Source organism: Vigna unguiculata, chromosome 10 (genome assembly GCF_037176805.1).
Source record: "Vigna unguiculata cultivar grain cowpea cultivar isolate G323 ecotype 2 chromosome 10, ASM3717680v1, whole genome shotgun sequence".
In the NCBI taxonomy this organism is placed as follows: Eukaryota; Viridiplantae; Streptophyta; class Magnoliopsida; order Fabales; family Fabaceae; genus Vigna; species Vigna unguiculata.
The window spans coordinates 350,604-401,703 of NC_140801.1; the positions used below are offsets into that span (position 1 = coordinate 350,604).

A 51,100-nucleotide genomic window follows, 5' to 3' on the forward strand; every position below is an offset into this window, starting at 1 on the left:
TAAATATTTTATATTTAGGATAGAAGTAAACACACTATTTTCTTTGAAACTCCAAAAGAGAGCACTCCTTATAAATGAAAGTTATTAATTTTTGTACATGCTTAAATTGTAGTACATTACCATAAAATTTGTGGTTTGGAAATAATTTTATTCAGTCCTTATAGTGGGGGCCAAATGTTCTTACCGGCTTTGGGTGAACAGTCTTCGAGGTAAAGCTAACTAGACGAGTGACGTGCAACTGAGCTCCAAGTCACAGAGAAAGGAAGTTCACCTACAAAGACTATATGCTCAAGTTCACCATGTTCTGTATATGTGTATATATAGGCTTCCTAGGACATAAACAATCAAATATATTTAACCAAATTATGTTACTCGAATATAATCAAGTATTATATCTTGAAGATATTAGATGATCAATTATTATATCGTAATATCTTGGAGATATTAGATAATGAGTTATTATATCATAATATCTTGAAGATATAATAGAATATGATAATAAATTATTATATCATTAGATATTAACTATAAATATGTTGAAAATATTTCATAATATCTTGGAGTATATATACTTAAAAGTTTTTTTTCTTTTGATAAATCATAGTATTATATATATTACAAATCATGATGAGAAGCGTCGTGAAATTTAAGTACAAGATAACTAGGATTCTTGCCCTAATTATTCATTAATTAGTTGAATACAATAAATGTTGGGAAATTAAACAAAATATGCGGAAGCGAACAAATTTCCCTCTATCTTTATAACATAAATAGGCTTAAGAAAAAAAGAATAAGATAGGAGAATAAATCCCAACATTTTTAGCTTGGAAAACTCACTCAAATATGATAAGAAAAACCACGAGACCAGTCCAGTATAAGAACTCCACTATTAAAGTATGATTACAAAATGATCTCTCTTATTAAGAGGATAACACACAAACTCACCCTTTGGATGGCTTACAACTATCTCACTAAGAAATGATGGAAATTCTCTTTTCTCTCTCAAATGATACTAAACTCACTATTACTTTTCAACTTATTAGTTGGATCACTCAACTACACTTGTGTGTCTGTAACTCCCTCAAGGCCCCTTATTTATAGTGAAGGCTTGAGGTTTCTAGATAAAGAGTGATAGTGAATATTAAAAGTTCTTCGCCTTTTCAAAGATGAATGTACATCTCTTTAAGAGTTAAAGAAAATAATTCCAAGACCTTGGAGAAAACATTTACTAGTTTCCATGCATAGGAATTACATCCCTTAATCAAGGAGGGATATATTTCCAACATTCTCCCCCTTCCCGACTTAATTCAGGGTATCAATAGTCCTATCAGATCAAGTGTTTCTTAACTGGTATCGTCTTAATTAACATGTTAGACCAATTATCATTTGTGTGAACCTTCTCCAACTTTAATAATCCATTATCCAAAGCTTTCCTTATCCAATGATAGCGAATATCAATATGATTTGAATGGGAATGATAAGTGGAATTCTTAGCTAGATGAATTGCACTTTGATTTTCATAATACACAAATAACTTCTCTTGACGTGACCTAATTCACACATGATATTCTTCATCCATAAAGTCTCCTTTCAAGCTTCAGATGCCGCAATGTACTCAACTTAAGTAGTTAATAAGGCAATACACTTTTTAAGCTTTGATTGCCATGAATCAACACCCCCCCCCCATGCAAAAATAGTTACATATCCAAATGTGGATTTTCTTTCATCTACATCATCAACCATGTCAGCAATAATGTATGCTTCCAAAATGGATTTTCCATTACCAAAACCCAGGCACCTTTTGGTAGTTCCCCTTAGATACTTTAGTATCCATTTCACAACATTTTACTGGTCTTTACCATGATTTGACAAGAACCGACTTAGAACTCCAACTGCATAAGCAATATCTAGTCTAGTACAAATCATGGTGTACATAAGTCTTCTTACCGCCAATGAATAAGGCACCTTACTTATTGTAACATCCCTTTTTTTTAATAAACTGTATTATTTATTTTAAATAAAACACTTAGAAAATCTTCTATGTTTACTAATGTTTTATATTTTATGTAGTTTAAACATTAAAAATATATTTTATTATGATGTAATTTTTACTTATTGAAAATAACAATAAAAACAAAACAAATATAATATATATATTAAACAAATATAATATATATATATATATATATATATATATATATATATATATATATATATATATATATATATATATGAAGAATCTTTTAAAAGAGAAAAAAATATATATAAAAAAAAAAAGAGATAAGAAGATAAGAAGAAAAGATAAGAAAAAAAAAAGAAGAAGATAAGATGAGAAAAGATAAGAAGGAAAGAAAAAAAAAAAAAAACCTAAGAGATAAACATTCATTAATGTAGGTAATGATGAGAAAGATAAGCACATGTATAAGCTTATATATATGTATGAAATGAGAAGTTACGGGAGAAGTGAGAAAAAGTGAGAAAGAAAGAAAAGAGAAAGAGAAAGAAAGAAAGAAGAGAGAGAAAGAGAAAGAGAAAGAAGAGAGGGAAAGAGAAAATAGAGAAAAAAAAAAGTTTAGAGCAAAGATTCAAAGAGATCCTAGTCCTCTTCAAATATTATTAGTGTGCTCTTCAATAAGGTAAGGGGGGAGTGAGGTTAAGCTCTTATATATTAATCTTGATAAACTCATGGGTTTTATATTAATCTTTTATTTATTTTGACTCATATATTATTCTTTTTACTTTCATTTAACTTATTTTCATTTATTATCCTCTTATATTTATTTTATTTAATCTCCAATTATATACTGATCCTGTTTATTTATTTATTTTATTTAATCTCCAAATATGTATTGATCCTGTTTATTTATTTTATTTAATATTTAGTTACGCACTGATCCTATTTATTTATTTTATTTTTATCTCCAGTTACGCACTGGTCCTATTTATTTATTTTATTTTATTTATCTCCAGTTACGCACTGGTCCTATTTATTTATTTTATTTTATTTACCTCCAGTTACGCACTGGTCCTATCTATTTATTTATTTTATTTTATTTATCTCCAGTTACGCACTGGTCCTATTTATTTACTTTATTTTATTTACCTCCAGTTACGCACTGGTCCTATTTATTTATTTATTTTATTTATCTCCAGTTACGCACTGGTCCTATTTATTTTATTTTATTTTATTTACCTCCAGTTACGCACTGCTCCTATTTATTTATTTTATTTTATTTACCTCCAGTTACGCACTGGTCCTATTTATTTACTTTATTTTATTTGCCTCCAGTTACGCACTGGTCCTATTTATCTATTTATTTTATTTTATTTACCTCCAGTTACGCACTGGTCCTATTTATTTATTTTATTTTATTTATCTCCAGTTACGCACTGGTCCTATTTATTTATTTTATTTTATTTACCTCCAGTTACGCACTGGTCCTATTTATTTATTTTATTTTATTTACCTCCAGTTACGCACTGGTCCTATTTATTTACTTTATTTTATTTGCCTGCAGTTACGCACTGGTCCTATTTATTTATTTATTTTATTTTATTTACCTCCAGTTACGCACTGGTCCTATTTATTTATTTTATTTTATTTACCTCCAGTTACGCACTGGTCCTATTTATTTATTTTATTTTTATCTCCACTGATCCTGTTTATTTATTTCAATTAATATATCTCAAGTTATGCACTGGTCCCGTTTAATTTATATTTTTATATTTAATTATAATGTTCTAATCCTTATCTAATTATTTACTTAAAGTTCTTGCTTTGATTCTTATTTTATCATTATTTTATAATTAAAAATAAAAATAAATGTGAAGTGAAAGTAAATATTATTTTATTTAGTGAGCTTGGATAGAAGAAAATTGCATATCCATTTTATCGTTGTTTTATATTCTTTGTATATTGTTTATACAATGACATGAATTGATAGTCATCACATTTAATGACCTTTGAAAATATCCAAGAGTATGTCAGTTAAGTAAGAGTTAAGTCTGGTTTCAATAAGTTGAGATTAAACCAGTGTCAAAGTATTTGTATTTGGGAAGTCACAGTTTGGTACACTGCGGGATGAAAGGCAGGGACCATGGTGGGGTCTAAGGAAGTTTTACCAAGTAGGTGAATATCTGGATAGTTCAGAATAGCGCCCTGGACTAGGATATTCATAGGCCAAACTTGGGACTATCCGATACCTGCTCGGCATCGCCAAGGTTAGGTAGTGAGTATATATCTCTTTTGTGAGCCGATGAATAGCTAATATTCTCGAGAAAGAAATAATTATGATTGTACCAATATTTTATGAGAAATACTCAACTACCTAATCACTTCCCAAAGTAACTTTTGATGTTCAGATTGGATCATCAGAAGTGGAATATGGATCCATATGTCTGGTAAAACAAGATCAAGTTTTGTGGTTGTAGGTCCAAATCTAGGCCCCCGGTGTCTGTATTGTTTGTTGAGTTTATTAAGATTGATATTTAAGGCTTATAAAGACCTCACTCCTTTCATATTTTTTTCTTTCATATGTACCTCTTTGCATGAGCAGAAGAGGAACCTGCTTAGTGAGAGTTGTTCGGGATATTATTGGTGGATCTTCTGAAGATTGACTCATGGATAATTTCTATTAATATCTTTAGGAGATGTTAGAAATATAGAATTTCTTCTATTCTGATGTAGAACTCTTAATATTTAACAAATATATATTTTTGTAATATTTCATGAACAATTACATAGATGCAAACTACATATATGAATATGAAGTTATGTTATTATTAATGTTCTCTCAAGGATAATCTTATGAAAAAAAAAATTAATTCCATATCTTTTTATCAAATAATAATTATTTTAGTATAATAGTCGGGGCATCACACTTATCTTCTTCACTTGTTGGGAAATGATTTTTACTCAACTTCATGTGCCCAACAAGTGAAACATTCACTAGCTTTATTGTGTCCATATTGAATCTTTTAAGTATTTTTTTAAAGTATTTTTCTTGCGACAACCACAATAACCTCTTGGAATGATCTCTTATAATATTTATTCCAAGGATTTGGTTTGCAAGTTCTAAGTCTTTCATAGTGAAAGACTTGCTTAAGGCTTTCTTCATATTAGTAATCTTCTTATCATGACCCACAATCAATATGTCATTAACATATAATAGTAAAATAATAAAATAATTATTGATATACCTTTTTATGAACACACATTGATCAACTGATGTCTTTGAAAAATTGTGTTTAATCATAAAATATCCAAACTTCTTATAACAATATATTGAGACTTGCTTCAATGGATAAAGATTTTTCTTCAAACAATACATTAGGTGTTCCATGCCTAGTTTTTAAAACCCTTATGGTTGCTCCATGTAAATTTCTTCCTTTGGATTACTTACAACTATCTCACCAAAAAATGATGAAAACTTTCTCAAATGATACTTAAGTCACTATTACTCTTCAACTTAGTAGTTGGATCACTCAACTAGTCTTGTATGTCTCCAACTCTCTCAAGGTCCCTTATTTATATAATGAAAACTTGAGATTTCTAGAATGATAGTGGATATTATCCTTCACCTTTCCAAATATGAATGTAAATCTCTTCAAGAATAAAAATAATAATTCCAGGACCTTGAAAAACAAATATTCAGTGATTTCCATGCATAGGAATTACATCCCTTGATTAAGAAGCGATGTATTTTCAACAATAAATTATGTCAGGATATATAAAAATGGTTACATTCTTTTTATTTTTTTAAAATATATCTACAATATTTTCCTTTTGTACTACCTATCTCTTTATTTCTTCATACACCAACAATAAATAAGAGAATAAAAGTCATACACAACTTATCGTAATAATTTCAATATGATTTCATATGGTCAATGAATAAACCTAAAATAGCATATTTTGATATGTCTAGTAATGTGTTATTTGTGCTACAGTTAACATGTATATTACTAACCTAAATGATCACCACATTAATCTAAATTAAAAAGAAAATGCATTAGTTTATATGCATGATGTGAAATTATATGAAAAAAAAAAAAGATTGAGTGAAAATACTGTGCTTGGCAAATGTTAGTATTTCCATCGAATGCATAAACCTTTAACATCTTTCAAAGAATGAGATCCATACATATATAAAGAATTGAGAAAATTTTAGATATTTGGATGAGATAATTTAATGGAAAGTGACATCATCAAAAGTTTCGTATATTGATCTATGCCTCAACCCTAGCTATATAGCTACTTTGGGAAAAGAAATGAGAAAAAAAAAATATAGAAAGAAAGAAGAAAGAAGTGAGGCTTTATCTTATCCATTTGCATGTGGAATATCTTGGTACTTTAAAATCTAAGTGAACACGTTAAAGCCAAATCTTACTCATCAAACACCTTTATTTTAGTCTTTTACGAACACAAACAGACCATAACTGTGGCCAATTTATGTAACAACTGGATTGCACTATTATGTTGTCAGCTTTACATAACACAAGTAATCTTGGTCTTTTGTAACACATGGATGTTGATATCATTGGATAAATCACCATAAAACACTTTTCTTTTCTTTTTCTTCATCAAGGGTGAGAAATTATTAAGCAAAGACATCACTATAGTTTCATATTCATAACATTTTATTAGTTAGGTTTAATTAATCCATTAGATTCAAAAAACATTACTATTTGAATCAAATAATGTAAATAACGTGGTTGGGTTTAGATTGATCTATTTCAAAAAACAACGCAGATAATTTAATTTGTGTAATATTTGTGCTTGTTATCTTTTAATATTATCAATTGTTACAATTATTGTAATTATTAATTAATGATTATAAAAATGACTATTACTTTATTCTCTGTATGGTCTTACCGTTGGTCATGATCATTAAAATTATCTATTGTTAACATTTACTATATAACACTATTACTATCAAATTAATAAATCATTATTTTACATTTAATACATTTCTTTCTCACACAAAATTAAAATAGGAAGATAGAAAACTAATATAAACTCTATAAACTACATTGCCCTGCATAAAAAGAAAGAAGAGGAAAGAAAAGCTATTTGAACAAAAAAGTGATTCAAAATATATATTAGAACATGGAAAAGCATACATACCTGTTCATTGTTACCCTATTTTAAAATTGTGCAAACTTTTAAAACCAAATTGAAACTTGGTACACAACTTTATTTTAAAGTATACAATGTTACTTAAAGTATTTGCAAATTTCTACTGTCAAATCTTGCATCTATGAATATCTGAGCTATCTAAAATCTGGTATACAAGATTATAAAGATAATAATACCCTAATCAACAGTTATATCACTTAACATTTAATATTTGTAAAAAGTTATTAATATCTAAGTTCAGCAAAATTTGAGTAACTTTGAAAGTACTAATTTGTTTGTGTATAAACTTGATGTGACTATTTCTTTGTTTAAGCTGCTGCAGGTGAATTCATTAAAGAAGTATGAAGCAGGGAGGAGATGAACCAATATTATGATGATGGCGATCCTTGATGGCTTCCAAAAGGCATGTTCTATTGACTTTGCACCTTTTAATATTCTGCTATCACCACTCAACAAATGTATCATTTTCTTTCATTATAATCTCAATCTTTCTTGCATCACTATAAAATAGATTCCAATTCAGGGACATAGCCCGCTAGTCTTAGTTGGTCATCCAGTTGAAGCAGCAACAAATGAACCTGACTATAAGAAGCATGATACGTATCAGAAGCTGCAAATACATGAACCCTCTTATTGATTTCAACCCAGCTAGCTCCAGGAGATCTCTTCTCTACACCCAGATCTTTCATGGCTGTCCGAATCTTTGCTACCTCACTCCACCTATTTACTTCGGCATACATGCTCACAAGGAGACTGTAAAGTCCACTGTTACCTGGCTCCAACAGCATCAGATTCTGAACTGCAATATCAGCTATTTCCAAGTCTTTGTGTAGCTTACAACCATTCAACAAGGCACCCCAAATAAAAGCATTAGGTTCAACTCTCATGTTTCTCACCATCTCTAAAGCATCCTTTAGTAAACCAGCCTTGCTCAATAGGTCAACCATGCATCCATAGTGTTCAACTTGAGGAGTGATACTGTAGTCCTTGATCATGCTCAAAAACCTGCAACGACCCTCTTCTACAAATCCTGCATGTGTGCAAGCACTTAGGATACTAATGAATGTAACTGCATTTGGTCGGATTCTCTCCCTCTGCATCCCATCAAACATTCTCAGTGCTTCTTTGGCATAGCCGTGAGTTGCAAGTCCATCAATGATAGAATTCCAACAAAACAGGTTTTTGTTCTGCAATTTATAGAACACCAAAAGGGACCTATCTATGCTCCCACATTTTGCATACATATCAATCAGTGAGGACCCAATGTACACATCTAGATCAAATTCATGCAGCATCAGATAAAGGTGCACCTCCTTTCCTATGTCAAGGGCTCCTAGATGAGCACAGGCTGAAATGACAGTGCTCATGGTCACTTCATCAGGCATCATTCCTTTGTCGACCATGTCATGAAAAAATCTTATCACATCCGTGTACCTTTTGTTTCGAGAATAGCAATTCATCATGGTTGTCCACGAAATAATATCCCTTGCAAGCATTTGGTTAAACAGAAATTCAGCAGACTCAGTATTGCCTAATTTTGCATGACCATCAATCATGACATTCCACGTAGCTATATTCTTTTCAGGCATCTCATCAAACAAATTACCTGCAGAAGCCATGTCCCCATCCCGAACAAGGGCTGAAATCATCGTGGTCCAAGCAAAAACATCTCTTTCAGACATATCATCGAACACCCTTCGTGAGCCACTCACATCACCCAGAGTTGAGTAAAACTCAACCAAAGTAGTCTGCACAAACATATGAGAATCAAACCCATGTTTCCAGATATGGCCATGAACAGCTTTGCCAAAAACTGAATCCATCAACAAAGTGCAAGCCTTGATCAAAGAAGAAAAGGAATAACTGTTAGGCATGACATTGTTCCTACACATGTGTATATAAAACCCCAAAGCATGATCTGGGTAACAGCAACGACCACAACCTCTAATCAATGCATTATACACGAAAGCATTAGGATTTTCCATTTGGGCAAAAGCTGAACTTGCGAAATCAAAATAAGAAAGGGTGGAACATGAACTTATGAATTGATTCATCAAAAAACAATCTTGGATTGTATTAGTCTTGATCATGGAGGCGTAGACCGATTCCAGTGATTTTTGGCTTAAACATTTCTTAATGTGACCCAAAATAGTCTCTTTTAGAGTAGCTTTGTACATGGCAGTGTTGAAGAGTGTACATGGCAGTGTTGTTCATGGCAGTTCTCCAAAGAACAAATAGACAATGGCTAAGATATTATAAACAACAAAATAAACTATTATGTGATGAACATTTTGTAAATAAGGCAATTTGTTTATTTTGAATTTTGACTCCACCGTTCCCAAATAATTATCATTTGATACCAATTTTTTTAATAAAATATTATTATTTTCAAATAATATCATTTGACATCAATTTTTTTTAATAAAATATTATTATTTAAATAAAATATTAATTTATACGAATGTCAAATAGTAATATTGACATCAAAAGTTTAACAAACAATTATTTAGATTAGGATCTTTACTTTTTCTTCCTTATATTTTTGAGGGCATAATATTTTTTTCATTTGGTTTTGTTTGTATATATTTTTGGAAGTTCTTTTCTGGTCTGAATAGGTTGATATGTGTATTTGTGTGGTGATAGACTATTTTATTTTTCTATTGTATTAGAGTTTTTGAGTTCAAATTCGTCATTAAAATAGGTTTTTTACATATCATTGTGATTGTTTTTTGGAGTTTTAACCCCGATAATTTATGAATGTCTCTATGTTACTTGGTATAACTTTTGTTTAATTTAAGTTGTGATATTTTTAGTTCATTAAATTTGAATGTTTTTAAGAAGTGAATAATATTATACGATGATTAAAGTTATAATTTAGGGTTTAGGAATAACAAAAATAATAGGCACTAATTAATTGTTTTAGTGCCGTGACTTTAATCCTTTTTAATCTCTATTTTGTTTTAAATGATTAGGATTAAATTATAGAAAATTTGTGAAGAGTAGTTTGGATTGACAAGAAATAAGAAATGTTGAATATGTTTGGGTGACATTGTTTGTTTTTAGTTGTATTAATTTTATTTAAATTAAAAATCTTACTCATGCGCATAGAAAACCTTACTCTAGTTTAATATTTAGTACAAGTGGTTAGAAATTAATAATTTATATTACATCTTAAATTATCGGATTGAATAATTTATTTTCATAACTTGTTATTTTCGGTTGAAATCACATTGTGTTGTTCTTCGAGCGGATACTTAATTATGTTGGTATTATTGAAATTTTATCAAATTTAAGATTTTTACGTTTTATTAAATTATGAAAAATATTTTTTCAAAACGGTAACATTTTACCTTGAATTAAGAAAGTTAGAATTTGCCTAAATCAGATATGCAAAATTTAGCAAAGCTACGTCTTGACCACATGTTTATCTTTGGTATAATGAAGATTTAAATAATATAGATTTACCATGGAGAAATATTAAACATTTTCAACTACGTCATAAACAACAACAAAAATTAAAAGCTATTCTAAATAAATAATAGTTTAACTTATTATTTCTTTTAACAAATATAATGAAAGAGAGAAATATAAAAAAAAACACACACATTATTGAACCATATAAATAAAAAATATCATTGAATGCATTTAGAGCTTGTTTGTAAAAAATTAAATAATGAGTTGTATTAAGAGAGATATACAATGTGTACATGTTTTTTTTTTTCTCTCATAAGAAAGAATATATAATGTAAAAGAGACATCAGAGATACTCAACCCTATTCATACCAATTAATGTTCTACAAATTAGATCTGTCTAATGCATATAAAGGTCTAAAATGCATCAATTCTATATGGTAAATATATCACTTTTAAGCTACGTTATATCCCTATTCATTTGTGCAAAACCAATACTACATGTTTCTTTTTTTATCGATAATATTAGTTATTAGTATTTCTTAGCGAGAGGATTGAACCTAAAACTTCTCTCACTCTCTCCTCCAAATAGGGGTGGCAATGTAAACCGGCCTAACCTGCATTCTGCTGGTCCGTCCGCATTTTTTCAATGCGGGATGAAAAGTCTGGTCCGTCCCGTATAAGTTTGGTCCAGTTATACACGAATTTGGAACGTTCATATAGAAGTCTAGAAAGGAAGTAATCCATATACACAAGTGCAAGTTTTTTTTTTATGCGACCTATCCATGCACGTGTTGTGGACTTTTTGCAGACCGGACTTTTGTGAATCAATAAACTTAATATCCTAACTCATCCCACATTTTCTTGACGAACCTACAGACCGACCTATTAGACCTTTTTTCTCCACCCTACCTTCAAACCCTTGGAATCAGCCTTATATTTCCAAATTGTTCCTTAGGGGTTAAACTCAGAACCTTCCATATTAATATTAACTGCAAAAGTATTTCAAACATCTAAACTTTAATTCTAACGAGCACCGCGCCTTCCATATTAATGTTTGATGAGAGGAACACACCACCAATCGGTTGTTAAAAGGATAATAAAAACCTCCTTTTATGTATCCACTTCCAAGCTTGCAGCAACACATCCTCAAAAATTTAATGAAGATGAAAGAACTTTTTGCTCAAAATTAACATGGTTACTACCAAACCACATGGCTCTTAGTTATAAAAGCAACACCACCTTCCATCTTTCTTAGGTATTAAAACTATGAAAAGACGATATAAAGGTCTTAAAGAGTGTATTATTACAAATAATTTCATCAATAATTCCACAATTTCTTTTTAGTGATAAATAAAATTGAATTGCTTAAGCTTTTTATCTTTCTCTCATTTGAAACAATCTTCCGTTTTTTAATTAATAGGATAAATTTGTTTTTAATCCCTAAATTTTGATGCAAAATTAAAATTTGTTTCTATTTCAAACTTTGTTACAAGTTGATCTTCAAACTTTGAAAATGAATAAATATATCCTCATATTCCAACTGCGTTAAATTGTTGATTTTTTTTGTATTAAAAGATATTTCAAATTTACGTTTGTATTGTTTATATCATTTGACACATTCCAACTCAAATAATAATTTATAATGCTTCACACGTTCCAATTCAAATAACAGTTTATAATGTCATTTAGCACGTAAGAGAAAAATAATAATTCATTTTTAAAATTTAAGAGTCAAAATGTACCAAATTTTGGAACTTCCTATAAACATATTTAACTTTAATTAATTAACTACTATGCAACATTAATATATATATATATATATATATATATATATATATATATATATGCTTGAATCGATTTTCTAAATTAAATTTGATCCCTTCAATAAAATCAACAAGACCAAGTATACAATTATACAAAAGAAGGTAGAGGAAACACCACTTTTTTAAAAACACAAAACAAGAATTAAGATTTTTTTTTCCAACTTTAAGTAAACCTCACATAAATGTTTCAATACATCAATTACTCACAAAATCTCAAATTAAACAGCACAACAACAACCTTCACTATCTGTTTGATTATATATATTACATATAATAATTCATTCTTAAGGGTCTTCGTACCTCTTCATACTATCTCGACCCCACATCATCATTGAATTTCTACTTCACAAGCATAGAGGAACAAAAAGTTGGAAAGAAAAGAAAAAGAGAAAAAAATAAAGAGTTCAAATTATGAACTATAATGTACATAAACTATGCATGAGAGAAATTATGATTATGAGACCAGAAGCCAACTTCAAAGGTTTCACAAAGTTGGAACCTTTATTTGCCGACATATCAGATTCCAGTGACCACTCTGATCTGAAATTAGGGTTTGATCCATACAGAGACTGCACCCCCTTTATGTCATCAATGTTCAGATCAGCCCTCTTATCTCTTGGCCTCAAACTCGGATACATCACAGCCTCTTTCACCGAACTATGAGACAACCCTAACAAGTGTCCAATCTCATGTGTGGCCACCGACTCCAAGTCCACCGCCACCTCCGACACGGTGGCCTCAAAGTCCACCGCCCACGTCTCTGCCGCGTCAAGGTGGAGCCGGCCGATCTCTGGTGAAAAGGAGTGTGCCAACACCCCAAGCACCCCATCAAAGGGCTCACCATCACCATGCTCCCCCTTGTAAAACCCTATTTTCAAGTCCGAAACCTCAGAGTCACTCACCTCAACGAAACTAACAGGAATCACCGAAGCCCATCTCGAGAATGCACGTTGGAATGCCTCTCTTATCTCTTTCATGCTCAAACCACCACGGATCATGTTCTCACGTGAGAAGGCGTAGGTGAGTGTCATCGGCATTGAACGCGACCAACGTGGTTTTCCCGGAAAAAACACGAAGTTCTTTGAAGAATGAACGTGATTGTGATTGTGATTGTGATCGTGATTGTGGGGTCTTGTGTTTGTGTCTGGATCGCCGCATCTTGGTGTGATCATTTGAGCAACCGTGTCGGAGTCGAGCTTCCCGGTTACTTGGAGACCAAGGTTTCCTTGGTATCTAACGAGAGCAGATTCCAACACGACATCATATTCATCGTTGAAACTGAAACTGTCGTTGTTGTTGTTTCGTAGGTACCCAAAACGATGTAGGTATCGTTTAAACTGCGATATACCTGCGATTTTAGTCCCTTTGTCTGCATTGTTGAGGCTTTGAATGTTGTGGCTTGTGATGGATATTTTGGTGGGTGGTGGTGTGAACGTTGCAACGTGTGATGAAAGTGATGATGATGTGAGAATGAGAATGAGAATGAAGAAGAACGTGAAGGAATATGTGAGTGAAAGGAACATGGTGGTTGCTTCAGAGCTTGTAGATTTTGAGGCATATATAGATTGAAGCTTTGGTACGAAGTAATATATATAGAGTCAACTTTTATCAAACAAGGATTAATTAACTAATCATTATAACCATTTTCGAACATTGATTTGCCTATGATTCATATATGGTATGGTACAAGGATAAGATATTGATCTGCAACAGAGGCTAAATAATAGCCAGAATCTGCAACACGTGTGATTAATTAAGTGTTTTCTGTTTTGTAGATTTTTTTTCTTTTTTGACAAACATATGTAGTATTTCAAGTATTTAAGATCTTCTGATATCAGTTAATTATTGTCATAAGTTTTTATAATCTTATGATGTTTTTTATTTTTTTTTTCTGTTGTGTATTAAACAATCCTTAGACCATACCTCACTGATAAATTTGTGTCACCTTCCGAAATAGGTTTATGTGTTATGAAGTAACTTAAAAAACAAAGCAAATTCATTTGAATGGATATGAAAGGGAGAGTGAGAATGTTGAAGGTAACAGACACACTTGTCTAGAGTTGTTTTCTCTTGAAGGAGTGGAAAAGATGAATGTTGTATGGAAGTTAGTTACAGTCCATCATTGTTGGTTGTTGTCCCTGTCTTTCTTTCACATCTTTCAGACGTAATGTTTACTCAAAGTAACACAGAAATTGAATATAATAGAAAAAGAGGGTAATGCTACAAACTGTCTTTCATGGCTTTGAACGTGAAGAACAATCAAAGTTGATTAATAAGGAGTTGGGAAATTGATTTGCATTATACACAGTTGCTTGCAATTTTTTCATGTTTTGTTATTCTTAATACTTTTTAGGGGAAACTAAATGAGAGAAACCTGTGAAATTGACAAGTTGACTAACAAATTGACATGCCACTCTACATGTTAATATGCGTTTCAAGAAGTTGGGAAAATAACTTTAGATAAAATTTAATGTAAAATATAAATTTAATTTTGTTAAAAATATTTAATAAAAATATTCCTAGCATAAAATTTAATATTGATTTTTATCGGAAGAGAAAGGAAATTGTTTTATTTAAAAAAAAATATTTGGGCCGAAATAAGACAAAATAAAAATACAAAATTAAATTGAGATTAAGGTAATAATACTTGAAGTGGTACTATTACTTTATATTGATATGGTCAGGTGATATGATATCAATATACATGACAAGTTTTTTTTATTTTAAATTTTAAAAAAATTTAAAAAAAATCACGAATTAATATATAAATAAGTATCACAAACATTGTTAGTATGGTACTAAAAATGGAAAGAATATGATTGCATCAAAAATTTCATAATATGGACCAAATTAAGATACATAAACAAAATGAGACAGATTTGAAATTTTTCTAAAAAAAGGATGATGACATGATTTAAAAAAAAACCAAGAATGAGAAATTATGATTTTTAATAAAATATTTCTAAAGGGTAAAATAGGGACATTAAAACTTATGGAGTGCAGGAAGGAAAATGAGGGTGCAAGAAGAAATGTCCAACAAAATATAAAGGGTGGATATAAATTAAATGGGGCTGCCAGTCTAATATAGAAAACAAGTATGAGAAAGAAAATAAAGGAGATGGAAATGTTTAAAAATAATTAATTATTTTATTTTTCAAAAGAATATATTATTATTACATTTATATCTGGACAAAATAGGATATTGTCAATTACCAAATAATTAAAAATTATCAGATGATTTTTTCTTATTTTATATATATTTTTTAAAAATAATCCCATATCTTTTTATTATAATGCGTAGCTTACTTATTTGATTTATTTTTAAAATATATTATATCTAACTTTATAACCTTTTTATTTTATAATATTGTGTATTTTGTTTTTCATCTTATAACTAATGCATTTATAATTTACTCGATCACTTATTTATATTAACATGAAACAAAGAGAAAGGGATGTATTTGTATATATTATTTGATAAAATATTATTAATTCATTTCTATACTTAATATTTAATATTTAGTTACTCTATTTTATTTATTTTTATAAATATTATTAGAAATTAATAAAATTATTTTTAAAATATAATTGAATTTCATATTTCAATAATTTCTTTATAACAAACAAAATTTATATGTTAAAAACATATCAAAAGGTACTTTTAAAAATTAATATAAAAATAATTCATCAATATTTCCTAATTCAATTAAATCAATCACATGTATAAACAATTTTTTTGGTCATCTAATATCCTTTCATTGAATCAAATTTTCTAATTTTTTATTTATTTTCTTCTCAAATTACTACAAATTAATGTTGCATTTTTCACACCATTTTTCAAGTATCATTATCACTAACACACATACACATTTCTTTCTCTAGGATTACTATTCATATTTGCTCTCAAAGCATACAATCGATTATGCATTTCGCATCATTATTCAAAGTATTTATATATATATATATATATATATATATATATATATATATATATATATATATATATATATATATTCACTATAATAAAATAAACTAATATTTTACAAAGTACATGTTTTATATATTAAATTAACAAACTTTAAAACAAAATAAGTTAATATTTTATTAATCTTCATTTAGCACCATCATTAGAAATAAATAAAAATCTAAAGCACACTCCATACCTAATTATGTCTAAATTTTTATCGTGTCCTTTTATTTATCAACCCAAATAATATCGAGAAAAAAAATTTCTTAAGTGAAAAACTGCATTGCTATAAAAGGATATGATAAAAAATGTCTTACACTTGTATAAAAAAATTTGGTATATTCCTAGATTATGTTCTTGTTTACTAGTTTGAAAACAGATTATTCATAATATTTTATGAATATTAATTACTAACTTTTTCGTAATCTTATCCACTAAACTTCAGAAACACATTTCATTTTTTTTAGAATTCAAAACTCGAATTCTAAATTTTATATAGTAAATAAATAACATTTGGGGTATATACATGAATAGAAGAATAATTTGCATGTAAATAATGAATGATTACCGTTAAAAAATTGTAGAATCGTTATTTACTAATTTTCTTAAACTAATAAACCAAACTATCAAACAAGTATTACTCAGTGAATTTACATAAAAAATTAACTACGTAAGAATCTTTTATGTACTCAAACTTTTCGATACTAATAGAATCATCAAAGTATTCAACTAAATGGTTATATATAATCCTAAGTATTACACGTAGGTGATAAAATTTGATATTCCTTTTGAATAAAAGGATGATCCAGAAGCATTTTAGTTGTCCATCTTTGTTCAGGATTTTTAATCAGACACTTCCCCAAAAAATCCTTGCAATCGCAACTAAGTTTATCTGGTATCTTCGGTGTTTCTTCAAGAAATGCAAGTCTCCACAATAATTGGTCTCTGGTTTGGAAGTTCAACCATTCTCTAAGTCTAGTGCTCATCTCAATAACAATGCATCCGAGAGACCATATATCTAAAGGTGTTTTCCTTAAAACCTCTAACTGATTCTGGCGACATATAGTAGGGTGTCCCTCTGAACTTGATCTCTCCTAAATCAGTATTTGCCTCTTCTCTAGTCTTGGACAATCCAAAATCAGCAATTTTTAGTTTATATTTTGCACGACCATCTGATGAAGGAAAGAGGAGAATGTTATCCGGTTTAAGATCACAATGAACAATTCCCTTTTCGTGCATGCAAAAAAGTCCCTTGAGAATCATGTGAGTGTAGACTATTAGTTTTGAAATGTTTGAAATGCCAAGAAGGAGGGTTGAATTGGCTAGTTCTTAAAGAATATGATGTCTTTTGAAAGTTTAAAACTGTTTTAATTTGAACCAATATGATCACCAAGTTTGGATACAAATACCTCCAGACAATATACTTTCAACCGATCAAAAACAGAGTTACTCGATTGATTTTACTAGACAAATGTTGTACTGGTATAATCAATCGATTGAATCAGAGAAACAGTCGACTAAAACACTGGAAAAAATACAAAAATGCAAATTTGTGATTTAAAGCAAGATTCAATCAAGACAGGTTCCAATGAGTTATACAAACATGCTCAATGTTGTAGATGCCATCAAAATACTCAAGAATATAAAAAAGGATGGTTTAAATGCAAATTCTTTAAATTGTGAATGATGATGCTAGAGAGAAGGGTTAGAGAAGAGATTGATGCACAAGATTTTTATACTGGTTCACTCAAACCTGAGCTACATCTAGTTTGTCAAGGCAACTCGAGCCTAAATTTGCACTATTTCAAAAGATTTACAAAGTTTACACTCTTACACTTTCAAAATAAGCAAAACACACACAAAAGACTCTTGAATCACATAAGAATCACAATAGCATAGCAAGACACCTCTTGCAGACCTGGAAAACCATCAGGCACACGCACAAAGCTTGAGAAAGATCAAACCTCAATGGTAGCATAGCCCTGGCTACCACAAACTCTTTCTCCAAGGTCCAAACATAAGCAAAAACCTCTAAGAATTGATCCAAGATATATCTTCACCAGCTGCAATCTATATGATCATGAAAGATAAAGAATTTTAAGGTTTCCAGAACAATTTCGTGCTAAAAAAATGGTATTGCTACCTCTCTTTCAAAAATCACAACACTTATAGTCAAATTGTTATGAAATTCAACAAGTTGATTTTCAAATCAATCGGTTGATTTCACTTAACTTAAGTGAAATCAATCGATTAAAAAATAAATCAACTGATTGAATAAGTCACAATTTAAGACTACTGCAACTAACCTTTTAACCTATTGAAAATCCATTCAACATATTAAAAGATACATTTTTACTAGTTGAAAAATATTTCAACAGATTTAAAAACACAATAAAGACTAAATACATCAAACTAATGCTACAAGGTCAACCATGTGAATTACAAACATCAAGCATTCTTTCCTAATGATTGATCCATGTTGAGGGCATGCGTTCAAGGCTTGTTCAACATGAATACCATCAAATCTCCATAACTTCATCAATGTAGCATGATTCCAAAGCAATGGCTTCAAGTTAGTTCAACAAAGCTTCATTAAATCTTCATGAAGCACATTATCCAGGCTTCACATGTCAACAAGTATCACTTCCTTGTCGGATAATAACTCTGTCTTTATTAAATCACCTAGAGAAACATGAGGGGCATACTCCATAAAAAGGTTGTAAATTAAACAACCTCTCTCAATAATGTATTTGTAAAAATAACATAAAACAATTCCTTCACAACCCAATAATAACTCCAAAACTTTTCTTCTCCCTTAGCGTTGAATAAGAACTTGTCTTCAAAGCTAAAACTAAGCACTTCAAATTGTGTTCTTCTAGAAGACACACAATAAAAAGATATACAGTGTCATATTAACCTCCTCTAAAAACTCTCAACTTCTTCGACTCGGCCATATTTTCAGATTTCACTACACTACACTTGTAGAGATGTATTGAAATCCAAGAGTTCTTCAAAATTTATATATATATATATATATATATATATATATATATATATATATATATATAAATTTTGATGATTTTGAAATAATCATTTTTAATATGAAAATGATAGTTAAAGATAGGTTTACTAAAAATTAATTATAATTCTTAAAGATAAGATAATTATAAGAAAATGATTATCAATATGGTCATATTCCAAATATTAAAGATATATAAAATATGGTGTATTCCTATTAAAAAAACTCTAATCATATAATTATGTGTGATTAGAAATAATAACACTATTACAATATAATTAAAGAGAATATTATTAATGGTTATACCCAAATATTAGAGACATAGAATACAATTTGATTATTACTTTGTGTTATTTAGATCAGATTGTAACAGAGAAAAATTCAATATTATATATGTTAATAGAAAAAGCTAAACTTGTATAAAATGTACTTGCCATAAAATATAGTAATTACCAAAAGCAACTAACTAATAGCAAATATTATAATTTATTTTCAAAGAAATTGAATCCAAAAAATACTTTTAAACTAACTAATAAATATAGAGACTCAATAAAAAAATATGACACATGATAAACAAAATATAGATTTATTTTAATATAACTAAGTTATAAGAGTCTTCAACGGAATAGGATTTAAAATGTATTATTATATTTGGTGTTTGAAATGTAAAAACAAATATTATCTTATTTTTATAGATTAGAATTCTATTTCTTTAGATAGTGATAAAATATCATCTATTAAACAAAATATATGAGAAGATTATCAAATAATTTAAAACTGAGATAATATTTTTACTTTTTATATATATTTTTTTAAATTAATGTCCTCTATCTTTCGATAGCTTATTTATTTGATTTATGTATAAAATATATTAAATCTAACTTTTTAATCTTTTTATTTCATAATATTATGTAATTTCTTTTTTTCATCTTATAATTAGTGCATTTATAATTTACTCGGTCACTTATTTATATTTAACATGGGACAAAGAAAGGTACGCATTTGTATATATTATTAATAAATTATTAATTCATTTCTGTGGTTAATATTTATTATTTAGTCTTTAAAAATAATTCTATTTATTAACTCTATTTTATTTTGTTTATAAATATTATTAGAAATTAATAAAATTATTTTTAAAATACAATTGAATTTCATATTTCAATAACTTTTTTGTAACCAACAAAATTTATATGTTAAAAACATATCAAAAAGTACTTTTAACATCAAATTAAAAAACATTCATTAAGATTTCCTAATTCAATTAAATCAATCACGTACATAAACAAATTTCCAACTCATCTAATATCCTTTCATATTGAATCAAATTAATAAAGAAATAAGCATACAATTGATTATGGATTTCACATCATTATTCAAATATATATTCATTATAATAAAATAAATTAATATTTTACAGAGTATATGTTTTCTATATTAAATTAACAAACTTTAAAAAAAATAAGTTAATATTTTATTAATCTTCATTTAGCACCATCATTTTAGAAATAAATAAAAATCTAAAACCCATTCCATACTAATGATGTCTAATTTTTTATCATTTACATGTCCTTTTATTTATCAACCCAAATAATATTGAAAAAGAAATAATTTCTTCAATTGTTTAGTCTTTATTTGAAACGAGATAAGTGTTAAGTGAAAAATTGCGTTGCTGCATAAAAAATGTGTTACACTTACTACTTTGGATAAAAAATTCAGTATATTCATAGTTCATGTTCTTGTTTACTAGTTTGAAAACATATTATTCATAATATTATCTGAACTATAATTACTAACTTTTTCGTAGTCTTATCCATTATAATTCAGTAACACATTTCATTTTTTCTAATATTTAAAACTCGAATTCTAAATTTTATATAATAAATAAATAGCATAGATATATGCATAAAGAGAAGAATAATTTGCATATAAATAATGAATTATTACTACAACTAAGTTATAGCACCGTTAGTTACTAATTTTCTTAAACTAATGAACCAAACTATCAAACAAGCACTAATAAGTGAGTTTGCATAAACAAATGTATTATGTAACAATTTTTTATATACTCAAACTTTTCAACACTAATAGAATCATCGAAGTATTCAATTAAATGATTATACCTAATCCTAAGTATTGCACGTAGGTGATGATATTTGATATTCCTTTTGAATAAAAGGATGATCCAGAAGCATTTTAGCTGTCCATCTTTGTTCAGGATTTTTCATCAAACACTTTTCCAAAAAGTTTTTGCAATCGTAACTAAGTTTATCTGGTATCTTCGGTGCTTCTTCAAAAAATGCAAGCTTCCACAATAATTGGTCTCTGGTTTGGAAGTTCCACCATTCTCTAAGTCCAGTGCTCATCTCAATAACAATGCATCCGAGAGACCATATATCTAAAGGTGTTTCCTTAAAACCTCTAACTGATTCCGGCGACATATAGTAGGGTGTCCCTCTGAACTTGATCTCTCCTAAATCAGTATTTGCCTCTTCTCTAGTCTTGGACAATCCAAAATCAGCAATCTTTAGTTTATATTTTGCACGACCATCTGATGAAGGAAAGAGGAGAATATTATTCGATTTAAGATCACAATGAACAATTCCCTTTTCGTGCATGCAAGAAAGTCCCTTGAGAATCATGTGAGTGTAGACGATCACTTCCTTGTCGGATAATAACTCTGTCTTTATTAAATCACCTAGAGAACCATGAGGGGCATACTCCATGAAAAGGTTGTAAGTTAAACAACCTCTCTCAACAATGTATTTGTAAAAATAACATTGAACAATTCCTTCACAACCCAATAATAACTCCAAAACCTTTTTCTCCCTTAGCATTGTATAAGAAGAACTTGTCTTCAAAGCTAAAAGTAAGAACTTTGAATTGTGTTCTTCTAGAAGATGCACACCAACAAGATACACTGTGCCATATGAACCTTCCCCGAGAACACTCAACTTCTCCCACTCGGCCATATTTTTATAGTTCAATACACTTGTAGAGATGTATTGAAATTCAAGAGTCATTCTACACATATATATACACACACATAGTAATCTTGATGAGTTTGAAATAATAATCCTTAATATGAAAAAGATAGCTAAATATATGTTTACTAAAGATTAATTATCATTCTTAAACAAGATAAGATAATTGATAAGAAAATAATTATCAATGGTCATATCCATATATTAAAAATATATAAAACATGTTGTATTCCATTAAAAAAAGGAGAGAATACACTATAATCATTTAATTTTGTGCGATTGGAAATAGCTAACACTACTAGAATTTCTCATATTTCAAAGATTTTCTTGCAAATTTGTCGTAAAATTTTATAAGAAAATATTTTTTTTGATAATTTTCCTAAGAATTTTAATTAGTATGAAATTCCTTCGTTAGATAATTATTTCTTATAAAATTATAATATTCGCAAGTATTTCTTACCAATACTTTTAAAAAAGTGTTTTATGTAAAATATTTTGCAAAAAAAATTAATAATAATTTCTTAAAAATTATTATTTTTAACAAAATTTATAAATATTTGCTAAAAAAACTTTCAAAAAAAAATTGACAGAAAATATATATTTTGTTAGTGGCGTAAATATTTAAATTAAAACATAGAAAATTAATATATTATTATGATATATATTATCTTATCGTCAAATTTCTATAAACAAATAATGAAACTAATTAAAATTTATTTTAACTGTAATTTAATTAATAATTCAAATAACTGCAAAGCATATGTTATTTGCTTTCAAGATACACTAGTGTAAACACAGGCGCTATCGCGCCTGCGTGTACACATTTTCGAATTATATTTATAATTGATGATATTGTAATGTTATTAAGTTAATGAACAAAATAAAAGTATATTTATAAAAATTAAAGTGAAATGTATGGAGAAAATATGAAAAAAATAATTGTTGATGAATAGTATGAGAAAAAAGAAAAAGGAGATAAATAAATAGTTTTATAAAAACTTGTAAAATTAACCGTTAATTTTTAAAAATTTAATAAATAATTAAATTGTAAAGGGTAAAATTGGAATTATGAAATGTGGACACAAAAGAGGGAATCCCCTTTATATATAGTTATAGATATCGATCTATGACATATATTTGTTTGTATAATTTTAGTTTTTTTATTGTAATTGAAGTAAGAATTCGTATGGTAGTTGTAGTAGGAATATGCTAGGCAGCAATTAATGTTAATAACAACGCTTTAATATGTTCAATCCTATAATTTGAAAAGTTAAGGTCATTATATTAATGATGGTTAACTGTTAGGAGATAAATAATAAATAGATAATTTAAAGATTAATTGTCATTATTATAATTTATTTTGAAAGAAATTGAATCCAAAAAAATACTTTTAAACTAACTAATAAATATAGAGACTCAATAAAAAACGACACATGATAAACAAAATATAAATTTATTTTAATATAATTAATTAAGTTATAAGAGTCTTCAACGGAATAGGATTTAAGATGTATTATTATATTGGGTATTTGAAATGTAAAAATAAATATTATCTTAATTTTATAGATTAGAATTATATTTCTCTGGATAATGATAAAATATCATCTATTAAACAAAATATATGATAAGATTATCAAATAATTTAAAACTGAGATAATATTTTTATTTTTTATATCTTTTCTTTTAAATTAATCGCCTATATCTTTTTATTATAATCGGTAGCTTATTTAATGAATTTATGTATAAAATATATTAAATCTAACTTTTTAATCTTTTTATTTTATAATATTATGTAATTTCTTTTTTTCATCTTGTAACTAATGCATTTATAATTTACTCGGTCACTTATTTATATTTAATATGGGACAAAGAAAGAGACGTATTTGTATATATTATTAATAAATTATTAATTCATTTATGTACTTAATATTTAATAATTAGTCTTTAAAAATAATTATTTTTATTAACTCTGTTTTATTTTTTTATAAATATTATGAGAAATTAATAAAATTATTTTTAAAATATAATTGAATTTCATATTTCAATAACATTTTTGTAACCAACAAAATTTATATGTTAAAAACATATCAAAAGGTACTTTTAACATCAAAATAAAAATAATTCATCGACATTTTCTTATTCAATTAAATCAATCATATATATAAACAAATTTCAAACTCATCTAATATCCTTTCATTGAATCAAATTATCTAATTTTTTATTTATGTTCTTTTCAAATTACTAGAAATTAATGTTCCTTATTTCACACCATTTTTTAAGTATCATTATCGCTACCATAAATTTATATTTTTTTTCTATAGAATTACTATTAAGATGTGCACTCATAACAAAAAAAAAAAAAAGAGTAAATTTTATATGAGAGATTTATGGCAATTGAATGAACCCATTTGTCAAGAAATAATAGCATAATCGATTATGCATTTCGCATCATAATTTATTATCAGCATAAATATTATTCAAAATATCTATATATATTCATTATAATAAAACAAATAGTAAAAATAATGAATTAAATAAATTGATATTTAGAAAATATATGTTTTCTATATTATATTATATAAAATAATTAAATTAACAAACTTTAAAAAAAAGTTAATATTTTATTAATCTACATTTAGCACAATCATTTTAGAAATAAATTAAAATCTAAGACCCACTCCATACCTAATGATGTCTAGATTTTTATCATTTATGTGTTCTTTTATTTATCAATCCACATAATGTTGAAAACAATTAGTTTCTTCAATTGTTTGTCTTTATTCGAAACGAGATAAGTGCTAAGTGAAAATTGCTATAAAAAAATGATAATTTTTTTTTTAAATCTTACTACCTTTGACAAAAAAAATGAGTATAGTCCTAATTCATGTTCTTGTTTACTTGTTTGAAAACATATTATTCATAATATTGTGTGAACTATAATTACTAACTTTTTCATAGTCTTATCAATTACAATTCAGTAACACATTTCATTTTTTCTAGTATTTAAAACTCGAATTCTAAATTTTACATAGTAAATAAATAACATTTGGGTATATTTGGGTATATGCATGAAGAGAAGAATAATTTGAATGCAAACAATGAATTATTAATGTTACAAAATTGTAGAACCGTTATTTACTAATTTTCTTAAACTAATAAACCAAACTATCAAACAATCATTACTTAGTGAGTTTATATAAAAAGATGTACTATATAAGAATCCCGACGAACTCAAACTTTTCAACACTAATAGAATCATCGAAGTATTCAACTAAATGGTTATATCTAATCTTAAGTATTACATGTAGGTGATGACATTTGATATTCCTTTTGAATAAAAGGATGATCTAGAAGCATTTTAGCCGTCCATCTTTGTTCAGGATTTTTCCTCAAACACTTCTCCAAAAAATCTTTGCAGTTGCAACTAAGTTGATCTGGTATCTTCGGTGCTTCTTTTAAAAGTGCAAGCTTCAACAATAATTGGTTTGTGGTTTGGAAGTTCCACCATTCTCTAAGTCCAGTGCTCATCTCAATAACAATGCATCCGAGAGACCATATATCTAAAGATGTTTCCTTAAAACCTCTAACTGATTCTGGCGACATATAGTAGGGTGTCCCTCTGAACTTGATCTCTCCTAAATCAGTATTTTCATCTTCTTTAGTCTTGGACAATCCAAAATCAGCAATCTTTAGTTTATATTTTGCACAACCATCTAATGAAGGAAAGAGGAGAATGTTATCTGGTTTAAGATCACAATGAACAATTCCCTTTTCGTGCATGCAAGAAAGTCCCTTGAGAATCATGTGAGTGTAGAGTATCACTTCCTTCTCGGATAATAACTCTGTCTTTATTAAATCACCTAGAGAACCATGAGGGGCGTACTCCATGAAAAGGTTGTAAGTTAAACAACCTCTCTCAACAATGTATTTGTAAAAATAACATTGAACAATTCCTTCACAACCCAATAATAACTCCAAAACCTTTTTCTCCCTTAGCATTGTATAAGAAGAACTTGTCTTCAAAGCTAAAACTAAGAACTTTGAATTGTGTTCTTCTAGAAGACGCATAATGACAAGATACACAGTGCCATATGAACCTTCTCCTAAAACTCTCAACTTCTCCCACTCGGCCATATTTTCAGATTTTACTACACTTGCAAAGATGTATTGAAATCAAAGAGTTCTTCTATATATATATATATAGACAGAGTAACTTTGAAATAATTTAATGAAAAAGATAGCTAAAGATATGTTTACTAAAGATTAATTATTATTCTTAAACATATTAAAGATAAAACAATAAAAAATGACACATGATAAACAAAATATAGATTTATTTGAATATAATTAATTAAATTAGACGAGTCTTCAACGTATTAGGATTTAAAATGTATTATTATATTTGGTATTTGAAATGTAAAAACAAATATTATCTTATTTTTATAGATTAGAATTGTATTTCTTTAGATAATGATAAAATATCATCTATTAAACAAAATATATGATAAGATTATCAAATAATTCAAAACTGAGATAATATTTTTATTTTGTATATCTTTTCTTTTAAATTAATCTCCTATATCTTTTTATTATAGTCGGTAGTTTATTTATTTGATTTATGTATAAAATATATTAAATCTAACTTTTTAATCTTTTTATTTCATAAGATTATGTAATTTCTTTTTTTCATCTTATAACTAGTGCATTTATAATTTACTCACTCACTTTAACATGGGATAAGGAAAGGGACATATTTATATATATTATTAATAAAAATTAATTCATTTTTGTACTTAATATTTAATATTTAGTCTTTAAAAATAATTATATTTATTAACTCTGTTTTATTTTTTATAAATATTATTAGAAATTAATAAAATTATTTTTAAAATATAATTGAATTTCATATTTCAATAACTTTTTTGTAATCAACAAAATTTATATGTTAAAAAAATATCAAAAGGTACTTTTAACATCAAATTAAAACTAATTCACCAACATTTCCTAATTCAATTAAAAATAATTCACCAACATTTCCTTTCATTGAATCAAATTATCTAATATTTTATTTATTTTCTCTTCAAATTACTAGAAATTAATGTTCCATTTTTCGCACCATTTTTTAAGTATCATTATCACTACCACGCATATACATTTTTCTTTTTCTATAGAATTGCTATTCAGATGTGCTCTCAAAACACAAAAACAAAATAAAAGTAAATTTTATATGAGAGATTTGAAAAAATAATGTAACATCTCATTTAATAGTTTTCACGCTATTAGATAAAATATTACATCATGATCAAACAAAACAGATAGTATGAATAAACTATTATAGAGTGTTGATATAGTCATCCAAAATAACCATATAAATCCCTGATGGCAAGTATAGTTATACAAGAAAAGGCTAATTTATACATCTCAAAACTCCATAGTGCCTAATCCAAAAACTACCACTAAACATCCAAGCAAAGGATCAACTCCTGTCCAGGAGAGGGATGTCATCATCTAGATTCTTCTCTGCTCACACCAAAAGGAGGTGATCATTGCAAAAGAAAGACACACAAGGGAAACAACCTAAACAAGAAAGGGTAAGCTAACTGAAATAAGAGAAATCATGCAGTTCACATTAGAGATATTATCACAAACATAGCTCAATTATATAGCTCTAGACTCGATATCCGGATTGTGTAAGCGACGTTGGATCTCTTGGCGGCGTGCACCTGTGACGGTCCCCAAACTCTACAGAGTTTGGGCGCAAGGGGTTATCACCCGACCACTCCCAATGTAAGTCCCCTTCGCGTCTAAGACTTGATCACGTCCAAAGACTAGGACCTCCTGCTACTACTCATGACATAATCCATTCTGCTCTATCTGAGTGTGAATGATTATTGAAGTTTCAGGATACCAATCAATAAGGATTCCTCACGGCCTTACACACACTAACAAACTCATCTGAATTCAGTTTCAACCACAACTTCTCTTAATTCATATTCCTCCAATTTCACCACACAGAATATTAACACAACATTCCAAGCATATAAGAGACTAATTGCACAAAATCACATTTAAACATATAACTTCATCCCTTAAATCAGAACATCAAACACCCCACTGCAGTGGTTCTCGCTCAAGCTAGACGATCTAGCCCAAGCGAGAGGCCATCTCGCTTAGGCGAGTCAGTCTCGCATGAGCGAGGCTCTAACAATGGCAAAAATAAAAATCTAGGCGAACTCTCGCTCTAGCTAAGCTAGTTCGCTTAGACGAGAGTGTCTCTCGCTCAAGCGACCTCAGCTCGCCTAGGCGAGGCTTCGCGCAGGAACAGGGGTGGATTTTCTGGTGTTTTCACTCAGGCGAGAGCCACTCGCTTGAGCGAAAATACCAGATTCCCAATCTGTTCTCGCATGCATTTACCCAGAATCCATGGCAAAATCAATCAAGCAATCAAACATGTATTTCAAACATCAATTTAGCACACAATGCTTTTATCAAACTCATCAAACATGGTTCACAAACTTAAATTAGAAGAAAGACAGTTAGCTTCCCTTACCTTTGCAATTACCACTAGCAAGGACTCTTTCAACAAGGGGACACCTCAATTTCACAACCTAAGGAACTGAAATGCATAAACTCAGAGTGAGGATAGGACTCTAATTCGATTTGGTAAGAATGGAGCTCCAGAAATTCCAAAATTTGAAGAAAATAGAGGAAACCGAATTGACTTACTTGGAGGAGAAGAAGACTCAGTTGGGGGAGGGATTTATGTTCTGGTTCCAAGTTCAATTGCTATAACAGAAATGGAGGATGGGTCAGAATGGAAGTTCAAGCTTTCTATTTTAGGGAGAAGGCAGTGAAAACAAAGAGGGAAAATTGTAGAGTGAGGGTGGAGTGTGTTGTTCTGTGACACTGGTGGCAAAGAGAAAGAGAGTATAGAGGAAGGGATAATGGGGTTCTCACAAATAATAGCATACAATCAATTATGCGTTAATAGAATGTAATGTTAATAAAAAAAATCAAAATTAATTTCAACTAAAAAATATGATAAACTTGTTTACCTGAATTTCATAAAATAAAATAAATTTTTAAAATTTCTCAATTCTTTTAAATAATTGTATATTTTTAAAATGTGTAAAAATCATTGATTTTTACACAAGAGTTGGTTTAAAAATAACAATTTTATAAATGTAAAATTTTAAAATAATTTTATAACTATTTAGAACAAATAAATTTAATATTTGAAAACAATTTTAATTAAAGTTCAACTTCAAATATAAATATAAATGAAATTAATCTTGTTAAAAATATTTAATAAAAATATTAATTTTAATAAAAATATTTGTATAACATTTATACAGAAATTAAATTTGATTTCAATTTAGATAAAGAACAAATTTCTTATTTAAAAAAAAGGAACAAAATTAAGATAAAACAAAAATACAGGGATTAAATTTAGACTAAACCAATGACACATAACGTGACATTGACATTGACATGTGACATCGTCACTGTAAAATTTCACTATCATTATCATGTCACATGACATTAATTTGACACATGACAAATATTATATTTTTTAAAAAACTTTGAAAAAATAAATAATAAATAAAAAAAATTAAAACTACAAACTGACATGTGACCCATCTTTAACGTTGTTAGTACAACACTATATAAATAACATGATTGTATCAAATTTTCTAAAATAATAGTCAAATTGAGACAACAAATATAAATTCTATCACATGTGACAACAAAATAAATAAAAATTAAAAGATTAAAAAAATGAATAAAAATGTAAAATAAAGTCCATGTATATGTGACAACAAAATAAATATAAATAAAAAAATTAAAATTTAAAATGACTACAAAAATTACGTTGATATACTTGTCAACGAAATGGATAATAGAATAAATTTTCTAATATTTTATTTTCTTATATTATAATAGATAATAGATAGTTTTAAGACCTACTTTTCCATTATTATTTGTATCATAAAATTAATAAACATATTTATTTATTGAGTAATAAATATTAAGAAACATAGTATTGTGTAATCTATCCACATATAATATATATATATATATATATATATATATATATATATATATATATATATATATATAATGCACAATTCAGGCAAGTATATAGTGAAAAAACAAATTAATAAGAAAAATTCTTTTGGTAAAAAATAAAATAAAATATCGTGTAAATTAAACAAGTCGTAAAAAAAGCATTGCAAATGCACATTAGTTTCAAGGCTTTTGTTTTTAGTAAGATATTTTGGTGATGGCCCATTCATTTGTCGGTTCTTGGCTGGGCCTCTTTTATACTTAGTAAACAGGCTTTGGTTTATCTAATGTAAAAGCCCATCTTAACAAATTCAAAATTGTCAAGTCGCCAAATTTCAGCCAGAAGTGTTTGTTTGTTCAAACAATGGTGTTAAAACCAAATTTTTAATATCTATTATCTAAACCAAAATTTTATTACCAGAAACTAGCACTTAAAAGTTCAGAATATGTTTGACATAACAGTAGAAGTAAATTTTTGTAATATGTGACTATAAATATAAATAATAGTAATAATAATAATTATTATTATTATTTACTATAATTAAAATCTTTTTGTTTGCCTAAATTTACTAGAATGTGATTTTAAGAGACAATCAACTTTTGCTAAAGATAAATGTGAACAGAGATGTTTGTGGCACATGAACTTTATCTAAAAGACAAGACACAATGATCAATAGAGGTGACAAAAGAAGAATAAACCAATGTGTGTAATATTTTTCAAATAAGCATAATTCAAATGAATTAAATGGGTGACTATTTAATATCATTTAAGATAAATAATAAAGTGAGTACTAATATATAATAGATTTAAAGTTTATGATAGACTTTAAGTCAAAAATACTTTAAATTTGTATTTCATTTTTCTTATACTCTCATATTACATTGATTTAAGTTTTTGATTTGAAATGTTTGAGTGTATTTGAGGTCGAAAAAAATATGGAAATATGGTTTTTGTGTTGTAAAAATATTTACATAATGTTATTCTTTACCTATCACTAGACAACAGTCCTGATTTTTTTTCATATATTATATTTTTGTGTTAATTATTTTTATCTTATTTTTTTATTAATAAGATAACTTTCGAAGATAAAAATATTTCTATTCTTCATTATAACTTTTTTTTTTCATGAACATATACGAAAGGACTCATCTACATAGGAAAAATATGGTTGGATTCATAATTGGTGTCCTACACAATAGAGAGTGATCTTGTACATGAAATAAAAATTCAGTACAACCTAATCTGAGGACGAAAATAAAGACATGGTTTGAGGTCATACCCTACAACCTAGGAAGTGGGAACCAAATATTCCAACCCTTCTCCTCCTAATTTGAGATGTTTAGGTATTTTTATCCGTGGAAAAGAAAACCATAGTTATCCCAAAAATTTTAGAATCTAAAAAACATAATTAAATCTTAGGTTTAATTAGCTGGATGATACTCACTTTCATTTAGATATGTCAATTTGGTACCTGCTTTTAAAAATGTGTCAATTGAGTCTCAACTTTTGAAAAGATGTTTCAACTAGGTCTTTTTCAGCAAAAAATTATTAACACCATTAGCAGTATTGATATTTAAAATGACTTACAAAATTAAGTATTGATATTTATATCAAAATTTAGTAATAAAAGTCATGAATTAAGTTAATGGCTTTAGTATTTTTTGTCTAAAAAGAATCTGATTAAAACACTTTTTCAAAAGTTATAACTAGATTGACACATTTGTAAAAACTGATACATCTAAATAAGAGTGGGTATCATCCGAGTAATTAAACCTAAATCTACGACTCCAACCAATCTTTTAGATCGTGGTTGATTTTTATAAATTAGAAAATACACCACATAGAAAAAAAACTCAAAATTGTGAATCCATGCTAGGTTAAATATAAGATCCAGTTAATTCGTGGGTGGTAGAGGTGTGAAATTTTGGAGTATCGATGAAAGAAAAAGTGACATTGATGGTTGAAGATGGACATGAATGAAGTAGATGTTGAAAAATATAATTGAAGGGAGAAGTTAGAGAGAAAATTGATGTGTAAAAGTGTCAGAAGAAGAGGACCAATTTCTTCAGAGCCTGAATTCCTTCATAAATTTGGGTAGACAAGGAGAAGTCTCTTTCTCTCTCTTCTGCATTATCTGCTTCTTTTTTCATTTCATCACCTTTGCTTTTTCTTCTCTCATTTCTTTACTTTAAAAGCACAATTTTACGGTGTTTTTTCTTCGTTTTGAAAAAGGTAACTCCTTGATCTCGCAGTAAAAAGACATTGCTATTCCAGGAAACATGGTTAAATGCACCTGTAACATAAACCAGGTCAAAATAAGAACAACAACTATACTCACAGTAGCTTTCTGCTTCATGCACAATCAAGTTTCAAGAAACCATGCTTCATGTCATAACATCCTTAGTTAATGGGACTAGGGCTCAGTAATGGTCACATTTAAGCGGGTAGGGTACGAGTAGTAGCTCTCCCGTACCCTACTCGTTAGATGAATATTTGCCCTCTATCTGTATTCATATATGTTGGGTATCCGTTATGTGGATATTTGTCTATTTTTTTTCATATCCGCAAGTACCCGCAGGTATTTACAAAATTATTTAAAAAATAAATATTTAATAATAAATTTAAATAAAATACATCACTATCATAAATTTTAAATAAAATTCAAACAAACTCACAAGTCCATACAAATCCAAATAATTATAAAAATAATATAAAATGACGTTCAACACAATGAAAATTCTTTAACTAGTTTTTGATCAACAAGTACACTTTCTCCGATTGATTCCTGAAAAAAAAATCAAATAATAAACCCCAACTGTCACGTGTCAAGTATTCTTATTTTGATTCCATCATTTGACAGCAAGCATACCATAAACGTCATTATCTTTGATGTATATGCCCAATTTCAAAGAAGGGAAAGAGAAGAATGTCAAGAGATATACTTGGAAGATACCAATACTTGAAGCTGGAAGAATGAAGACAAAAGAAGATAAGATGTGCAGCTTAAAAAATATTAGATCAAAATGTTTATTACTAATATATATATATATATATATATATATATATATATATATATATATTAGTAAAGTTTTTGTGAATTAAAGTTTAGCGGGTACGGGTATGATATCCGTACCCGCCCCATTAACATGCGGGTATCAAAAATACTCGTACCTATGGGTAGCGGGTATCCATTTTTAATATCCGTTTTCTATCCATTGCGAGTTTTATCCGTGAATACCCGCGGGTACAAATATTTTTGACATCCCTTAAATATAAATCCGATAATATTTATATTCAATCTGAACATTTTATTTTTTTATTAAGTAGTTACAGATAAATTTGGATACAATTACATGGGTCGAATTAAGCAAAGGTATAAGAAAAACAATTTTGCTAGAATTTTCATAGATATGATAATATTATATTTGCATCAACATCAAAATTAAACAGAAATCTTCAAAATGTAGCTCTGAATATACAAAAAAAAAGATCTCCAAAATAGATAACTGAACATGAAAAAAAAAATCTCCAAAACATAGATGTGAACATACACAAAAAAATCTCCAAAGATCTGAACAAAAGAGAGTTGAACCTCGTTCTTTTCCAAACGTAAGGGTTTCGATTGAATGGTTGATGTAGAGCTGTCATTTAGAATCCGGCTCATCCGGGTTGAACCCGTGGTGAGCCGGGTTAACTCACCAACCCGTAAATAAAAGGGTCACACAAGTGTTTTTATTTTTCTATTAAGTTGGGCTTTACATTTGGATCATGTTAAGTTTTTTTGTTTTTATCCAACACATAAAGAATTTGTATTTTTTATTTATTTTGGTTTGTATTTGGATTATATTAAAGTTTATTTAGATTTTAATTAGAATTACAATTTAGTTTTGACTGAAAAAAAAAATAAAAAAATAATTTTTTTTTAATTAAGTGAACCCGTGAGCCAACTCGTTTAACCCGCCAACCCGTGATGGGCCGGGCCGGGTTTGAATTATTTTGGCTCGCTAAAAAGTGAGCCGGGTTGGGTTGACTCACTAAATCATCAATTCGTGGTGGGTCGAGCCGGGTCGGACCAAGTTACCCGTTTTGACAGCTCTAGGTTGATGAGGATGAAGAAGATGTCTGAGGCTTAGAGAGAGGGCAAAAGATAAATTTTGTGCAGGTGACAAAAGCTAATGAAGGCAAGGGCCATTGGTCGTAGTTGTTGCTTGCATCCAGTGTTCGCCCCACTGCATCGTGCAAATCAGTTCCCACACACAACCTCTTATCCTTTGTGTGAATGAAAGTTAGGGTTGTTGTTAGAGATGGAAACGCTTGACATGGAAATGTTCTGGAAATGAAAGTATGGCGACAAAGAATTAGGGTTCTTTTTTTTTTCTGAGGGAGGGAGAATGAAAGTTAGGGTTGCCGAGGGAGGGAAGTCTAGTGCTAGAGAATTAGGATTTCAGATGAAACTTTGGATTTATAATTAAATATACATGTCAAATTGGGTATCCACGGATTTTGAATTTAAACTTTGTACTCGACCGTTTAAACCCATATTGACTCGAAAATTTTTATTTAATTAGTCTAACTTGACCATGTGCAAACCAACCCGCCAATCTTTTTTTTTTTTGGTAAAGTGGTTTCGAACAGGTTGGACGTTTTTGCTTGGGCCTAAATGGGACTAGACAAATGCATTTAGGGAATAATTTTTTTTTCTTTTTCTTTTATATCGAGGTAAAATTTTGTGTAATTCGAGGTCTATCTCAATTCTACAAAGTTAGTCAATGTTTATTTTTATTATTTTTAGGTGTTGTGAGATTTCAAACACACCTTACTCATACTGAGATATATACATATAAAATATGAGACTAAATATTAATGAGTAGTTTGATAATATAATAACATAAAATAGACTCAACAATTAACAAATTTCGCTAAAATAATAACGTTAATATCATATTAAAAAAACAAATTTTAAACTTAACTTAATTTTATAAAACTGATTTATTAGATAAAATTTACATCTATTTATGTATTATAAATTTATTTATTGAATAATAATACCTTTATGAAGTAAACATATTTAGTTTTGAATACACAAGGTCCCATGTGAGGCCATAAGTGGCACTAGCCACATGAGCTATGCTATAAACTATTCTCCTCAACCTATGTTGCATGGCTTATCATTTCTCTGCATTATTGATCAAAGTACATGCTGTTCCTCTACATGTCAAACATAGGAGTCACAACATGTGACTAACAACAATAGTGAACATGTAGTGCCTAAGATCATTGATGGATATCTGAATAACTATATACATTTAGGTTTGGTTTTACTTTTATTTTTTTCTGAAGTAAATCTTTCATAAAAAGCGAATAATACTATCTTTTTCATCAAATATATGTTCAGATGATTTTGTTTAACCTACTTCAAGAATACAAGAAAAATATAAATTAAAAATTAAATTTACCAAAACAAGTCCACAACATGTCAAAATGGTTAAAAAAGTACTCATTTTACAAACCTTGAATTATTCGCCATAGTTAAAGATATAATTAAGGTTTTAATTTCAACATTACCAAGTTAATTAACTGATTTCAATGTAGTTTTTTATTAACTGATAAAGCTGGTGTGGGTTCAAAATTTTTTGAAATGAAAAAAAAAATGGTCCCTCTTTTCAACAGTCATTAAGGTGCAGCTGACAGAACTGTGAGACAGAGAATCGTCCCCATTATTACAAATATTAAATATTAATATAAAAATAAAAAATTATTTTCTTGAAATCTGTGTGTCTCATTAAAAGAAACCAAAACCACCCTTGTCTCTAAAATTTCCGACTTGTTCCAGTACGGGAAGTACCAATTTAAACCCCCCTGTGGACTCCAGTACACGTGTCAGAAACCCACCCAAGTAAACACTACCACTACTTGTAGTAACCTTATCCACTACTTTACTCTTTTTTTTCCATGTAAAAATGTTACTGTTAAATATTCCAGTGTTTGAAAGTTTGACATTTTCATATTTAAAGATTAGTATTTTTTTTCTAAATTATACTTAGACTTAAAGTTATTCCTCAAGACTAATTTCGGGATTATTTTGAATTTTTTATTTTTCAAAATATTCAATTGTAAAAGGTTCCAGAATAAAATTACTCATAAAAAAAAAACAGTATTATATAAAGGCGTCATGAATAGTACCAAGCACTTGCCAAAAAGAACAAAACACATCAACTTCCCCACAATAGTACTCATTTTCTTTTGAAAATTTAATCTAATAAGCATGTTTGAAAAAGGTTTTTTTTAAAGACAATATATGCATGGTTGACATAGTGTTATATGCATAATAGTAAAATAAGATGTTACAATAATTATATTAAATATTAATTTTGTTGGGATCTTTATATTTATGTAATTAATATGAAATATGTATAAATGTTTTGAAAAAAATTGTTAATTATTTTTAATAAAAACTATTATTTTATGTAAGAGACTAGATTTTAAAATTTAGGATCAATTTAGTCCTTCATCTTTCGAAATATGTAGATTTAGTCCTTTTAATCAAATTTTGTTAGGTTTATTTGATGTTTCGTACGTATTTCAAGATTATATTTGAGTTGTTTATACTTTTAACATATTTTTTCTTTAATGTTAAGTCAACTATTATTATGAAACGTACTTGAAATGTCAAATAAATTTAACAAAATTTGATTAAAAAAACTAAATCTATATATTTCAAAAAATGAGAAACTAAATCAGTTCAAAATTTCAAAATGAACTAATTTTAAAATTTACTAAAGATTAAGGAGAAAAACATATTTTACCATAAAATTATAAAAAAAATCGAATTTTATTGAGGGGAAGGAAGTGGTTGGTTTATGGTGAGTTACAGGCAGAACAAAGAATCCAAAGGTAAAAAGAAGTGTGATATTTCTGATAAAGTAAAAAGGTATAGTTAATATAATAAGGCATCCATAGTTTATAGCTAGCTGCATACCTACACTTTGCATTATTGTCATCATGTCCCACACTCAAATTTCCGAACAAAAATAATTCAATGAAGAATTAATATTGCATTCACACATATATTCGGAGAATTTTATGTACAAAAGAAATAATTAATATTAATATGATGTTTGGTGTCTAAAGATTACTCATCAATTTTTCTTTTTTCAACTCAATAAAATAGTTAACATTAAAGTTGCAAATAAAAGGATCATGAGACCATAAATCATAAGAGATACATTGTTCAAATGACTACTTAATAATTTATTAAGACAGAAAAATATTATGAAGCAAGACAGAAAAATTATATATAAAAGAACTCGTATATTATTACTTAAAACGATATCTAAACTCATTTACCATCATGTAGATACATATTACTAAGATAAATATTTCCTGAAATGTAAATAAAAATAGGGATGCAATAATATATAACTATAACATGTTATATAACATGTTTTCTACTGCACAACACATAATTTCTGCACAGTAATATGAAGGAATGGTCACAGTCATCAATTCTTGGCTCCAGTTTTCTTCAGGTAGACCCCATTTACAACACTTCTGTGGCTTATATTTTCTTCTAATTTAAGACTGCATTAACCTCACAACATGTGATGATAACAAAATTAAAAAATTAAAAAACTAAAAAACTAAAAACCCTTACAGGCTGTGAATTTAATGGAGAAAGGATGGGCCAACTCCTCTCAAGTTTTCAGACCAAATATATTTTGAAAATAATAATATATTCGCTCAATATTTAAGTAGAACTTCAAACAGAAGAAGAAGAAAAAAACTAATTTCAATGAGTAGTGATTAAACTACGTAATGAGTAAGAAGGGGAAAGAAAACAAAAAATAATATCTGTTAAGTAGTGTGATTATTATAAAAGAAAACCAAACTCAAAGAATCTTTGCTCAAATTCACTAGTTGCACCACTCATCATTGATTTTAAGAGTGGCATTTGCCAATAAAGTAAATGGTAGTAAACCACACATTTTCCCCAACATTTCTTTTCAAATCACTCTATTCAAATACACATGCATGCTAAGTGAATGCAAACAAAGACTACTTTAGTGTTAACTTTTTGATAGTTTTTTTTTCTATTAAAATGTAATTATGTAAGCTAAACAATTAAACTTAAATTCCTAAAATTTGCATTCGTTTATTGAACACTTTATAATTAAGGATTTTATATTACAGAGTGTATCTTTTCTGTCTCAAGTTATTGCCACTAATCAACTACTGATCGATATGTTACTAGATTTTGACCTTGCATATTGGTTGAGGAGCTTTTTGGGAGCTTGTTTGGAAGGTCTTCAAAAGATAAGTTTCTCCTTTCTTTTCTTGCACTAGTACAAAATATGTATATTAGATCGGTTCTGAAGCACATGTTAAATCGGTTCTACAACCGATCTAATATACACCGATGTAATATGTCGAAGACATATTAGATCGGTTCTGCAACAACTGATCTAATATAAAAAAAAACATTTTTGAAACATCAGCGGTGTTCATCAATGTCCGTTTCCAAATTGTCATCATCTTTGCCTTTGATCTTGGATCCCAAATACACTTCAGATTCATCAAGAAAATATGTGCAAAGAATAATAGTGACATCGTTGGGAAGAAGACTCTGCAGATCTGACAAGAAAGAAACAAAAAACAAAAAACAAAAAAACTCAAATCAAGAACAAAAGAGATAGAACGATTTTTGGGTGTGGTTCTACGGAAGGAGTGAAGTTAGATCTAATACTTGGGCTGACAGTGTGCAGCGCGAGATGGAGTGGTGCTTCAACACATGGCGCAACGGCATACCAACGAAGGAGGTCAAGTGGAGCTTCAACAATGGAAGAAGAAGAGATGAAAACGGCAGTTGGACGCGATGATGGCAATGGAAAGCTTCGTATCCAAAACCCTAATGATGAGCTACAACCATGGTGGCGAAAATGAGAGTTCCTGGAAGAGAAGAAGAGAAGTGGAGGCACAAAGGAAGAACACGAAAAAATAGGGTTTTCGCGTAATGATATTAAATCGGTTGTTTATTTAACCGATCTAATAGTTACATATTAGATCGGTTCTCCTTGCAACCGATCTAATTAGATCGGTTAAATAAACAACCGATCTAATATACTTCCTTTTATTTACAAAATTGTCACCGCGTTTTGTTTTAGATCGGTTCCCTTTCAACCGATTTAATATTCTGTTCTAATATGTCTATTTTGCACTAGTGTTGTGTTGATCTTTGCATGCTTTTCTTTGGTAGAAATAGTCATAAAACTTTTCCTAAGTCAAAAACATGCAAATTGAATTGCACACGTGTGTTTCTTCTTGTGTCGAGTTCTTCTTTTGCTGTTTGATCCTTAGCAAAACTCCAATAACATGTTTTTTGTTGTTTAGGTTTAGATTGATAAGTCTTAATTACATTTCTTTATGTCGTGATAATTACTTGCATGCTAAAAACTCATGATTTGAGTTCTTAGAAGTTAATATTAGGGATAGTAAGCCCATAAATGTGTCTAGGATTGGAAGAGTACCCACCTTGCATGTGAGATTAGTGTATGAGATTGTTCTAGTTTGAAGTAGAAAAGCCAATTGCATCTTAACAATGAAAGAATTGAACACCTTAACATCTTAACATCTTAAATCCAATAAGAATGATGATAATTGGCATTATCATATTTTTATTATGTTTATTTTTTTATCTTTTATTGGTATTTTTATTATTATCTTTTTAAATAATTAAAGATTTATTAAATAATTTTATAAAAGAGAAGCATTTTATCTTTTATTAGATAATTAAGATTTCATTTAATAAATTGGGAAAGATAAGTATTTGATTTATTTTGCATATAAGTAGAAATATTAGAGATTTAGAAGTTATCAACATAATCAATTATCAATAAAGTTTGCTACTTCAATTACAAATTCAAGTAAAAATTTCAGGCCAATCCAGTTTTGAAAGTCTTTAAACAGAAGGCTTTACATAGTTAAAGAAATAACCCCCTTTTCGGGAATAAACCTTCCCTTTTGGGTGAGAGAGTGAACTTAATTCTTTGGTGGAGACTCATTTTAGAAGCCGGAGGCATATATCACTAATTGCTAATCTTTTTTTCAGTGTTCAAAATGTGTTGGAGTAACTAACTCCCTTATTCACCGGGTTGGACGTAATGTATCTTTAATCTTTGTGATTTTCGCTATTCAATATATTTATTATCCATACTCTTATGTTCTTAATTGCATGATAATTATTGATTGCATATTTATAGGTATATAATCATTGGACTCGATATTAGAACCTAAAATAGAATAAACTAATAGATTGTACATCTAGACATAAAGTACATCATTGGTCATTCTTAACATCCGAATTCAGTACTAAATGCAAATTTTTAATAAGGAAAGGTCTAAAACATTAGAGTTCTTATTAAAGTTTAGACTTATCGCTAAGACATTAGAATTTGTTACATAGTGGTATGAAAGCTAGAGTTAAGAATTAGAAATATATTGTTAGCGTTTGGATTTATAACCTTTTTTTTTTTTTAGTTGGTAATCTTATGATGAATTATAGGCCTAATTATTTATAGAGATTATATAACACATGTATTGAATTTACCCTGTCATAGGAGTGAAAAAATATTCCTATTAAGTGGCTTTCTTAAGTTGACAACTTATTAAAGGTTTTAATGTAGTTTAACACACATATCTTTTAGAAATAAAGTATTTATGACGATTAATATTATTAGTATTCTAACATGAGATGTTCCCTGTGGACTGATAATGAAATACTTGATTACGAAATGATATTGATTGAAAATGAATTAAAATTTTATCCATTTGAGTATATGAATGAGATATAAATAGATAAAGTGATTATGATTTGATTTATAAACATGTACGAAGGTTTTTAAAAGTCCAACTTATCATATTGTATAATTATGTTATTTGTCAATTATGATAAACATATGTTACACGAGAATATCTGATGATGAAAAAATACTTTTAAAGTTAAGTATATTATAGAAATGCGAATTCAAATTTTACAATGTAATTGTATAATAGAAAATTAATTTTACTTCCTTTAAACTATCACTTTAAATTTTTTAAAGTAGGTATCTGAAATAAGCGAAATAAAAACATAAGACTTAGATGTTTAGAATTTTAATTTTCTTTTTCTTTAAATATTAAATTCATCAACTATTAGACACCATCACATCATTTACGAATGTCTAAGTCTCACATTTCGATGTTAAAATCATCGAAAACTTCATCTTTACAAGTCATTCTTATAAACTATAAAGTGAAATTAAACTAAAAATTTATTTCTTAAAATATTTAAATATTAAAAAAATGAAAACAAAGTGAAAAAGACTTTTACGAATTCAAAATATGGATATTCCTTGAATTCATGTTTCACCCCATCAAACAAAACACTAATAATCTCTCTCTCTCTCTCTCTCTCATTGAGTACTGTGTGTGTTTCTGAGTGAGTTCATAGCTTTGCAGCCTTAACCCTGACCCCATTGGAGCATAACTCACCATACAAATCAAGCAACCTACTCACCATCACCTTGCTCTTTCTTTCCTCTTTTGCCCCAAACAACCAAACACACTCTTTTTTCACATCACACATTCCTCTTTTCCTTCTCTCCACCTTTTCATCTTTTTCTTCACCCAAACAAAAAAAAAATGGACTTTGGAGACACCACCAACACCTTCACCCTCACCACCCCCACCAAAGAGGAAACAACCACTAACAACATTCTTTGCTACTCCTCATGGCTACAACCTACTCCTAATTCTACCCACACCACCACGCCGCCGCCGGACACCTACGCCGCCGGAGAAGGGTCTCACGTGCACTGGGACCCTCACCTCACGTGCTTGCATCTTGGTAAGAGACATTACTTTGAGGATGTTACTGATGACGATGTTTATAATAATAGTAATAACGGTAATAATGTTGCCACCCTGGGGAAGCCACACGTGTGCCGCGTGGGCGATGGCGTTGTTATTTCGGGGAGCCGACACGTGGGTGGTGATGATGGTGTTATTACACTTGGAAACAGACACGTGTACGGCGGCGATGGCGGTTCCGGTTACTTTTCAGAGGGTAACGATAAGAGAGCGCGGGGTGGTCATGGAGGAGCTGGCGGTGGCGGGAGCGTGAAAACGGCGGCGTTTGCGGTGGTTCCGAGGTGTCAGGTGGAGGGGTGCCACGTGGCGTTGGTGAACGCGAAAGAGTACCACAGGAGGCACAGAGTTTGTGATATGCATTCGAAGGCACCCAAAGTTGTGGTGTTGGGTTTGGAGCAGAGATTCTGTCAGCAGTGTAGCAGGTAACTTTATCATCATCTTTTTCCTTTTTTTATTTTTATTTTTTATTTTCAGACTAAATTTATGTATAATTTTTTAAATAAAAATTAGAATTTTGCTTTCTTTCTGAGTAACATATAAACTAAACAGTTAATTGATTTATAGAGAATAAAATGGTTAATTATTTTCATGTAATTGTGGATTTACAAGTTGTAGGTTTCATGTGGTGTCGGAGTTTGACGAGACAAAGAGAAGTTGCCGGAGAAGATTAGCGGGGCATAACGAGAGAAGAAGAAAAAGCTCTCACCTTTCTGTTACCAGAAGTTGTAGACAAGGTAAAAACAAGAAATGAAAATTGGGTTTTGTTGATTTGACATGGTATCTAACTCATGGTGATCGTTGGTTGTTGGGTTGTGAATGATGTTACGCAGGGTGTGGTCTCTCTCTTGTGTCATTTGGGAGCAGTGATGATTGGTGTTCTAATCATCATTCTGATGATCTCTCCACAAGATGCAGTGCAGCACTGCGTGAACTCATAGCAGAAAACCGTGCTGCCCTAATCACCAGACAACAACATGTTTATGTTGTGCCCCACCATGAAGAAGAAGAACAAGGGTTTGTGGAGATGCTACAACCTGAGTCCAATTATTTTCCTCAACACATGTTTTCTCAGACACAACAATAATGGTTCTGTTCTGATATTGCTGGTGCTGCATGGAGACGCCTTGTTTGCCAAAAATAAGAACTTGTTTCTCCATGGTGGGATTCTAGAGTACTACCCAGTTACACTGTCAATGGTGATTTGTCAAATATTTTGCAGCAGATATATGAAGTAATATGCAGTAATCAATCTGCATGTAATGTTCAATGATATACTACATGTGCAAACTCACCTCATGCTTTGGGATGTTCTACAATTTTGTTTCATAACTATGTTTTGATGTCTATACATAATACATGCATGTTTAAGGTTAAAGTTGAATTAAATATTTAAATTTGTAGAATTTTATGGGTGGATATATATTACTTAAACATGTTCTCAACACATTATTAAAGTTACTGTTGGGAGTCTAAATTATTAAAGTTATTGTTGGGAGTCTAAATTAAAATCTCACATCAAATATAAAAAAAAGTCTTGTATTCATTATAGTAATTAATTTATAAATTAAAAGTTATTAATGATTAAAATAATTTTTAAATTAGTTATTGTAGTAAAATTAATCTTTAAATTAATCACTGACATTAGTTATTAAATTTTTTGTTAAAAAAAATTAATTTTTAAATTTGTTTCATTAATAACCAATTTAGATATAAATTTAGAAAAAAAAAATTTCGGTTAAAATTTTAATAGTTAATGTTACTGATTTATTTAAAAACTATTTTAATTATTAATAAATTTTAGTTTGTTAAAGTTTTTGTTATAAATAAAATTAATTTTTAAATTTGTTTCATTAATAACCAATTTAGATATAAATTTAGAGAAATTTTTTTTTCAGTTAAAACTTTAGTAGTTAATGTTACTGATTTATTTAGAAACTATTTTAATTATTAATAAATTTTAATTTATAAATTATTATCTAAATTAGTTATTATAATACTTATTATTTTTGGTTATTAAAATTTGTTATTAATAAAATATTTTATTGTAGTGATTAAATAAAAATAAAAATTAACTCAGTCTCTTCTTCCCGTAAGTCATACTTCATTGGTGTGTTAATTTTCTCAATCTGTTTACCCAACAATTGTTTGAGTAATAAAGGTATTACATTTGCTTTGTCAATATAGTTTTTTTTTTTCAAATAAAAGTTGAACTATGGTTATAAATTTTGAAATCCTTAATTCAAACTTTTATGGCATTAAAAGAATAAACATATTTTTGTAAACTTTTTTTTTAATTTTTATAATAATAATAATAATCAAAATAAATAAAGTTTGAAAATACTACACGGCAATAAGGTGAAGAGAAAAAAAACCAAGAAAACTCTTTGAACATGAAAGTAAATTAATTTAATAAGTTTATGTAATGATAAAAGCAAACTAAATTAAGTATGTTTTCAATTTCTGTAATATATATTTTATTATTCCTCTTAAACTTATTATTTTTAAAAATAATCATTATAATATTCAAACTTTTGGCATTAGTCTATATGTTGTATTATAATTTGTTAACTATTAGGCTCGACTTGCGATAATCAGAACCCACATCATGCTATTTGGCATAAAAAAAATGTTCAAAGCAATGTCTTATCATATTATATATGTTGGATTAATAATCAACAGAAACTATGGGTTTTTTTTTTCTATAAAGAGAAAGGGCCTAAGCCCACCCACAAAATTTATTAAATCAAGAGGGAAATTAGGACTTGATACATTACAAGATGAGAAAAAAAAATGAGAATTAAAAAATAACACTACTACAAAGGATAAAGATTGTGAATTGAATTAAATCATTTTTAGTTAATTTTTTAATGTATAAATTGTTAACTATTATAAATGAAAACCAAATTATGCATTTTCAAATTTGTAAGTTATAGTTTGATTCGAAGTTCTACTTAAATCAATTAGTTTCTAAAAGTTAAACTAAAGAAGTTTAATTTGTTTAAAATATTTTTTTTTTAATGTAATGTAGTTTAATTTGATAATAATAGTTTGTTTTTGATTGATTATTATTATTATTATTATTTTTATTTCCTTAACTACAATGCAAATGTAAACTTTAGGAATCACCATTTCGATATCTTTAGTCAAATAGTTAATGAGGTAGAATTTCAAGTTCTACAATTTGAACTGTATAGTGTAATGATGCAAGAGTTACATGCTGATGATGATGTATGAGAAAAAGATAATTGCAAATGGAATTTTGATGTGTAATTGGATAAGGGAATAATAAAATAAATAGTATAATATAGTTTATAAGAGTGAGTATGTGTTGAAGTTAAATTCCTTCTTCTCCATGAGTTATTATATAGCTTTTTAGAAACCTTATTTTTATGATTTATTTTTTTTATCAAAAGAATTAATTTAAATTAATATTATAGTATTTGAGGAGTGTTCTAACCGATTTTCAAAAAGATGACAAAAAAGATGCAGTGCATCTCCAAAACCTGTCAAAGACAACAATAAAACTTTCATGTACAAAAGCTAAGGCTCTCATAGACATTGGGCACAAAAATATATATCTGAGGAGCCTTCAAACAACATATAATCAACATTCTTGGGAAGGAAATAGAGCTTGGGTAGGCGCCAACAACCTATTGTGCTATTATAATAAATCGACAGAACAATCAAAACTGAACTTTTAATGCAAGAAAAAACAACAACAATTTTGTAAATAATAGATGTATTTTTTTATAAGAAATAAATATGTTTTTGGTCCTTTAACTTTTAGCGAAATTTGGAAATAATCCATCTTCGAAACTTTGGCCCAATTTAGTCCTTAACTTTATAAATGTGTGAATTTAATCCTTTTAACCTAATTTTATTAAGTTTATTTGATGTTTCAACCGCGTTTCTCAGCTAGCACTAAACAAAAAATGTGTCAAACAGTATAACCAACTCAAATGCTATCATGAAACACGTTTAAAACATCAAATAAACCTAACAAAGTTTGATTAAAATGAATAAATTTACACATTTCTAAAGTTGAATGACTAAATTGGGCCAAAGTTTCAAAAATGAATTAATTTCAATTTTCATTAAAAGTTAAGAGATGAAAAACATATTAAATTCTTTTTATAATAGTTGAATCGATGTAAAGAGTAGATAACAATGAAACAAAAGAAATGAACATATATAAAGAGGAATAAAATTTCTAATAGTAATCTTGGTAGGGAGTTCAAAGATACAAAATACAACAAAAATAAATATGGCAATAACAAAGATTAAAGTATCATTAACTAAAATATTCTTTTATATATATATATATATATATATATATATATATATATATATATATATATATATATATATATATATATATATATATATATATATATATATATATATATATATATATATATATATATATATATATATATATATATTCTTTTATATATATCTATAACAATATATAAAGGGGGTTTTTCTTTTTGTGTCCACATTTCAAAATACCAATTTTACCCTTTAAATATAATAATTTATTAAATTTTTAAAAATTGACCGTTACTTTTATAAGTTTTTTTATAAAATCGACTATCTCTACTTTTTCTCTTCTTTATTTATCAATGGTTATTCTTTCATCTGTTCTGATATATTTCACTTTATTTTTAATAAATATAATTTTAGTTTATATATTAACTTAATAACATTACAATATTATTACCTACTAATATAATAATCACATATATTTAAAAAATGCATACACATAAGCGCGATAGTGTCTGTGTTTACGCTAGTAATATAAGAAAAAAGATACTATGTAATTTACTTTATTATCCATTTTATTTTGTTGACAAGTTTTCTAAAAGATAACTTTTTACTCTTATCTATCATCTATCATTTATTATCTATTCTTATAATATAAGAATACAATATGTTAGGAAATTTGTTTTATTATTCATTTTATTTTGTTGACAAGTGTACTTAAAGATAACTTTTTGTCATTAGCATTTGAATTTCTTTTTTATTTATATTTATTTTACTGCTACATGTACATGGAAGTTATTTTACTTTTTTTTCATTTATTTCATTTATTTTATTTTTTTATTTTTTAATTTATATTTTTTGTTGTCACATATGTATAGCATTTATTTTACTTTTTTATTCCTTCTATAACATATTACTAATTGGTCATTTAATAAATTATTAAAAATTAACTTATATTTCAGTTCTAATAAATATACTACCTACTCTTATATATATATATATATATATATATATTATATATATATATAATAGGTATATAATATTATCTAACATCCCTTCAAACTCATGATGTATTAGTGTGAAACAATGAGAGTTTGTGAGTAAAAAAATGAAAAATCTTAATAGAATGAGATTTTGTAAATAAATCAACTATTTGTATAGTTGGAAAGATGAAATACAATATAATGTATTTATGTTGAAGATGATCAGAGTGAAATGATAATCAATTTCAAATGCTTTGTGCGCTGATGATAGACTAGGTTATGAACAATTTCAAATAGCACTTTTGTTGTCGCAATACATAAAAGTTAGTCGAGAAAAAGAAACACCTACGTGAGAAAAGAACCAACACAACTAATGGTTAGATTCATATTAAGCTTTAGCTGACATATGGGTGACAATATGGGCTGGCCCGCAGACCTACCGAAAAAACGCGAGGCGGATTGAGATATTAAGCCCGCTGACCCGCAAAAGCCCAGCTTGCATAACCCAAAACCTGCACGGGTTGGCCTGCGACCCGCATAAAAAAGAACTACACTTGTGTACATTGGTTCCTTTTCTTTTGGACTTATGCATGAATGTTCCAAATTCTTGGATGAGTGGAAAAGACAAGTTTTATGTATTTTTAAATGTGCTAAAATTTAAATAATTTATCGTACATGTCAAAAGTACAAATATGAATATGATGAAAATGTTGAATTATCAATTTATCATTCAACTCCCCAAAGTCTTTGCTTAATTTTGTTAACTTGTTAAAATTTTTCAATTTGTTGAACATTAAAAGGTTTATCATAAGAAATAAAAAAAGAAAATAAGCGGGCCGATCTATGGGCTAGAACTTATACGAGAAAGGATTGACTTCAGCCTGCATTTGCAATGTGGAGCCAACTAACCCGGTCTGACCCGCATTGCCATCTCTAAATAGATGAACTAAAAAAAATTTTTTTCTCTTTCAAGAGATAAAAGAGTCTCATTGAAAAATACCAAAACTTGTAGTAAATTTATGATCGATAAGTAAGGTCACTAGTCCAATCAACATTAGAATAAGCAAGCAATTCCAAGGAAGATGATGAGAGAAACTCTAAAATTGAGTACCACGAAGACATCAAAAAATGTAGACAATAATTGTCCAATGTATTGTAGCAGGAAAAATAAAAATTGACTGCTAACATGCATAACATAAGTATTATCCAGACAAGTAATGATCAAATATACTAGATTGCTATTAATCATACAATACATAATGTGATCGGATAGAGGCACCCTATCAAAAGGAGTATATTTTACATTGATTTTAATAAGGATTTTCAGATGTGTGAGTATAAAAAAAAATGAGTTTGTGATAGAATAGTGATAATATATTTAGATTGAGAAAGAAGATACCTATAGGAGAATAAGCAACTTCAATCCCTAGAAAATAATGTAGAGGCCCAAATCCTTCATTTCCAACTGTTTTTCCAACTATAATTTTAACTCTATAATCTCATCCACATCATATCCAATAATTATCATGTTTTTAATTTATAAAGAGGGAATAATACAACCATGAGAATATTCAAAAACAAAGTAGAGTTACAAACACTAGCTATAATAACTAAAACCTTCCTTAATTTTGAAAATGTTAATGAAATGAAGTTGATAAAGTTAAAACATATTTTTAAAAAATAAAAAAAATATTTAAATTTAAAAATATTTCAAATATCTTTTACTTTTTTTCTTTAAATTATAGTGAAATCTCTTTTTTTTATAAAGATTATAATACACTTCTAAAATGAAATCACACATAAAAAAAATTAAACTAATTATAATTCAAATTTAGACATAAATATTTCATTTTTTGAAATTTACTACAATAAAATTAAATTATAATAAATAAATATTAGATATCTATTTGTTGAAATTTTTTTTAACAAAATCAAAATTAGTAATCTACCAAATAATACTCATAAATCGACAACTTTCTCCTCACCTAATACTTTATCCCCTCTTTCAAAATTTTTTTCTGCAAATCGCCTAAATCAAATACACACAATTCTTACGAATCATCTCAAATTAATCCCACAAATAATACATCATACGTAGCAAATAATGCATAACTAACCACAATAACTGGTATCATGAATATATATATATATATATATATATATATATATATATATATAGTAATTAAATAAAATTCAAATGATTAAAAAAAAGCTGTATACGTTGCAAAATATTAAGGTATATATTTAAGCCTAACTCAAACAATAGTCTCTTTCTATGATGACAAGAAAATTTGCCGACTTTTGGAAATAAATTGTAGAAAAAAAATGATATCTTTCATTTCCTATAACTGAAACATCTGAAAAAATGATCATGTTTAATGTGCTAAATTATATCTAGTCAAAATATTTAATGGCTTTAGTTTTATGTCTCATCCATATCAGTTCAAAAGATAGTTTACCTAATCATGTCCACACATAAAAATCATGGATTTGTTGAGTGACGTGACCCCAAAGGTAAGTGTAATAGTTTGAAAAAAAATAAAATAAATTACACACTCTAATAAAAGTGAAACAATTATTCAAAATATTTTTTTACTCTAATATTATCAAATAATAATTTGATTTTTTTTTCTATAGATTTTAGGCCTAAATATTTATCAAGTTTTGAAAAATGTTTATAATGTGTATGAGTACCTTCAACTCATTTATAGGGTTGATATGACCAATCTCAACTTAGCTATAAGACCTTTGATATATGGCTAAATTTTTCAACTTTAACTTCTCATAGTGTGTAGCCCCCTCACTACAAAGTTAGGGAGAAAAATTTAATGCTTCCAAAATAAGATACCACTATGTTTATGTGAGAAAGTAGTAGAAGATGTAAATTAATCAATAATCAATTCAAAAGATGTTGATGGCATGCATGCATGGGTCCATCCAATCATCCATCTTATGAACATGTATGATTGATGTCTTTGTCATTGTTAATAGAGTTATGATTAATGAGACATCATGTTTAACTAATAAAGATTTAATATATTTTAAAACATCAAAATTAATAATAATCAATATATTATAAAGATACAGTAAAAAAAATAACACAACAAATCTCAACAGAGAATTTAAATTCGACGTCATATAATTTAATACATTTAACTAATAAATATTTATTCATATTAATTTATCGATGATTAAATACTTTTACATTATAAAAACACCAAAATGAACTATGATTGATTGACGATGGACCAAAACTTGTCACATCCTCCTTAATCCCCAACCACAACTTCTATTTGGAGCCATGCAAGATCATGTAAAATCAAACATGAGTTACGATTTCATATAAAATTTTGAAAAAAAGACTATGTAAGATATTTTTTATAAAATTCATAGAGATTATTATCAACTTTGTTATTTTTGTTATATTTACATTCCAAAGTTTATTTATTTGTTAGAAATTATACATGAATTAAAGATAAATCAGATTTATAGAATATAAATGAATATTAATTTAATTTTATTTATAGGTTGATTTAA

At 28.1% G+C, this 51,100-nt stretch overlaps 4 protein-coding genes and 1 pseudogene across 5 annotated transcripts; 1 reads left to right on the forward strand and 4 right to left on the reverse strand.

Annotated features, from left to right (window-relative positions):
- Window positions 1-7,085: 7,085 nt before the first annotated feature.
- Window positions 7,086-9,384, reverse strand: LOC114166633 (basic helix loop helix DNA-binding superfamily protein). The gene has a single exon (XM_028051386.2). The coding sequence runs from the start codon at window positions 9,313-9,315 to the stop codon at window positions 7,639-7,641; it is 1,677 nt and encodes a 558-aa protein (XP_027907187.1). The 5' UTR covers window positions 9,316-9,384; the 3' UTR covers window positions 7,086-7,638.
- Window positions 9,385-12,505: 3,121 nt separating this feature from the next.
- LOC114166621 (metalloendoproteinase 4-MMP pseudogene) lies at window positions 12,506-13,919 on the reverse strand (annotated as a pseudogene).
- A 7,571-nt stretch (window positions 13,920-21,490) lies between these two features.
- On the reverse strand, window positions 21,491-22,333 carry LOC114166896 (mitogen-activated protein kinase kinase kinase 20-like). Its single transcript, XM_028051771.2, has one exon. The coding sequence runs from the start codon at window positions 22,331-22,333 to the stop codon at window positions 21,491-21,493; it is 843 nt and encodes a 280-aa protein (XP_027907572.2).
- Window positions 22,334-25,636: 3,303 nt separating this feature from the next.
- Window positions 25,637-26,479, reverse strand: LOC114166897 (mitogen-activated protein kinase kinase kinase 20-like). The gene has a single exon (XM_028051772.1). The coding sequence runs from the start codon at window positions 26,477-26,479 to the stop codon at window positions 25,637-25,639; it is 843 nt and encodes a 280-aa protein (XP_027907573.1).
- Window positions 26,480-41,832: 15,353 nt separating this feature from the next.
- LOC114165781 (uncharacterized) lies at window positions 41,833-43,761 on the forward strand. Of its 2 annotated transcripts, none has more exons than XM_085668373.1 (3): window positions 41,833-42,739; window positions 42,927-43,051; window positions 43,148-43,761. In XM_085668373.1, exons 1-3 carry the CDS (start codon window positions 42,090-42,092, stop codon window positions 43,399-43,401), a joined length of 1,029 nt encoding a protein of 342 aa, XP_085524499.1. In that variant the 5' UTR covers window positions 41,833-42,089; the 3' UTR covers window positions 43,402-43,761. The 2 variants fall into 2 exon arrangements, with proteins under 2 accessions (XP_085524499.1, XP_085524500.1); XM_085668374.1 differs by having other exon boundaries at window positions 42,933-43,051.
- Window positions 43,762-51,100: the final 7,339 nt, after the last annotated feature.

What these genes read in the sequence shown, in the direction of transcription:
- LOC114166633 (XM_028051386.2), bottom strand. Translation starts at nt 9,315, where the DNA reads ATGTACAAAGCTACTCTAAAAGAGACTATTTTGGGTCACATTAAGAAA.
- LOC114166896 (XM_028051771.2), bottom strand. Translation starts at nt 22,333, where the DNA reads ATGGCCGAGTGGGAGAAGTTGAGTGTTCTCGGGGAAGGTTCATATGGC.
- LOC114166897 (XM_028051772.1), bottom strand. Translation starts at nt 26,479, where the DNA reads ATGGCCGAGTGGGAGAAGTTGAGAGTTTTAGGAGAAGGTTCATATGGC.
- LOC114165781 (XM_085668373.1), top strand. Translation starts at nt 42,090, where the DNA reads ATGGACTTTGGAGACACCACCAACACCTTCACCCTCACCACCCCCACC. An exon ending in TTCTGTCAGCAGTGTAGCAG is followed by an intron (nt 42,740 to 42,926) that starts GTAACTTTATCA and finishes TGGATTTACAAG; the next exon opens with TTGTAGGTTTCATGTGGTGT. An exon ending in TACCAGAAGTTGTAGACAAG is followed by an intron (nt 43,052 to 43,147) that starts GTAAAAACAAGA and finishes GATGTTACGCAG; the next exon opens with GGTGTGGTCTCTCTCTTGTG.